At 33.5% G+C, this 52,231-nt stretch overlaps 1 protein-coding gene and 1 long non-coding RNA gene across 5 annotated transcripts; one reads left to right on the forward strand and one right to left on the reverse strand.

Moving 5' to 3' along the window:
• Window positions 1–9,539: 9,539 nt before the first annotated feature.
• Window positions 9,540–11,034, forward strand: LOC150031450 (uncharacterized). The gene is made up of 2 exons (XR_016525813.1): window positions 9,540–10,054; window positions 10,227–11,034. It is a non-coding gene; the product is annotated as an uncharacterized LOC150031450 (long non-coding RNA).
• A 6,401-nt stretch (window positions 11,035–17,435) lies between these two features.
• Window positions 17,436–26,531, reverse strand: LOC120081478 (DNA (cytosine-5)-methyltransferase 1B-like). Of its 4 annotated transcripts, none has more exons than XM_039036366.2 (12): window positions 26,281–26,531; window positions 23,396–24,905; window positions 21,618–23,121; window positions 21,250–21,414; window positions 20,221–20,425; window positions 20,014–20,125; window positions 19,667–19,814; window positions 19,385–19,582; window positions 18,588–18,866; window positions 18,349–18,510; window positions 17,984–18,202; window positions 17,436–17,824 (listed from the first exon to the last, which is right to left on the reverse strand). In XM_039036366.2, the coding sequence occupies exons 2-12, from the start codon at window positions 24,901–24,903 to the stop codon at window positions 17,675–17,677; spliced, it is 4,650 nt and encodes a 1,549-aa protein (XP_038892294.1). In that variant the 5' UTR covers window positions 24,904–24,905; window positions 26,281–26,531; the 3' UTR covers window positions 17,436–17,674. The 4 variants fall into 4 exon arrangements, with proteins under 4 accessions (XP_038892294.1, XP_038892295.1, XP_090165021.1 ...); XM_039036367.2 differs by having other exon boundaries at window positions 23,396–24,927; window positions 26,281–26,496; XM_090308895.1 differs by having other exon boundaries at window positions 26,230–26,318.
• Between the last annotated feature and the right edge of the window lie 25,700 nt (window positions 26,532–52,231).

Consider the following 52,231-nt stretch of genomic DNA (forward strand, 5'->3'; position numbering starts at 1 on the left):
TAGAGTGAAATATCACTTGATTCTGGAAATTGTGCATCGAGGTAACGTGATTGTCATGAAGATTGCTTTGGAGCATACCGTTGTTGATCCCCAAAGGCTCTCACGGCTAAAGTTTCGAGGGTCATCTAGAAAGTTTGGGTCTACGGGACATGCGATATATTGTCTAGGGCAAGTGGGAGATATTACTGGGGTATAGTGTATGCCCTAGTTTATTGTATTTTGTACTTTCTTTGTATTGTACATTTGGTTCTCTAAGCTTTAGGACAAGTGAGAGATTGTTGGGTTTGGTGTCCTAAATCTCTCTTGTATTCTCGTAGTTTGTAAACATTGTATAAAAAATGTTATTAATAAAATAATTATTATTTTATGAGCATACGCTCAATCCAATAAACTAAGATTCTAGGTTATCTTATGTAATTTAAACATGTATGTAGAGACATATAGGTGGATCATATTTAAATAATAACCTAAATGATCTGTAGTAGATGGTACCTTATCCTGGTGACACTACAGATACAGCCCGCTTTGTAGATGTTACAAGTGTTGTAAAGTGTTACAAATGATCTGATCCTGATCATTCATGTAGAGACATGTAAGCGGGGTTATCCTATATAAAGAGTTTGTATAAGATTGGACCACAAAATGATTAGTCTCATTATATAATGCTGTTAATAATAGAGACTTACATTTCACTTGGATAACCATAGGTGACATGACCTAAATCCTAAGTAAGTTGTGAGCTCCTACCTATGAAGGCGATTCTTTGATTTGCATGGGTGAGAGTGGTCAGATCGTCGACTCAATATGCCTACCATTTTGGGGTTCCGTCTGATTGGGGAGTTGGGAACACAGCTACACAAGACGAAATTCACTCCTTCCCTAATGTTGGGGTAAGTAAATAAATTACTTTCTTAAGGGTTGTTTCCGGGTCTTGAATAATGTGGTCACACTCTCTCTTGGCCCGAGAGGGGCTTGTTCATAGTTGGACTATGACTTATTGTTCATTAGAGGGATCAGTAGTACTTAAGGAGTTAGATGTAACTACAAGGGAAAAATGGTCATTTTGGCCCAACTGTACTTACGAGCAATTTGTGAAGGGTCATTGCACTATTGACTGGTTATATCCAATAGACATAGAAATATATTTGAAGTACGAAGAGTGCAGTTATAGATATTTAGTGGAGTGATCGGCAGTTAATGGATGTTGGGTAATTTAATTAAAGTGTTTAATTAATCATCCAAGTACCATTGGAGCTTCAAAATACGGGTCCATAAGATCCCCTTTGTAGCTCAACAAGGATTATTAAGAATTAATTTTGGATTAATTTGAATTGTTTAAATTAATTGAGGGAATTTAAGATTTTCTATACGATCGTTTAATATTTTCTACACGATTGTTTATAAATATCCATACGATCGTTTATGATTTTCTAAACGAGTGTTTGGATTATCCTGAGCAATCGTTTGGAGAATCCTAAACGATCGTTTAGGATTATCCACATGATCGTTGAGGATTATCCAAACAATCATTTAGAATTATCTACGTGATCGTTCATGATTATTCCAAACGATCGTTTAGGATTATATGTACACATACCTCATATAGACGTTGGACTAGCAGCTTTATTTCGTTGAGTTGTTGGCCCATCAGGTGATGTTGGACAATAAAGGTATCACCAATCTGACGCACCATGGTAGTCAGGTTCACCAAATCTTTTCAAACTTCTTTTATTTCCTCCCTAAGAACTTTGTATGATTTGGAATGACGATGTTTGAAGGACTTATGTTGGGTATTTGACGATTCTGTTGGGATTGATGCTCTAAATCTCGTAGGATCCTGTAGTTTGTAAACCGTGTATGAACAAACATTTCAATGATTAATATATTTGATATTTTATTCACTCTGTCTATGAAATATTTGATATTTTAGTTGCATTAATCACAAACCAATAAACTAACATCCATGATTATCGTTGTAGCTTAAACATGTATGTGGATACATATAGGTGGATCATGTTTAAGTGATAACCTAAATGGTCTGTAGTATATGGATAATGTTGGGTACCTTATCCTAGTGACACTACGAGTATGGCCCGCTTTGTAGCTGTTACAAATGTTGTAAAGTGCTACAAATGATCTGGTTGTGATAATCCATGTATTAGACATGTGAGCGAGGATATTCTATACAAAGGAGTTTGTATAAGATCGGACCACAAAATGTTTAGTCTTTTATATAACGCCGTTCGTAATTGAGACTTTCATTTCACTAGGATGACCATAAGTAACATGACCTTAATCCTGAGTGAGTTGTGAACTCCTGCCTATGAGGGCGGTCCTTTAATTTGCATGGGTGATAGTGGCCAGATCGCTGACTCAAGAAGCTTGCCATTTTGGAGATTCGTCTGATTGAAGAGTTGGAAACTCAGCTACATAAGATAAAATTCACTTCTTTCCCAAAGCAGGGGTAAGTAGATAAATTACTCCCTTAAAGGCTGATTTTGGGTCTTGAACAATGTGGCGTCACACCCTCTATTGGCCCGAGAGGGGTTTAGTCATAGTGAGACTATGATCTATTGCTCATTAGAAGGATCAGTGGTACTTAAAGAGTTAGATGTAACTATAGGGGTAAGACGGTAATTTGGCCTAGTTGTACTTACGAGCAATTTGTGAAGAGTCATCATACTGTTGATTGGTTATATCCAATGGACACAGAAATATATCTGTAGTGCGAAGAGTGCAGCTGTCAGTCTTTAGTGGAGTGTCTGGCAGTTAACGGATGGTGGATAATGTGATTAAAGAGTTTAATCAGTTATTCACGTGCTATAAGAACTTTAAGCTACAGGTCTATTTGGTCCCCTTGGTAGCTCAATGGATTTAGTTGAGAATCAGTTTTTGGATTAATTTAAAATGTTCAAATTAATAAGAGGGAATTTAATTATATACAATATAATTCAATTAATTCAATTATATATGATATAATTGATATAATGTATTTGATACATTATTGTATAATTATAGGAACAAATATTTGAATATGATTCAAATATATTTTCTATGAATAAGATTCATAGTTTTTAAATTTCATATAAATATTATTTATATTAAATGCCATAAATAGAGAAAAAGAACTATGGTTTATATATTGTATATGATGCAATATTAAAACTATAATTTATAAATATAATGTGATAAGTTGGTGATCATATTTATTTGGGAAGTTAATTGGTTTTATGGGGAAAAAAATGGGATATGTGAAATATGATTTTATTATTCCAAATGATCAGAGTTACTCGATAGAGATCTTCTAGATGATTTCTTTGAGAGACTATACAATCAAGTAAGAAAGTCTATGTGATAGACTCGTTTTTCTACACAATCAAGAGATATATCTATGCGATAGCTTTTTCTTCTAAATGATTGTCTTTCTCCTCCAACTCCAAACTCCCCTCTAACCAAAATTAGCCAGAGCTCACCAATCCTAGATTCTCACACCAAGAATACCAAGGTCACTAAGTGGTAGTGTCCCCTTTTCAGTTCAAGTTTAGTTGCTGCTGATCGAGGAGAGTTCATGACTTGTTTGACGCATTTATGAACAAGCTAGTTCGAGAGATTTACTTGAAGAACATTTCTTCAAAGGTATAATCTCTAAACTCTTGTTTATTTATTCAAAAGCATGTTGTAATTTATGTCTTATGCATAATATGTCTATTTTACTGTAAATGTATGTGTTCAATCGAAATGGGATTTGGACGATCCGCTTTCATTCATATGTTCTCTGTCAAAAGAGTTCCTTCAAATTCATCATGTCCCCTCTTACCCTTCTCTAGTAAGTCTGAATTGGCCTACGTGATTTGGGCTTTATGGCACGATGCTTAGTTATATGTTGCTCTTGTTCACCAACATGGGGTTCATCGGATGAAGGGTTTTCTTGCTCCCCAACATGTTGGTCTAACCCATCATGCCCTCTGAAAGACTCATAGGTATCGAGAGAGTGATCATGCCCCTCAACCTCCTCAACCTCTTCAATCCTTCTTCCTTCAACATCATAGCTCACCTTCTTAATCCTTCTTCCTTCCAACTGATCCTCCTTATACCTTATCTCCTCTACGCTCGGTATAAGTCTCGTCAAAACAATAGACTGTAGATAAGTGAATGAGTAAGTCAGAATGCATGAAACTATGATAGATGCCAAGAATTACTAAGGGATCGGTTACTTACTTTTTTTAGCTGAAACACATTCTTACTCAATGATTTATAAGATGGACCATGAGAACAAGTCCATCTAAGAATTCTAGGAATTGCAGCCTTGCTGACTTTGGTAGCTATGAACTTGACATAAATAAAATTTTGTGAGCCCAAACATATAATATGAACTGCAACCTTGCTTTTGTTACACATCAATATTAATACACAGATTAAAATCAAATGGAAATGAAAGTACATACTTGGAATGCAAGTGCAAATCCCTTTATACAATATATGAGGCATGATGAGCATTTCTGCTTTCTTTGTCTCATGCCTCCTTCTTACCATGCATGATAGTCTTCATACTATTCAACCTACATTTCAAAAAGATAAACAACCAGTCATAATGTCTAAAGACATCAAGGTCATTAACAATCCCAAATGTCTATACATCAAATTGGGTTTTCTTGTCTTTTCCAATCATCACCGTTTTGATGAATAATGTCAATGCAACCTTGACAGCATCTTCATCGTTTGTAAAAGTGAACTTCTCGAATGCATTCTCCACGTCCTTGCAAGAACTATCCTTATCATTTGGGTTCTTTGGTCCAAGAATGAGTTGTCGCAGTCTCTCATGGCTTGTTTCACTGTCTACAATTTCCTTGGTCGGCCACAACCCAGTTATCAGATTAAAATCATCTTGGGAGAATATGACCTTCTTCCCCAATATGTTAAATGATATAACATCTGGGTTTGCATCCATTACCTCCCTCAACAAAAAATGGTGAAAAAATTGCCCATTAAATACAGGATCTACATCCAACAGTGGACTAAAGGCCATTGTTCTAAACATTATCATCTACTCTTCTGTCAACTTATTCTTAATAACAGATGCAGTTTTGTGGACTTGGCAAGAAATTGTAGCAGGGAAATATTTCTCAATAGGGACGGCCATCTTAGCAACCTGAAACAATACATTACCACAATAAGTAAATGATCGCATAATAAAAACTAAACGATCGTATAACAAATAAATAAACAATCATGTAACATAAAAAAAAATGATCGGATAACAAACGACTAAACGATCGTGTAACAAACGACTAAACGATCACATTACAAATACCTAAACAATCGCATAACAAACAACTAAACAATCGCATTACAAATACCTAAACAATCGTGTAACAGATAATTAAATGATCGCATTACAAATATCTAAGCGATCGCATAACAAACAATAAATGATCATATTACAAATACCTAAACGATCGTATAACAAACAACTAAACAATTGTATTACAAATACCTAAACGATCACGTAAACACCACTAAACAGTCGCACATTGTTTTCTAAACGATTATTTATGTCTCTAATCGATCGTTTAAAGTGTTGGGTTGTATGTCCTAAAATTTGCAGTTTGTAATGTTAAAACATATTCTATTATCAATAAAGATGTTATTGATGTTTATTCAATAAAATTGTTGTTGAATAGGTAAATTGCACTTGTAAATACTAAATCCAATAAACTAAAAATCCATGGCTATTATATGAATACTTGAACTTTATGTGGCGACATAAAGATGGATCAAGTTTGAGTAAATAGCCAAAACAGTCTATAGTATATGAATAAGATTGGGTGTCTTATTCCGGTAACACTATCAAATGTGGCCGACTCTATAGTTGTTACAATTTGTTGTAAAGTGCTACAAATGAAGTGATCCTGATTCATTCATGTAGTGACATGAGGAACAGAGGCATCTTATGCAATGAGTTTGCATAAGATCGAACCAAGAAATAAGTCATTCTTAATTTATAACATAGTTTACTATTTAAGACTGACTGTTTCAAATCGATGACCTAAGTAACTCGACCTTAATCCTAAGCTAACTATGAACTCCTATTTATTTGGGATTATCCTTAGATTTTCATAGGTGAGGATTAACTCAACAACACCGGCTCAATAAGCCTTCTATTTCAAGGGTAAGACCGAGTAGATAGTTGGGGACATAAGGTACAAGATGGAATTCACACCTACTCGACTCTTAAGTACTGAATCTAGGTCTTGAACAAGGGACCTCACCCTTTCATTAGCCCGAGAGGGACTCGGTTTAGTGATTGGATCAAAAACCATATGTTCATTAGAGGATCAATTGAACATTAGGAGCAAGATGTAAATTCGAGGATAAAATAGCATTTGACTCAGCCGTTATTACGAACACCTGTGAAGCATCGACTTACTGATTATGGTTAAATCAAGTAGACAGAAATATATCTACAGTGAGGAGAGTGAAACTACTGAGCTATAATGATGTGTCTCGGTAGTTAACGAATATTGATTAATTCGGTTTAAAGAGTTTAGCCAATTAATTTCAAATCGTTGGAGCTCATGATCTTTAGGTCCATAAGACCCCTTTACTAGCTCGTAAATCTTGAATTAGTAAATTGAGTGAATTTGAAGCATTCAAATTCATTTCAGAAATTTATTTTAAAGTATTCAAATTTTAAATTAGGATTTGAATTTGAATTGTTCAATTTCAAATTAGGGTTTGGGTAATTATATTTGATATAATTAACGTTTAATTTATCAAAACTAAACGTAATTGGAGAGTTTAAAATATCCAAATATTGATTTAAATAATTATTACATGAATACGATTCATGTTTAAAATTAGGTATTTGGTTAATTTAATATATGATATTAAATTATTATTTAATTAATTAAATTTGTTTAATTACTTAAAATCAAATTAATTTTCAGGTTTCAATTCAATTTTAGAAATTGAATTTTGGAATTGATTAATTTTGAATTAAATCAAAAGAAATTGAAAATTAATATTTTAGTTACTAAATTCTCGCCTAGGATTATCTAAGCAATCTCTTGAGAATGAATACACGGTCATATAACAAAAGTTGAGAGATCGTTTAACAAATAGTAGGCGCGAACCCTAAACGATCGGCGAGAATCCAAAATGAATATCAACATGCATTCAAGGAGAAGAATTACATACCTTTCAAGATCAACGATGATGGAAAATGTGTAAAAACGACTGGCAAAAAGGTGGCCAAACGCTCGGATGAAGATGTGAGATGACGAGTTAGGTACGAGAGCAAAAACGAGAGAAAACGAGAGCCAAAATCATACGGTGAGAGAAGATGTAAGCGAAAAAGTGGGGTGAACGATGCTTTGTAGCACGGTTTGAAGAGTTTCCAAATGTTTAAAGGAATTTGATGTTTTAACGTTGCTCAATAAGTATGTTTTAAAGTAGTCACTCTTTGGGCTAATAGCTACCTTTGTCCAATGTTTTCTTTTTCCCAAGTAGCAGTCAACATCCTAGAGGGTAGCTGTTCTACGAGTCTGCCACTCAGTATTCAAGGGTTGAAGTGAAGTTAACTTAGGTTGTTAACGGTTGTCCTTCATGTACATATTAGGGACCTAGACTAGTTTTGAGACGGGAACATAATTTGTAGTTGATCATGTTATGGTTTACATGTATGAGTCTGGCATTTGTTTTATCTGCTTTGGTTGTTTGTTTGAGAAATTAAATGTTATAATTGTCTATAAGGTGTTTAAGCTTTTGTTGTGAAGGTAGAGGGAGGAGGTTTGACAATTTGTGTAATAAGAGGGTTGGCATCAGCTGTCTTCACATCTTCTCTTAGGATAGAAAGGGTTTCTGGGAGAGGGTGTGACAAAACGCATCAAATTGGGAATGAATGGCTGGGATGGAAGTGTTACCCAGCCATATGATATCTGGTGATTTTTACTATCCCAATCCTCTAATCTTTCAACAAACTTGCTATCTTCTTCAATGGCACTTTTGACAGGTTGAGCGATATCCCCAGTAACAATTCGCCACAGCTTGCGACCAATTAAGAAACTCTTCATTTGATAGACCCAAGTAATGTAGTTGGTGCAATCAAGTTTTTGGGATTGGTGTCCTAATTCTCTCGGAGTCTCGTTATTTGTAATATACACATTGTTATGAATAAAATAAGAGTTATTTTATCTGGCATTTACTCATATCCAATAAACAAAGCTCCATGGTTATTGTTTGAAAACTTAAGCATGTATATGAGATATACAAGTGGATCATGCCTTAAGTGATAACCTAAATATGTCTGTAGTATAAGGATTAAGGAGGGATTCCTGATCCTGGTGATACTACAGATACGGCCCACTTTATAGAGGTTTGCAAGTGTTGTAAACTACTACAGATGGTAGATCCTAACCATTCATGTGGAGACATGCGAGCAGGGATGTCCTATACAAAGAGTTTGTATAAGATCGGACCACGAAATGATTCGTCTCTGTATATAACGTCGTTGATACTGGAGACTTACATCTCACCTAAACGACCATAGGTGACATGACCTCAATCCTGAGTATTTTGGGAACTTCTGCCTTTGAGGGTGGTCCTTTGATTAGTATGGGTGAGAGTGTCCAGATTTTCAACTCAACATGTCTACCTTTTTGAGGACTTGTCTAATTCGGGAGCTGGGAACTCAATTACACAAGATGAAATTCAGTTCTTCCCCGAAACAGGGGTAAGTAGATATATTGCTCCCTTAAAGACTGATTTCGGGGCTTGAACATAGTGGCCACAGCTTCTCTTTGGAAGAGAGAACTCAGTCAAGTAGGACTATGACTTATGTTCATTAGAGGGATCAGTGGTACTTAAGGAGTTAGATGTAACTACAAGGGCATAACGGTTATTGGCCGAGTTGTACTTACGAGCGATCTGTGAAGGGTTATCACACTGTTGATTTGTTAAGATGGACACATAATATATCTGTAGTAAGGAGAGTTCAGCTGTCGGTCTTTAATGGAGTGCCTGGCAATTAACAGATGGTGGATCTTGTGACTAAAGAGTTTAGTCAGTTATTCACGTACTGTTGGAACTTCGAGCTACAGATCCATAAGGTCCCCTTGGTAGCTTAATGGATTCAAGTTGAGGATAAGTTCTTGGTGTTGATTTGAAATGTTCAAATTGACAAGAGGTAATTCGATTATATATGATATGATCAGTATGATGTATGAGATACATCAAGTGGAGGATTAATGTAAATGAGATTTATATTAAGGACCATGAAATAGAAAAAGAGCTATGGTTTATATATTTCATGAGATGAAATATTAAAACTATAGGTTATAAATATACTATGGTAAGTTGGTTATCATATATATTTATAATAATATTAATTATTAGATAATTATCTCTTTTTCTCTAATAACCAATTGAGTGGGAGGTTATTGGTGGTTTCATGGTAACCATGAAATAAAAGGAAAAATGTTTTTCCTAAATTTAGTAATGTTGATTTGAGATTTTCATTCTCGGAAAAGTTCTCACAAAAAGGTTGTCAAGTAAATTAGATTTGCTAAAAGACAGCTTGGATAGACTATATGATCGTTGAGTATTTCTATACGATAGACACTCAGCTGGCCGATTAGCTAAATGATCACATAGCATTTCCTAAACGATCGTATAGCTTTTGTTAAACAATTGGGCATCGTCTATACGATAGACATCTGCCATCTCCCACTTGCTCAATCGTTTACACGATTATTCTCCTCCAGTCTCGTCCTCTAACCAAGTCCACACAGAGCCCACACTTCTAGATTCTCACACCGAGAATACCAAGGTAGCCATTATGGTGGTGTCATACTCAATTCGACATTGTCGAGGTTATTTGGAGGTCGTTTGTGGTGTTCGTGTGGAGTCCGTTGTGTTCGTGATCTTGGAGATCACGGTGTTCGATTTCTTTGTTGATCGTGTTGTGTTGCGGTCATGGTGGACGAGCGTTCGTGTGTTGTCGTCTTGCTGTGAACGAACGTTCGTGATAAAAGGTGTTGAAGATGAGTTTTCAAAGGTATGTTTGTTCTTCCCTTAATCTTAGTAAAGCATGTTGTAATTTCACTTTATGCATGACCGTATGTTTCTGTTTCTTGATTATAATTGTTAATGTTCAAATACGATTGAAATTTGGAACAATATTTCTGCTGCTCATGGGATAAAATATGTATTTTTTGTCTATTACAAAGAAGAATGAATGGAGGGGAGGACGAACGGCTTCTAGGTTAAAAGGTTGAATCGGACAAGCGTTGGATCTGAAGCGGGTGCACCGGGTCGGGTCACGTGGGTGCGTCGGATCGAGACAGGTAGGTTTGTCGGGTCGAGGCAGACAGGCACTGGATCTAAAGTAGGTAGAGCGGGTCAGGTCAGATGGGTGGCCAGATTGAGGCAAGCGACCGCGCTAGGTCAGGGTAGGCAAACACACTGAATCGGTGCAGGCGGGTGCGCTAGGTTTGGATCTGAACAAGCGACAGCGTGGTGAGGCTCTCGCGATCTCTGAACTGCACATATCAACTAAAGCGGTGGCGACATGGTAGATAAGCGACGTGGATCTAAGACTGAGCAGGCGATGGTGTGGTGAGGCTGGATCGGAGCATAGACGGGCCAGCGACACTGGGAGAAGGTCAGAGACGCTGGGAGCAGATCAGCAACGTTGGGAGCATATCAGCAATGCTGGGAGCAGATCAGCGGCACTGGGAGCATATTGTACTGTATGAAGAATTACAACAATGCCCTAATTTTTCCTTTCGTCTCTGATACAATATAGAAAATATCACTATATTTTTGTATTTCTGTACATCTAAAAGGTAAAATACAAGGGTTATTTATATATGGAAGAATACCCATAAATGGATACATAAAAACCTCAATAACCCATATATTCTAGCCTACAAAAATGTAACAACTTAACTATACCAACAAACTAAACCCACAATTATTCACTTTTGCTGCTACTTTGATAAAACCATAATCCAACATTAATGTTGTTTCTGTTGATGTTTGGCATTCAAAGCTGGGTCATCCCTCCATTTCTCATCTTACTGCTTTAAAGAATGTTTTACTAATCGAATCCTTTAATATAGATATTGTTGGGAATATCCTAGAACTCGTAGTTCGTGTTAAACATTCTATTTATCAATAATAATGACTTGTTGATTTTGCATCTTATTATGAAAATCCAATAAACGCATCCTTGGCTATAGTCTGAATGTTGTAACCTTATGTAGTGACAAACAGGATCAAGTTGACAGTATATAGCCTAAATGGTCTAATAAGTATATGGATGAAATTGGGTATCCCATCCTAGTAACATTATTGAATGCGGCCCACTCTGTAGTTGTTACAAGAAGTTGTACGGTGTTACAAACGATGTGATCTACAAATCGTTCATGTTGAGACATGTGAGTGGGGGCATCCTATGCAATGAGTTTGCCTATAGACTAGACTACGAAAATAGTCACTTTTCTTTATAACAACTGTTTACTGTTAAAACTGACTATTTCATTTATCATATAACCTAGGTTAACTCGATCTTAATCCTGAGCTAGCTATGAACTTCTGTTTGTTCGGGATTATCTTTTGATCTGCAAATGGTGAGAGTAGTCCGATAGCACTGCTCAATAAGCTTATCATTTTGAGGATAAGATTGGATGAATAGTTGGGGACATAGCCTTGCAAGATGGAATTCACTCCCACCCTATTTAGGGTTAGCAGATAGGTTGTTCTCTTAAGTACTGATTCCAGGTCTTGAACAATCGAGGCCTCGTCTTCTCATGATAGAGAAAGAATTTGATTCATAGAGATTATGAATCAAAATTGTTCATTAGAGGGTCAGCATGAACTTAAGGAACAAGATGTATTCACAGGGGTAAAATAGTATTTTTGACCTAGTTGTGATTACGAACAAGCTGTGAAGGATCGACTTACTGATTATGGTTATTAAGTGGACATAATATATCTACAGTGAGGGAAGTTCAACTATGAGCTATAGTGGAGTGTCCCATTAGTTAACGAATGGAGGTTAGATCGGACTAATGAGTTTAGCCAATTAATCTCGAATCGTTGGAGCCCATGATCTGTAGGTCCGCGAGGTCTCCCTACTAGCTCGTAAATGGTTAAGCTTTAGAGTAGCTTGAGAAATTAATTTGAAACGTTCAAATTAAACGGAACATGAGAATATATATTTAAATATGATTTAAATATATGAAGATGATTAATTGTGCAAAAATTAATTTAATATTTGATATTAAATTAATTTATATTTTAAATTAATTTATGAAATTAATTTTAGAAAATCATTTTTCAGTTTTATTAATCAAAATGGTTTTGAAATCAAATTTTGATTTTAAAAGAAAATTGAAAATCGGTTTTGCATGGTACAAAATGGAAAATGTTGTTTTTCCATTATCACCTTCTTCATGCTCACAAAAAGCCCATCTTCTTCTCTTCATTAATACTCCAAGCATGAGTTGCAAGCCATGCAATTCACTTCTTTGCATGTTCATCTGCAATAAATAAAGAAGTTTGGAGTGATTTGAAAAAAGCTAATACATAAATTTTGAGAGATCTCTGTGAGAAGAAAGAGTTCTTCCAATTGGGTTGTTGTGAGTTCTTCACTGTTCTTCATCCATTCAAGTTGTTCTTGAGTCCCACAACTCTATCTAAAACTCCAAGAGGATAGTGGAGAAGATCTTGAGGTGGTTCACAGTGATCTTTGGTGAAGACCGTTGCTGTACAATCAAGTTCTTGGAGAGTTCTTCAAAGGTATGATCTTAGAACCCTCTTTTTAGAAAAGCATGCTTTAGTTTCTGCCAAAATTAGTGAATTTGAATGCTTATGGATCCTTGATACTTCCGCTGCGTGTTATTTAACTCTTTCAGATACTACATGCTCTTTAGCTAAACAAAAGCAGGTGTCTTTTGTGTCACATCAGAATCATTCTAGTTTAGTTTTTTTACCTCTTACATGCTGATATTTGGGACCCGTTTGCTACACGCTCACATATTGGACATAGATTTTTCCTTACTGTGGATGAACATAGTAGATTTACTTGGGTGTTTGTGTTGAAAATAAGCCGGATGTTTTGAACACTGTACCCCAATTTTTTCAGTATGCTGAAACTCAACATGGAAAGAAATTAAAAATCTTTCGTTTAGATAATGCATCATAACTATTATTTGATAACCAACACATCTTGAATATTACCAAGAGCCTTGTATTTTCATTCTCGAGTTCCTTTACATTTTTGGAATGAATGTATTTCTTATGAATCGCATACCATCATGTATCATTTAGTGGAGGACTCCTTATGAACTGCTAAATGAAAAGGTGCTTGATTATTCTTCATTAAAGAATTTTTTATGCTTATGTTTTGTGTTCACATTATCTACTGGCCGCTCTAAGTTCTCTTGAAGGGCTATTCCAGCTGTTTCTGTGGGATATCCTCCATGTATGAAAGCATATCGAATGTTTTACATTGAAAAGCTTCATTTCTATGAGATGTTATATTCCAGGAAGGAATTTTCTGTTTCACAACAAGGAGACTTTGTTCCCAATGTAGTTGCCTCAACCATTTAATGTTGATATTCCCTCTTTGCCTACATAATCTGCAGTTATTGAGCAAATGCTATAGCTTTCTACTTCTCGAAATGCTTCCTTTTCCCCTGCAGTTGTACCTTGAAACACAAATCGCGTTACTAAAAGCATGTTCACAAGTGATTCTAAACTAATCAAAAATCACTTTTGTTCTTTTCGAAATCACTCTTAACCGTGCTTTTAATCATTCAAAATCAATTTTGATGATATGAAAATTCTATTCGAATTTGTAAAATTAAATATTACATTAGTTTTGAGTGATTAAAGTCGTGTTTGGAATGATTTTGAACATGATAAAAGTGATTTTAACCATTTTTAAATTACTCTCAAACATGCACTAAAGCACCATTATCTTATTTTAAAGATTACCACTATGGGCTTATTAATAAAACCCCTTTGCCACCATTATCAACTCGTTGTCCTCTACATGATCTTGTTACATATCATAACCTTTCTTTAGATTTTTTGTGTTTCTCTTTAGACGTTTCAGCTCAATATGAGCCTCAATTTTACCACCAAGCTCCACCATCGATAATTGGAGAGAGTCTATGAAACTTGAACTCAAACCAATGGAGGAAAATAACATATGGGAAATAGTACATTTACCGCTATCCAAGCATGACATAGGGTGCAAGTAGATATACAAGATTAAGCATCGTGTTGATGGATCGATTGAAAAGTATAAGGCTATACTTGTAGCCAAAGAATATACATAACAAGAAGGACACGATTTTATTGAAACTTTTTCACCTATGGCAAATTAGTAACAGTTTGTATACTTCTTTTTCTTATAATTGGTCAGTTCTACAACCTCATGTAAATAATGCATTTTTGCTCGGAGATTTATATGAGGAAGTGTATATGGACGGGCATGAGGAGGAGATTGTTCATGCCGATAAACTTGTATATAAGTCATTCAAGGCATCAAATTATTATTTATGCTTTATTTAATAATTTTTATGTGATTTTATTATTTTTTCAATTTTATCCTTTTTATGGCATTTTAAGTATGAGTATTTTTGTCTTTTTACTATTAACTATAATGTGGCATTAGGGTTTTAACATATTAATCTCCATTAGTTTTCATCAATCGAATGCAGACCCTTATTTGCTCGAGTATATGGAAACAATTTCTAAACTCTTCTAGTTTATGTCAATTACATTATAATTACTCAAACAGATCTTGAATAAATTGATAAATTGAAAAGTCTGAGAGATTTAAACTAAAAGATCTTGGTGTTTTGAAATATTTCCTTGGTATTGAATTAGCTCGATTAGCAAACATCCAGCATAACACAATTAGTTATATAAGAGCTTAAATTGAAATGGTAAAAAATGGAGTTCATATATATAAATTTTTTTTTTGCTATATTTGAAAACCTAGAAAACATTGCAAGATTTGTTAATACTTTTTTGGTTCCCGTTGCAATTTTCTTTATTATGAGGGTAAAAAATTCCAATCTAATAATTCTTTTAGTATTTTCAAGTAAAATACTAAATACAACCAAAATTCTAAAATATTAAATTTTATCGATATGATGATGTTTCTATTTATCCATAAATTTGATTTAAAAAAAGATGAATTGACATTTCCTATATATCGTAAAATATTAAACAAAATATAAAAACAAGAAAATGTTTCTATTTATCCATAGATTTGACATAAAAAAAAAAAATGAATTGATATTTCCTATCTATCGTAAAATATTAGACAAAATATAAAAACATGAAAACAAAGCGTAAACAAAATATCATCAGTATGATCCCAATATTATTAGTAGAATTAACTTAATTGGAAAGGTGAAATTATTTTGTCAACTTATTTTCAAAAATATCCATCAACGGTGGAATTTAAAACTTTAGTTCAAATAACATTTTTAAATAAATATGAAATCTTCTCGAATTCTAGTTACTTTAGTAAATCTTAAATTTAATCTTTATATTTTTGATAAATTTTAAATTTAATTTTTTTGTCGAAATGAGTTAAATAATAATAATAATAATAATTTTCATACCAAAAAAAAACCCTTGAGTATTTTGAAATTTATAAAAGGAATGCTAATAGACTTTTTTGTCCTCTCAAAATATCAACAATTAACTAATTTCATTAATTATTGTTAAGATTGATTAAAAGTACATGACTAAAATTGGATCATTTAAAAGTACCGAAACAAATTAAATGAAACCTAAAGTACTATAACTAAAGTGCATGACTAAAATTGGAGGTGTGATTTTGGAGATATATGGTCCTAGGGTGGTGTTTGATGCGGCGAGTAGTAGGGAGGCGCAGTTATCAAATTTTCTGGATGGAGAGGGGGCTTAAAGGTGACCTTCTGTTTCGCGTGAGTTGCGTGAGATTTGGGGTTTGATTCAGACAGTGGAGCCTAGGGTGAGTGGTGAGGATTATTGGGTGTGGGTACCGAGTGCTAATGGTTGATTTTCTATTGCGAGTGTGTGGGAGAGTTTGCGTCACTGTTGTCCTAGGGTGTCTTGGGTGCAGCTTCTGTGGTCTGGGAGTGGTATTCCTCGGCACTCTTTTTGTGTCTGGCTAGCTATGCGGGATAGGTTGGGTACTCGAGATTGGGTTAGGAGGTGGAATGTTTCGTCTAATTATGTGTGTCTCTTGTGTGTGGGGGGTTGGGAGTCTGGGGATTATTTATTCTTTGAGTGTGAGTTTGGGAGAGAAGTATGGTCGAATGTGTTGCGTCTATTGGGGTTGTCTCATCAGGTGGCTGGGTGGGATGTCGAGCTAAGTTGGGTTTGTCGAGTGGGAACGGGTAAAGGGGTATGAAGTAAATTGTTTCAAGTCTTCTGGTGTGCTTCTATTTATTATATCTGGCAAGAGAGGAATCATCGGCTGCATGGAGGTCGTCCAAGGACAGTGTCTGCTTTATTCCATCTTATTGTCTCTATGGTTGGTGCTCGTGTTGTTTCCTGGCAGGTTGATCTTGGTCTTCTCTAGTTTTCATTAATGTTATTTCTTCCTTATTGTGTTCGGCCTTTTGTTTTTTTGGGTGTTGCCCTCGATTTGTAGAGTTTGCTTTGTTTCGTGACTGTTTCTCTAGACGGTCATTCAGTTTTCTTTTCCTATGGCTTTTGATCTCTTGTTCGATTAAGAGCTCAATCTTTGTTGTTCCTTTGTTGCTATGGTACCTTGATCCCGAGCTGTGAGATCCTCCTATTGTTGTATAATAATATTACCTACTCAAAAAAATAATAATAATAATATGCCAACCTATTTTTATTTGACTAATTATAAGTTTTTAGTTCTTAATATTTTAGTTCCATTTTCAAACTAGTCATTATTGTTTAGGAAATTTCAATTAGAAGTGAACAAAGAATATGGAAAAACCAAGCCGTTAAACCAAACGACTTCGATCAGTCGATTCTTTCTTTAGCAAACATCCACCGTAACACAATTAGCTATATCAGATATACTTTAGTAAATTGACTAAAATTTAAAAGAGATAAAATGCATCTAAAAGAGAGATCCTATAAGAAATTTCTAGAAAATTTAATTTTTCTCCCATAAAATAACATGTTTTGCCTCTAAATTGTTGCTGATACACTCAAATATAATATCCTAAAAGTTTATTATCAATCAATTTTAACATTGACCAACAATAAAGAACTAAATTTTAAAAAGTTAATGTATAAGGGGTTAAATTGAAACTTTTTACACAATGGAGGACTAAATTGCATAAGTACCCACAACATAAAGATAAAAACATGTACTTAGCCATTCTATTTCAATATATATACAACTACAATAAAAGACAAATGTTTAAAAGGTAGGCAAACACTAAAGGATAACATGGGCAAATATATGATAAATTAGCCAAGCTATACAGCAAGGAATACATTAGAGTGAAATAATGTTCTCTTGGACATAACAAAGCCAGAGATTCTCTTGAAATCTAACTGACTTGGTTAACCCTGTAGTTTAAAATTTGAAGAAACCTGAGGTAATGATGTACAAAGGAAAGATGTGGAGAAGCTAAAACTACAAAGACAAAATTACAAGCTCAAATAGACAATCAAATCAACTCAACACTGATTTGGAGCTTTTCTTCTCTATTGCTTCCCTGAGTTTCCTCCCCAAAGCATATGCCAAAGGAGGAGGAACAGCATTCCCAATTTGCCTGTGTTTGTGTTGAATATTACCAGCAAATTTGTAGCTGTCTGGGAATCCCTGCACAAAGCCAACACACCCATTGGCATCTAACAACAATTGCCAGCCTTCCATGTAACAAGCTTATAATAGCCTACAATGTTTCTTTTAACTAAATTCTTTTTTGCTAAATTGTAAGGATTCCATTTGATGAAAGAGAGAATGGAAGTGAGAACTTACTTGAGATCGAGCACATTCACGGACGGTAAGTATCCTATCCTGTTCAGGGTGGAAACACATTCCGACCTTACCCATTGGTTGTGGGTCGGTAATTGAAGTGGGGAAGTTCCCTTCCCAATCCAACCGGCCAAACAAACCTTTCCATTGGTTGTGTCTCTTGGCTGTGTTGGGCAGGCACCAGGGTATCAAGTCATGCATTTGTCCAGTTGACAACCGAACCTGATGACACAACATGGGAGAAAGGAGGGAATAAGATCAAGATGGAGCCAAGTATACGTACACAATCCATCTAACATTTTCTCCAAATGTTGGATACTGAATACATTCATAAACTAGAAGTGGTTCCATCATCAGAAAGAATATACCTTCTCATCTGGAAGATCGCGCCAATCAGCACCTGGGCGCTTTGGAATTCTTTGACATCTAATAAGATTTAGCTCGTTCATTTCTTTTGATATATGATCATTCAAGACAAGGACATCTCCTCGAATCTTCTTCTGGAACCAAGATGTCGGTTCGCTCTTGTACTGCATCAGAAATGAACTGATCAGCAGAAAGATAACAGAACATACATACTTCATCAGGAAAGGCAAACAACAATCACCTCCATTGTTGTCACAGAAGCCCCATTTCCAACAGCTGGTAGATCTCCAATTGTATCTCTGACAGTAATTGGACGAAAAGGTGCACCTCCTGCAGTACTAGGAACAGCAGCATACCGAGTATTTTCAGACAATAAAATCTTGAGCTCCGGGCTACCAAAGACATGCATTGGCTCTGGCCATTCTGGTAGAATTTCCTCGGGAGACGCTGCCCATATGAATGCACGTTTTCTAGATTGAGAGATCCCATATGCCCCGGCCTCTAGAATCCCAAATCTTACCTATAATAATTGAATGAATAAAACATAAATCTTAAGCCCATATATACATTTTTAACACAAGAAACTGGGATACAAATTGTGCAGCATACAAATAACGAAGTGATAAAAAAATTTCCTATTGTTGCAATCAAGCAATGCGTGAGTAGCATACAGGTCAAACAAACTTTTCCTAACAGAAATTTGAAGAAAATTTGTCATACTTCTCATAAATTAATGCTTTCATTGAAGAAATTAGAACTTAAGAATCCAAATAAATCATTATAAAAGATAAACCACAAAATGAACTAAGTAATTTGACATACTTGGACCCTCCCTCTTTTGAGCACTCTCACAGTCTCACTAGGTTAACTGAATCAATCAATACCCTCCTTTCTCATTCCCAAATACTACCGTTCCCTATCTAAAGACTAATATATCCTCTATTAATTCCATCACATTCTCAACTATGAATAAAGAAACGCTGCAGCCAACCAAGAACTTCGCTTTATACTGAGACAAAATTGGAAAACTGCAAGTACCTGATATCCCATCTCAAGAAGTGAAGCTAATGTAAGGCGAAAAGTCTGCCCTTTATTGAATGAAACAAAATTCCTCACATTCTCCAGAAGAAAATACTTTGGACGAAAGTATTCGGCAAAGGATAAGAATGCCAAAATCATCTCACATTGGACCTTACTCCAAGTACTCTGATTAAAACGATTCATTCCAGAAAAACCCTGTATGCAGAAAAATATTAGAACAAAAACAGGTTTGGATATCTCATGCTCCACTAAATGTGAAATGGAAGATGTTAACCATACCTGACAAGGAGGTCCTCCATTGATGAATTCAACTTGTCCTGGACGAGGCAGATTATTGATCTCCTTGTCATCAAGTTTTTCTGCTAGTTCAATGGCTTCAGAAGTTGATATACAATCATCTGCATCACCACATGCTTTCATGACAGCCCTGCATTAAAATCAATACAACACAAAGTAATCAGAGCCAAAAGTAAACTGTAAAAGCAGAAACAAGGCTCAGCATGAAAACTGTATACAGCTCATTTGAGAACGCCAAAGGTGCACAATCAAAACTGGAAGGAAAATAAGACAATTCCAATAATAGAAAAAATATATATATTTAAGCACAATTTTCATCCGTGCTTCACCTTAGGATCACATTGCAATTATTTACAAATGTCAATGCCTCTGGATGATTGAGACTAAATGCTTCACCCGCAGGCTCTTCATATTCAATGGCCCATTTGGTAACTGAAACGCCTATAAAAAAGGCACATTACCCACAATGTGAGGTCAGTCATCAAAAGTAAGTTTAGTTTTTACTCAAGCTAGTAACGACAGAAAATTGAAGTTACCTGCTTGCTGCAGACCCTCAGATAAGCCCCCACATCCAGCAAATATATCCAGAGTAGCCAAACGATTTTCAAGTGGCATATCTTTTTTGCTCTCAGTTTCATCAGGTATAATTTCTCCTTCTTTACACTTCCCTTTTTTCTTTCTTTGTGCAGCATCATTAATTTGCCTTTCGGAAGAGGAACTTAGTTTCACATTAGCTGGCAACTGAAAATTTTAAAAAAATAATAATTAATTAATTAAATTAAATTAAAAGGATATTAAACATTCAGGGAAGAAAAGTAAAATTCAAGAAACGTTCTGGTCAATGTGAAAGCAGAAGGTGATAGGGATGCCTACAAACTTCACTTAAGCACTATCCCATTCAAGATCCAACCTATTAGTATCAAACATAATTTGACAAATTTCAGAAATCCAGTAGAAATCACAGCAAAGTCACAGCATAAGACTATGCTACTCTTCCAGCTGAGCTGATGCCTGATAGTCAATGCGTTTTTTGAGAAAGCATTGACTATTGATGCTAGTCCACTGATTTAGAGCAGCGATCACAAGTTAGTGGGTGAGTCCACTCTTGTAACCAGTTGACAAGATTTTAGTAGAAAAGAAATGATTGAGGGAGAGAATATTGAACATGAGTATCTAAGGAAGGCATTTGTCAGACTCAGTATAGAAAGTAAAGGCTGAGAGTGGGAAAAATTCTGATCTTTCCCAAGCGTTGTACACTCTGTTGTGCATGACTAAAGAAGAGATTTATCACCAGCCTCCATAGTATGTCCGGTGAACCTACCATAGTGGGAAAAGTTGTGCAACCATGGAGCACATGTGAAACTAATTGAGAAACTCACTTCTCTAATTCAGCTAACATAAATCAAGAATTAGCCACCTCATCGTAGAAGGCCAAAGCTAGAACCAACTTTTATTCATATGTAGAATTGTTCTCTTCCTTGAAATTCAATATCCAATATCTTTCATCCTATTGTGGAATTCACGTGATCAATTATTTTGTTTAAATTCACACCAGAAATAAGTACCTTTTTGATAGCTCCCTTCTCTGGATCATAGAGATGTTCGCAAAAGAAGATGTGATCAAAGATAGCAGGACAGTTTGCAGCTGGGATATCCTGCTTTTTCCGTACTTCACACTTTCCTTCTATAGCAGAAACAGGCTTCATTGTTATTTCATCACTGTAATACAGCTGAAAAGAATTGCAAGTGCTACTAATATTAATAACAATGAAGAAAGTCCACAAACAAATGTCAGAAGAAAGCAAGCAAGATTCAGTAATCCAGTAAATAAGAAAAATAGAGTTCCAAATGCAATGCAGGAGTAAATTTGATTGCTTATAAAGAACTAATCCCATGCTATTCCAAATTTTATAGGTCTAGAAAAAGTACTTACTTCTCTAATATCTGAGCAGTATGCCTTTTCTGCTGAAATATCCTCTGGTCTAAAAAATCTCCTAACTTTGATCATAGTTGATACTGGACAAGGTTGTTTTGAGCCCTTGGATGTTTCAATGCCCAACAATTGACAAACAACATAAGCATTGAGGCCTACATTTCTTCCGCCCTTGAATGTTTCAATGCCTCTTTCATCAGTTCCAAAATGATGAGGAGCTAAGTAAGCATAATCATTAACAGAATAGTCAGCTCCCCCATATGTGAAGCTCGTCAAAGAAGAATGCAACTTCATGGTGTCATCTCTTTGGGCTTCCTTTAGTTTACAAGAATGGCAATCTCCGGTTCCCAGGCCCATGGTCTCTTTTGGAAGACAAACGAAAGCACCTTTTTCAGGCCAATATAAGCTTTTACAATAGAACTCCATAGGTAGTCCTCTACGTTTCCTCTCCTCTGCTCTTTCCTCATCAGCCTTATCCTTCTTGACATTAGCCTTGCGGTGTTGATGTCCCCAAGGCCTCATGCAACTCTCTACAACCACTTTTTCTTTAATTTCATTCAACTCAAAATCCAGGCAATCATTGGTAAGAAAGACCTCCTGCTCCTTGGCAGCATTGCCTAAAACAGTCTCCAATCCTCTAACCACCAGTCTACCGTGAACCATTTTTCTTGCATTGGATTTTTCATACATGTACTCCACAAGATATATGGCAGGCAAGTCATGTACATTATCCGTTTCCACAGACACAAAACCACCCACAGCAACCAAATCTCCATGGACAATGGCTTGTTTGTAAAGAGGATAGCCTTGACTTGTTGTGCCTACTATTTCACCATCCCATTTATTTTTTCCATCAGATTGCTTCCTCTTAGCAGGCTTTACTACAGGTTTTGATTCCTCGGCTTTCAAATCCACTTGACCATCGTCCTCTTCAACCTCTTCCGATTCTTCGTCTTCAACCTCCTCTTCTTCCGGTTCATCTTCTCTTGTTTCATTATTATCTGCCTCTTTCAAGTCTTCTGGCGAATAATTTGAGTAAAATTCTCCCCAAATCCTGTTTATCAATCTAGTAGTAGTAGCAGGCATAGCCTTTCTCGAAGTTACAGGTTTCATTGAAGCTCTTGGATTCATATTTGCCTCCTGCTTTAGAACAGCCTTCTTCTTTACCAACCACTTGGTATGATGCCTTTCCTCCATTTTATCACTAAGCCCAGTTATAAAGGCACACTTCCGGATCATATCATCTGGATATTCAGAAAAGGTTTGCAGTATTATCTGTCCATGTACCACCACATATCTCTCAACAACCGATGGGATGGAAGAGATATAAGCAGGATTGTTCTTATCAAATTCAGAAATTTTTTTGATAATAACTGCAAAAGAAAGCTTTGAGGCACGACTCTGCTCCTTCAGTAAGGTAATAATGCTTATTGCAAGCCTTGCAGTTTTTAGTACTGTTTGATACCATGGAGCATACTGCTTGGACGGCTTTCCCAATCGATACCTAAAGGAACAATTAGGGAACAGGAGATATTATGATAAAATGGAACTTGTGTAAGAAGAGGCGAAGACACAATATTAGCAACAACTTTCATACTTTGCAAATAGTACAGAATTTTACTACTTAGTATTTCTCCATGCATATTCTCCTAAAGAAAGAAAGAAAGAAAACTTCTCTTAAGAAAGACATTTTTCTTTTTCTTTTAATTAAATATGAAGAGTATATGATCCTTTGAGCAACTTGTCTTCTAATGCAATAGGTTAAATAGTCATATTACCAGGCCATGTCAGTGCGAATTGATATGAACACCATTGAAGATCCAAATTCAATCATCCACTCCTTTATTGCACTCAAATAAATTGGAATCCCATCCGTGTTCTGCATTTGAGACGAACATGACTGACTAGTATCAGCATCAAGACAGAAACCACTACCATCGTCAGCAGTTGTGATCCCCGACCCATATATTGTCACATCAATATCATCACAAGGTTTCATTGGAAGGAGTTCTAAAGAAATAAGCCGGGAATCAGAGTTGTAAAGGGACCAGTCATGAAGCATGCTTCGAGGAAGGTCATCAGGATCACATATATCCATATCCCCATCGAAGATAAGAAACTCATCCATTTCGTCCTTTGTAGTTTTGTAATAGGCTGGTAGAGGATAGTCATTTGCAATTTCGTCCTCGTTGATTTTGATGTAGAACTTGTTTGATGAAGTAGTAGAACGCTGATTTTTTCTTTGCTTTGCGGATCGCCAATACTCCTCTTCTTGAAGCAACTTAGCCAATTTCAAATCCTCATCTTCCTCGGCTCCAGATCCAGGTATATTGGGAGGATTGCGTTGCTCTCCATCTTTAATCTTCAAACCAAGATTTGTGGACCCATCAAACGAGCCTGCATTTGGTAGCAAGTTCCCTTGTTTTCTGCTTTCATCCCTTAGGGCACAAAGCACAGGCAAGTCTGTGAAAACCTGGTCATTTTTCTTGGATGTATCATCTAAACCAATAAGTTGATTATATATGAATTCCCCCTGCAAGAAGATAAAATCTTTGACAGACATCCCAGCAGGAAAATTTCTACTACTGTTCAAGGAGCGTACTACTCCAGCAAGCAATTCCTCCAATGTCAAATCTGGATTCCCACCAGAAGTCCTTGCCAATTTCTTGTAGACCTCCACACAGGCATTGGCTTTTTCATAGAAGATATTGTATAGTTTTTTGTATCCACCTGCAGGCCTAACACAATCATAATCAGCTACATCGGTGGAGATCCATATAGTTGGTGAACCATCTTCATAACCAGATATTGTCCAAGACTCAATCCGCCCAAATCCTTCACACCTAACGCCCTTATTCTTCTCTTTATCAGGGGTGTCTTCAAAAGGTAAGATAACACCTGAAATGAACAAATCATTTACTTCTAACATTTCAACAGCCTGTGGCTTTCCATCCTCATCATGAAATGTAAATTCAGTTAGTCTCCTATTTGGCCGAGAATCATCCAGGCCTGACGTCGTCAAGCCAACTGCAGCTATCTCATCTTCCACTGTCACCTCCCTTTTGCATTCAATAACAGAAGATTTCTCCGGTAATGGAATAGTTTTGACCTTAAAATCTGAGCATGCAGCAGCACGCTTTGGCATTTTCCTAACACCAACAACCTGCTCACCATTTTCTGACCTATTTCTCTTCTGCTTCGGTTTGACTGCTTTCACATTTTTCGTGTCCGACTCCTTTAGATCATTGGATGTAGCCATTAATTGGCTCCTAGTCTTCTTCGCCATACCTTTAATACAACATCCATTTAGCTAATTGACGAAAATGGGTTAAATCAGAAACAGTAAAAATACTCCAATGGACGTTAGGCAGATTAGACAGAAATGTAGAAGCATCATGTACAAACTTGAGCAAACAGTATAGGGCCATCATGAAGCAAAAATGGAAATCACAAAAAGCATATTAAAAAATATCTACAAATTTCACCACTAGAAAGACAAAACATATATAAACTATCATTTTTGGGGAGATCAAGTGAACAACAAATCAGATAAGAAAAATGAAAAATAAGCTTGATATGTCTGGTTCAGAGACGAGAAAAGCAGCTACTTCGCAATGTTTACCGAAAAATTAATACCAAAGCCAAAAAAATGCAAAACAGAAAAAGTAAAGTAGAATCTACAAGCCGATCCTTCTCCATGCATGCTGTCTCTACTCCAACAAAAGGAGCAGAAGCATTGAAATATCGTTCAAACTGATAGAAAAATTGATATCATTTTCAAAAATTCATGCCGATCAAACAAACAAACAGACCGATGCAAAACCATCAAGTAGACTAAATCCTCGTAACCCAAATTTGAAAATGCATCAACACAATCCCAATCGAATCGATCTCAAAAACCCAGAAACAAAAACCAACAATGTAATTCCTAAACTTCAATTCAAGAAAACCCAATCAAACAAAACCCGCTACAAGTCGAAAAATGAGACGATCAAGAAAAGTCGGCAAGTGGGCAGTATAATTTCAATGTCCTAATCATCTGGGGGGGGCTTCATTAGGAGCAGGATTTGTTGTTCACTTGATTCGCCTGAGCCAGTGAGTGAACCATGAACTTCCCTCTGTGAGAACAGAGAGGAATAAGAGCAAAAGAAACACGACGACGACGACCAAAATGGGTTAATTCCGCGAAAAGAAAAGAAGAACGAAAGGAGGAGGAGGAGGAAGAAGAAGAAGAAGCGAAGGTGGTGCCCGAGGATCCAACAATGGCGGCCATTTTTAGAGGATCCACTTATTTATAGTGAGCCGTCAGCAAAAATAGAGAATAGATTTGCTAAACTAAATAGTAGAAAACAACTAGAAAAAGAAAAAGGAAAACCCACGAAAACCCAGAAAGCAAAATACCAATCAGCTTCAGGGTATCAAACAAATGCTGGAGTTAAGCCAAAAGAAATCCAAAAAGGAAGAAAACCCCACCACAATACAGAACAATAGGCAGTTAAACAAGCAAAAAAATACCAAGAACAACAGATCCACCTCCTACATTGCCAAAAAAGAACCAAAGACAACAAAATTGGTTGGTTAAATAGTGTGATTTCAGGGGAAAAAGAGATACCCAGATGCAAAATCGATCCATCAAAATCATGAAAAAGGTGAAAGGACTGACCTGAAGAATGTAGAGCGGCAAAGAAGGAAGAAAGGGGGGAAATGAGGTTTTGGGAGAGATGATTTGAAAGAAATAAAAAGAGAAAGAGGGAAAGAAGAAGAAGAAGAAGAAGGCGGGATAGTGATAAGGGGGAATGGATTTTGGTATAATTTCGAAACAAAATTTCAGTACAAAAAAGGGAAATGAGTGTGGCTTCCCGCGTTTGCACTTGGCGGGTATTCAAGGCTAATGCCTGCACTCTCTTTCTTTCCAATTTCTACACACAAACAAATTGCTTTTTTGACTTCGCCTAAACATTAATGACATTGCATTCTACCTCACTTCTTGACCTAACGCTTTTAACACTAAAAATTAAATTACAAATATAACCAAATCCATCAGTGATATATCATCGAAAGACTTCTATTTATAATAGATTCTATTGTTTATATATTTCTTCCAGTGATACATACACTAAATAATTTAAAGATCTTATTTTGAACTTCGAATATATGGTTGTTAAGAGCAATGTTCAAAATATCGAGGTCCCGATTTTATGGAAATATCGTTATCGATGGGAATTTTGGGAAACTTTATGGAAATTGATAGAAATTGTTCTTTGATTGTGGTTTTAACTAGACTACAATCCACGAATTTTAATCATCATTTATACAAGGTAAGTAACAATTGGATGTGCATTGTGAATGTCTGTATAAATATCGATGCAATAACATAAATTTTTTAAAAAAATAAATGAAAAAATCATTACAAAATACAGTATGAATATTTCGAGATGAAATGATGTGAAAATTTAATGAAAAAAGTTTGAATGAGATTAAAAATAAATGTAGTTTCATCTCTGTTGTTATTTTCAATTTCAAATTCTTTATAAATGAAAGTTTTGGATTGAAGGCAAACTATAAAATTTGGAATTAGAAAAAGTAACATGTTGAAAAAGATTCGCTCTTCGTTGAAAATGATAATAACACGTGAAACTATACAATTACATGTAATTAGAATTACAAAACTGAAGAAACAAGCTAACGCGGTTGATTCTTAAAAATAATAATTAAAAAAACTCAAATTTTTGTCGAAATGGGGAAAACGAATGTTACCAAAATTGTGAGACTATCAAAATCTCGAAACTTCGATTGAATTTTTTTCCATGGTTAAGAGTAGCCGATTGAATGGTTATTAAAAAGACGACGTGTAGCGAGAAAGTAAGGGATACTCGTACTTTGGCCATTAACTTTATGCGATATATATCAAATTATGTTTATATTGGTTTGGTTCATCTTTTAAAATGGTGAGATGATAGAATCAAAGCCTACATTTAAAAAATAATAATAATAAAATAAAATTAGAAAAAGTTTAAATTCATAGCTAAACAATTTGTATTTATAAATAGGAAAATTTTCACAAATAAAAAAAATCAAATTATTTATATAAATAAAAAAAAATACACACCGATAGATTTTCTATCGGTATTTATCACATAGTATCAATAATGATTGATTTCTATCGGTTTCTATAAATTATAGATACTAATATATTTCTATCTGCCTTTATAAAAAAATATTAATTTTTCTAAATAGTTCTTATTTTTCTATTTTTAAAGATTCCTTTTAAATATATTTTTTTTTTCAATGTAATTATTGGTTATGTTTATATATTCGAGGTCAAACTCTATCATTTATGTAAATGTTTATCGGTGAATATTTAGTTTTTTCTTCCTAAAAGAAAATATTTTACTTTATAACTAGTTAATTATAAGCTTTTTCTTAAAAAAAAAAAAAAAAAAAAAAAAAAATTATCCATTTGAATTTGAATTTGTTTGAAATGAACTTTTCTCTCTTTTTTTTTAAGGAATCTTAATGAATTATTTCCAAGAATTTATTGATCTTTCCATATTTAGATATGCTTCCATATTTGGTGCTTTAAATTCATTTAAGTTGTTTTTTTGTTTCTTCATAATTTTACATTTTGAATTTATTAAAGCGGATAGTTTATAATTAAAAATACGATAAAATAAAACTATGAAATTACCGTTACTTAGTTGACAGCGATGATAGAAAAGAAATCTAATATTTAAGAAATTATTTTTCTTTGTCGTATTTCACTTAGGTTAATAATGTTACGTATTTGATAAAAAAATTCAATGTTATAAATCAATGTTGTTTATAAATATTTAATGCTAATTAAAATTTATACATTACGAAAAAAAATACAACAAAGGCCATGTGTTAGGCCCCCGCAAGAGATTATCTATCAATGAGAATAAAAATGACTCATCTCATTTCTATTCATTATGTTTACTATATTTTATAATGGGAATCAATGGTGAGCCTATAAGAGATGTTCATGTGACGGGGATGAGGAAGGCTTTCCCATCTCCTATTTTAGTTCTCATCACTATAAAAATTTTCTTGGAATTAGGTTCCCCATAGGAAATAACTTCTTTGTTTATTTCTAACCAAATAACATTTTTTTTATATATTAAATTAGTCGTTTACTATACATTTTTATTCAAAGAAAACATTAAAAAAAAAGTTATGATAAACACCGTTCCCATGAGGTTTCTCGAGAAACGTGTTTCGTGAAGTTGAACTTGAGTCGGTGTTAATGTTGAGGTTGAATTGATGCGATGTGATTCGATCTCTAGTACTTATCATCTGATTCTCTTTCTCGATTGGGTGAATATGAAAAGAAAAACACCGAACGTTGGAGTCTTGGGGAGTCTTCTATTTGGTGATGAATTATCTCTAAAATGCGGAATTGTTGATCATTGCAAATTAGGAGAGCTTCTCTAGCTCTTTGATGGGCTTCATTGGTCAATGGGCCTAACCTTTGGGCCTAATGAATTAGCCTTGTGTCTGGCCTTTAGGCCTAATTAATTGGACTTAGGTCAATTATGGCGTTTTGGGCCCACATTAAGCCCATATTTGGGCGTATTTGGGCCAATGCCCAAATTATAACGTCAAATTGGGCGAAATTTGATGAAAACAAAGAATTTTTTTCTCAATTTCGATTCGAGACACATGTCAACTCTTAATTGGTCACAAATTTGACATTTTGGAATTCTATTGTTAATTTAGCAAATGACGTGGCGGTCCGTGGTTGATCCCAAATTTCTCCTCCAACAAACACAATAATATTTATGTGCAAAGTGCAAAGATATAAATAAAATATTCAATATCATGATTTTTATAAGTTAAAAGGAATGAATTTGCATTTAGGTTACTTAGATTTTGAACCTCTCAAATTTTATCCGCATAAACAATGTGGTTGAGGGATTCTATAATATCAGATGCACACGAAATAACTTAAAATCTTATTTGGAAGTTTGAATATGCACTTATTAAAAGTAGATCCATGTAACCATGTTTAACTCATTATTTGGCCCACCAACTTTGAATTTTTTTCCATAGTTAAGAGTAACCGATTGAGTGGTTATTAAGAAGACGACATGTAGCGAGAAAGTAAGGAATACTCATGCTCAGGCCATTAACTTTGTGTGATATATATCAAACTATGTTCATATTGGTTTGGTTTAACTTTTAAACTGGTGAGATGATAGAATCAAAGCCTACATTTTATCAAAGTAAATCGATGAGTTAAAAAATGGAGATATTAGAAAAAGTTTAAATTAATAGCTAAACAATTTGTATTTGTAAAAAGAAAAATTTCCACAAATAGAAAAAATTTTAAATTATTTATAGAAATTGAAAAGAAATATACAATGATATATTTTTTATCATTATCTATCACTTAGTATCAATAATAATTGATTTCTATCAATTATAGACACCGATAGATTTTTATTAGTCTCTATATAAAAAAAAAAAAAAAAAATAGCAAATAGTTTTTTTATTTTTCTAGTTTTAAAAATTCCTTTTAAATATATATATTTTCTCAATGTAATTGTTGGTTATGTTTATATATTGGAGGTAAAACTCTACCATTTATGTAAATGTCTATCAGTGGATATTTAGTTTTTTTTCTAAAAGAAAACATTTTACTTTATAACTAGTCAATTCTAAGCTTTTTCTTTTTTTCTTTTTTTTTTTTTAAAAAAAAAAAAAAATCATATAATCCATTTGAATTTGAATTTGTTTCAAAAGAAGTTTTTCTCTTTTTTTTTCCCTCAATAGAAGGAAACTTAATGAATTATTTCCAAGAATTTATTGATCTTTCCAGGTTTAGATATGCTTCCATATTTGAAGCGTTTTTTTTCTCCATAATTTTACATTTTGAATTTATTAAATGGGATAGTTTATAACTAAAAATACGATAAAATAAAACTATGAAATTAACATTAGTTAGTTGACAGTGATGATAGAAAAGAAATTTAATACTTAAGAAATTAATTTTCTTTGTCATATTTCACTTAGGTTAATAACGTTACATATTTGATAAAAATTTCAATGTTATAAATCGTTGTTTATAGATATTTAATGCTAATTAAAATTTAAGATTGAAACTTTATATTACATTACATTACAAAAAAATTAAAAAAATTAAAAAAAAAAAACAACCAGAACCATGTGTTAGGCACTTGCAAGAGTAATCAATCGATGAGAATAAAAAATCGTGGGACTCTTCTCATTTCTATTCATTATTTTTACTATACATTGTAATGGGAATCAATGCTCAGCACATTAGAGATGTTCATGGGATGGGGATGAGGAAGACTTCCCCATCTCCTATTTTAGTTCTCATCACTATGAAATTTTTCTTGGAATTAGGTTCCCCGCACGAAAAACACCCCGTTTGTTTTTTTTGTTTAACTTATTCATTTTTCAACAACTTATGTGTTTATTTCTAACCCAATAACATTTTTTTATATTAAATTAGTCGTTTACCATACATTTTTATTCAAATAAAACATTAAAAAAATATATATATGATAAACACTGTTCACACGAGACTTCCTGTGGGTTGAATTTGAGTTGGTGTTGATGTTGAGATCTTTAGTACTTGATCCTCTGATTCTCTCTTGGTTGGTACGTTGGAGTCTTGGGAGTTTTCTGCTTGGTTTGCTGAACCTTACAAATGCGGGGAGCTTCTCTATTTACAAAGTTCACTGATAGGCTTTATGGGCTTGAACCTAATTGGCCCATGGGCCTGGCTTAATTGGTCAATGAGCCTAACCTTTTGGCCTAATTAATTAGCCCTGAGTCTGACCTTTGGGCCTAATTAACTGGGCTTAGGTCAATTTTGACGTTTTAGGCCCACATTAAGCCCATATTTGGGCGTAACTAGGCCAACGCCCAGATTATATCGTCAAATTGGGCGAAATTAATTTTAACGAAAACACACAATTTTTTCTCAATTTCAATTTGAGATACATGTCAACTCTTAATTGGTCATAAATTTGACGATTTCAAAATTCTTCGTTAATTTAGCAAATGACGTGGCGGTTTGGTCCCAAATTTCTCCTCCAACAAACACAATAATATTTATGTGCATGAGAAACGTGTTTCGTGGAATTGAACATGAGTTAGTGTTGATGTTGAGGTTGATTTGATGCAATGTGGTTCGACCTCTAATACTTGATCATCTGATTCTCTCTCGGTTGGGTGAATGTGCTTGACTTGGAGAAGAAAACCACCGAACGTCCGAGTCTTTTGAATTCTCTTTGGGCTTCTCTCTCGGTTGGGTGAATGTGCTTTCTGAATGTAGAATTGTTGAACGTTTTGCAAATGAGGAGAGCTTCTTTATTTATAGAGTTTCCTGGTGGGCTTCATGGGCTTGGGTCTAATTAGCCCATGCGTCTAGGCTTGTTTGGTTTGGGCCTAATTAATTAGCATTAGGTCTAATTAACTGGGCTTAGGCTAATTTTGGCATTTTATGCCCACATTAAGCCCATATTTGGGCGTAACTGGGCTAACGCCCAAATTATAACGTACGAAATTAATTTTACTCAATCGACATCTGCGATGAAAATACATAATTTTTCCTCAATTTCAATTTGAGATACATGTCAACTCTTAATTGGTCACAAATTTGACGATTTCGAAATTCCATCATTAATTTAGCAAATGACGCGGCGGTCCGTGATTGGTCCCAAAATTCTCATCCAACCAACACAATATATTTTATGTGCAAAGTGCAAAGAAATAAATAAACTATTTAATCTCATGATTTTTAAAATGGTGAGACGATAGAATCAAAGCATACATTTTATCAAAGTAAACTGATGAGTTAAAAAATGGAGATATTAAAAAAAGTTTAAATTAATAGCTAAACAATTTGTATTTTTAAATAGGAAAATTTTTACAAATAGAAAAAATGTCAAATTATTTATAGAAATAGAAAAAAAAAATATACACGGATAGATTTTCTATCCATATCTATCACATAGTATCATTTATAGACACCGATAGATTTCAATCAGTCTTTATAAAAGAAATTAAATTAAATTTAACAAATAGTTTTTCTTATTTTTCTATTTTTAAATATATATATTTTCTCAATGTAATTGTTGGTTATGTTCATATAATCGAGGTAAAACTCTACCATTTAGGTAAATGTCTATGATGTATATTTAGTTTTTTTCCTAAAAGAAAATATTTTACTTTATAACTAGTTAATTCTAAGTTTTTTCTTTAAAAAAAACATATTATCTATTTGAATTTGAATTTGTTTGAAATAAGTTGTTCTCTCTCCCTCTTTTTGTCAATAGAAGGAAACTTGATGACTTATTTCCAAGAATTTATTGATCTTTCCATGTTTAGATATGCTTCCATATTTGGTGCTTTAAATTAATTTAAGTTGTTTTTTCCCCATAATTTTACATTTTGAATTTATTAAAGCAGATAGTTTATAACTAAAAATACGATAATATAAAACTATGAAATTATAGTTGACAGACGATAGAAAAGAAATCTAATATTTAAGAAATTATTTTTCTTTGTCGTATTTCACTTAGGTTAATAACGTTACATATTTGATAAAAAATTTAATGTTATAAATCGATGTTGTTTATAGATATTTAATGCTAATTAAAATTTAAGATTGTAACTTTACATTACATTATAAAAAAATACCCAAAGCTATGTGTTAGGCAAGTGTAATCTATCAACGAGAATAAAAAATTGTAGAACTCATCTCATTTCTATTCATTATGTTTACTATACTTTCTAATGGGAATCAATGGTCAGCGCATTAGAGATGTTCATGGGACGGGGATGAGCCCATCTCCTATTTTAGTTCTCATCACTATGAAATTTTTATTGGAATTAGGTTCCTGTAGAAAAAACACCTTTATTTATTTATTTACTTATTCATTTCTCAACAACTTTTGTTTTTAGTTCTAACCAAATAACATAATTTTATATTAAATTAGTCGTTTACCCTACATTTTTTTCAAAGAAAACATTAAAAAAAAAGTTATGATAAATACTGTTCACACGAGGCTTCATGAGAAACGTGTTTGATTCGATCTCTAGTATTTGATCCTCTGATTCTCTCGATTGGTGAATGTGCTTTTGGTGTCTTGGGAGTTTTCTGTTTGGTGATGGAGAGTTTCACTATTTATAGAGCTTCCTGATGGGCTTGGGCTTAATTGGGTCATGCGTCTGGGCTTGATTGGTCCATAGGCCTAACCTTCGAGTCTAATTAATTGGTCTTAGGCCTGGCCTTGGGCTTAATTAATTGGGTTTAGGTCATTTTTTGCGTTTTAGGCCCACATTAAGCCCATATTTGGGTATAACTGGGCCAACGCCCAAATTATAACGTCAAATTGGGCAAAATTAATTTTACTCAATGTTTGCGGTGAAAACACATAATTTTTTCTCAATTTCAAATTGAGACACATGTCAACTCTTAATTGGTCACAAATTTGACGATTTCGGAATTTCATAATTAATTTAGCCAGTGACGTGGCGATCTGTGGTTGATCCCAAATTTCTCATCCAACCAACACAATAATATTTATGTGCAAAGTGCAAAGATATAAATAAAATATTTAATCTCATGATTTTAAAAATGGTGAGACTGTAAAATCAAAGCCTATATTTTATCAAAGTAAACTTATGAGTTAAAAAATGTCTATAGGTGGATATTTAGTTTTTTTCCTAAAAGAAAATATTTTATTCTATAACGAGTTAATTCTAAGCTTTTTCTTAAAAAAAAAACATATAGTCTGTTTGAATTTGAATTTGTTTGAAAGAAGTTTTTTTTTTTTTTTTTTCTTTCTTTCTTTCTTTCTTTCTTTCTTTCTTTCTTTCTTTCTTTCCAATAGAAGGAAACTTAATGAATTATTTCCAAGAATTTGTTGATCTTTCCATGTTTAGATATGCTTCTATATTTGGTGCTTTAAATTAATTTAAGTTATTTTTCTTCTTCATAATTTTACATTTTGAATTTATTAAAGGGGATAGTTTATAGTTACGAAAACGATAAAATAAAACTATAAAATTACCATTTGTTAGTTGATGATGATGATAGAAAAGAAATCTAATATCGTATTTCACTTAGGTTAATAACGTTACATATTTGATAAAAAATTTAATCTTATAAATCGATGTTGTTTATAGATATTTAATGCTAATTAAAATTTAAGATTGAAACTTTACATTACATTACAAAAAAAAAAAAAAAAAAAAAAATACAACCAAAGTCATGTATTAGGCACCCACAAGAGTAATCTATCAACGAGAATAAAAATTTTTGGGACTCATCTCATTTTTATTCATATTGTTTACTATACTTTATAATGGGAATCATTGGTGAACACATTAGAGATGTTCATGGGCGGGGATGAGGCTTCCTTACCTCCTATTTCAGTTCTCATCCTACTAAATTTTTCTTGAAATTAGGTTCCTCCGGGGAAAAACTCCCCCTTTTTTTTAACACATTCATTTTTCAACAACTTTTGTGTTTATTTCCAACCAAGTAACTTTTTTTTTTAATATTAAATTAGTCGCTTATAATACATTTTTATTCAAAAAAAAAAAAACAATAAAAAGAAAATCTGATGTGCATATAAATAAAATATTTAATCTCATGATTTTTATAAGTTCAAATGAAGGGTCACTTACTGCCTTAAACCAATTATTTGTATCTCTGTGTTCTTTCTTTTTCTTTTTTTCTTTTATTATAACTATTAAAGTCAGATTTCGAACCTCTAAAATTTTATCGGTATAAACAATATGGTTGAGAATTCTACAAAATTAGATGCACACAAAATAATTTAAAATCTTATTTTGAAGTTTGAATATACGCTTAACCATCTATAATTGGTTATTAAAAAGATGACATGTGGTAGTAAAGTAAGAAATATTTATACTTTGGCTATTAGGTTTATGAACACGACAAAGCACAAATATCGAAAAATTATAATATTAAAGTAAATAAATAAAATAAAGTAAAAATAGTAAAATATTTATAAAAAAAACTATAGAAAGAAAATCATGGACATTATGAAAATTTCTTTATATTTCTCTTCAAAAAGTATGTCCACCAAATCCACAAAATGTCAATATATATAGGCAATTTGGCAATAGGATGTGATACTAATTGGACACTAAGGATGTATATTTATAAGTCATATGGATAATATGTATTGAGACATATGGAGAGATGGGAGATCAAACACTTGTTCTTTTTAGGATACGTGGGGAAATGCGGAATAAGCCACTTGCTTTTAGGACATCAAGTATGGATATTAATGGGCATCTACAATATGTATAATATTTCTCCTTAAATGCCCTTTATATATATGAAATGTGTCTCTTTAAAACCTACTAGCAAAAACCCAATGGGAAAAAAAATCATAGTGAAGGAAAAAAAATATGTATTTTCATATCATTTAGGGGGTGTTTGGCTCACCAACATGAGTTTAGTTGAGACTCATTATTTGGCCCACAACTTCAAATGTTGGTGGAGTTGAGTTGGTATATTTTATCTACTCGCCCCAGCTCTCCCTTCTTCCCATGTTTTTCAATTACTCCACTCATAGGCCATTGTCACACTCCGATAACTAACTTTAGGCTCCGACAACCACCTCCAATGATAACTCCAGTGACCAATTTCGGGCTCCGACAACCACCTCCGATGACAACTCCGACGACCAACTCTAGGCTCCGTCAACCACCTTCGATGACAATTCCTGAGACGGAATCTAGACTTTGACAACTACCTCCGGTGACAGCTCCGACGAGCAACTCCGAGCTCCGACAACCTTCGCGCGACCAACTTCGACAATCACCTCCGGTGACCCAACATCATTTGTATCAGTATACAAAGTGTCACTAAGATGAAGGATGAGGTACCCAATCTCATCTATATACTTTTAGACCATTTTAGCTATATACTTACAACTTGATCCTCTTTTATGTGCCACATAAAGTTACAGTATTCATAATATAGCCGTGAATTCGTTCATTGGATTTTTATAACAAAATGCAATATTAATAACAATTTATTGAAAAAAACTCAATAATACTTTTATTGATAAATAGAGTATGTTAACAATATTTACGAATTGCGAGTTTAGGACATTCTCAACATAAAGAAAAATGGGTACTTTATTACTTTTGCTAAAATTGAATTTAGATGCAATTTTCTCATAGAATTTGTTTATATTTCAGCATGTCAAACTCGATTATACAACTCTTAGTCTCCGATAAGTTCAATGGAGAGGGTTATTCAAATTGGAAGTCAAACATAAATGCAATACTAGTAGTTGATGACCTGAGACTCGTTTTAACAGAGGAACGTCCTCCTCTTCCCAATCCTAATGCAACCTGAAATGTTTGGGAAGCCTATGACAGATGGGTCCGGGCTAATGAAAAAGCTAGAGCCTATATTTTGGCAAGCATATTTGATGTGCTTACCAAAAAGCATGAAGTCATGGTCATTACTAGAGAGATGATGGAGTCGTTGCAAGGGATATTTGGACAACCGTCCTCGTCAGCACGACATGATGCTATAAAATACGTTTATAATTCACACATGAAGAAAGGGACCTCTGTTAGAGAACATGTCTTATATATGATGGTCCACTTCAATAAAGTGGAAGCAAACAAGGCTGTCATAGACAAGAGGAGTCAAGTGAGTATGATAATGAAATCTCTTTTGAAGAGTTTTCTAACCTTTCGTACAAACGCAGTAATGAATAAGATTGATTATAACTTGACAACGCTTCTGAATGAACTCTAGACTTATCAATCCTTAATGAAAAATAAAGAAGAGGAAGCAAATGTTGTTTCCCAAAGTAAATTTCATAAGGGTGCTTCATCTAGTTCAAAACTCTCTAAAAAGAAATTTGGGTCTTCAAAGAATAAGAGTATCCAAATGAAAAAAAAAAAAGGAAAAGGGAAGAAGCAGACTCTTGTTACTAAAAGCAAGTCGAAAGTTGCAAAAGGAAAATGTTTCCATTGTAACGTTGACGGACATTGGAAACACAATTACCCTAAGTATCTTGTGGAGAAGAAAGTTGAGAAGGCAAATCAAAGTAAATTCGATTTACTTGTTATTGAAACATGTTTAGTGGAAAGTTCTCACTTAACCTGGATACTAGATTCAGGCGCCGCTAATCATATTTGCATTTTCTTTCAGGAAACTAGTTCCTGAAAGCAGCTATCAGAAAACAAAATGACTTTTGAGGTGGGAACAAGTGAAGTCATTTCAGTAGAAGCAGTGAGAGACATCAAGTTATGTTTTGGAGATTCTTAAATTTTACTAAAAAAGGTATATTTTGTACCTAAAATGAAAATGAACATAATCTCTGTATCTTGTTTACTGGAACATATGTATAAAGTCACTTTTGATGTAAATGAAGTGTTCATTAGTTCAAAATTTGAAATTAACTTGTATGTGTTAAAACCAACTGAGGCAAAAACCATTTTAAATATAGAGATGTTTAAAACAATAGAAACTCAAAATAAACAGCAGAAACTTAAAATAAGAAAACAAAGATTCCTTCCAAAGCCTATCTTTGGCACTTAAAACTTGGTCACATAAATCTTAATAGGATTGAAAGATTAGTAAAGAATGGTCATCTAAATCAGTTAGAAGACATATCTTTACCCTAGTGTGAATCATGTCTTGAGGGAAAAATTATTAGAAGATTTTTTTAAGAAAAAAGATTTTAGAACCAAAGAACCTTTAGAACTTATACATTTAGACCTTTGTGGTCCGGTAAATATTAAAGCTCGAGGAGGATCTGAATATTACATTAGTTTTATTGATGATTATTCTAGATATGGCTATGTTTACCTAATGCATCATAATCATGAGACTCTTGAAAGTTCAAAGAATATAAGACTGAGGTTGAGAACCTATTAGGTAAAAGGATAAAAACTCTTTGATCAGATCAGAGTGGTCAGTATATGGATTTATAATTCCATAACTATTTAGTAAAACATGAAATTTGATCTCAACTCACAGCATCTAGTACACCACAGCAGAATAGTGTAGCAGAAAGGAGAAATCGAACCTTGTTGTACATGGTTCGTTCAATGATGAGTTATGCCCAGTTACCTCGGTCCTTTTGGGGGTATGCAACACAAGCTGTTGTACATATACTGAACATGGTTCCCTCAAAAAGTGTTTCAAAAATACCGTATGATTTATGGAGATGACGTAAAGGTAGTTTACTTCATTTCAGAATTTGGGGGTGCCTGACATACGTATTAGTGTAAAACCCTAAAAAATTGGAACGACGTTAAAAAATATGCCTATTTGTAGGATACCCTAAAGTAACAAAAGGTGGTTTATTTTATGATCCTCAAGAAGATAAAGTATTTGTATCGAAAAAATGCTACATTCTTAGAAGAATATCACATAAAAAATCATCAACCTCGTAGTAAACTAGTATTAGATGAAATGTCCAAAGAATCTACAGATGAATCAATAAAAGTTATTGATCAAATTAGTCCTTCAACAAGAGTTGTTACTCCATCACATCCTTCCATGAGTTAGGAATGCCTTGATGTAGTGGGAGGGTTGTTCAACAACCGATCGCTATATGAGTTTAATAGAAATTCAAGTCATGATAACTTAGAGGATCCATTGATCTTTAAACAGACAATGGAAGATGTAGATAAAGATCAATGGATAAAAGCCATGGACCTAGAAATGGAGTCAATGTACTTCAATTCTGTTTGTGAACTTGTAAATCAACCAGATGGGGTAAAACCTATTGATTGCAAGTGGATCTACAAAAGAAAGCGAGACCAAACTAGTAAGGTGCAAACCTATAAAGCCAGACTCGTGACAAAAGGTTTTACCCAAAGAGAAAGGGTAGACTATGAAGAAACCTTCTCTTCTGTTGCCACGATTAAATTGATTAGAATACTTTATCCATTGCCACTTTCTATGATTATGAAATCTGGCAAATGGATGTTAAGACAACATTTTTGTATGGTCATCTTGACGAAAGTATTTATGTGTCTCAACCATAAGGGTTTATTGAACAGGGTTAGCAACAAAAAAGTTTGCAAGCTTAATAGATCCATTTATGGATTAAAACAGGCATCTCGATCTTGGAATATAAGGTTTGTCACTGTGATCAAATCTTATGGCTTTGAACAGAATGCTGACGAATCTTGTGTTTACAAGAAGATAGTCAACAAGACTGTAGCTTTCTTGGTCCTTTATGTTGATGATATCCTGCTCATTTGGAATGAGACAGGATCCCTTGCTGATGTAAAAGGATGGCTAACATTGCAATTTTAAATGAAAGATTTGGGAGATACCCAATATGTTCTCGGAATCCAAATTGTTAGGAATCAGAAGAACAAAAAGCTAGCGCTATCTCAAGCATTTTATATTGACAAAATGTTGTCAAGATATGACATGCAAAATTCCAAAAAGGGTATGCTATCTTTTAGACATGGAATTCATTTGTCTAAGGAATAATATCCTGAGACACCTCAAGAAGTTGAGGAAATGAAAATAATTCCTTATGCATCAACAGTCGGGAGCTTGATGTACGTTATGTTATGTACACGTTCAGACATATGCTTTGCAGTTGGAATCGTCAGCAGGTTTTAGTCCAACCTTGGACATAGCCATTAGACTATTGTTAATAACCTCCTCAAGTATCTTCAGAGAACGAGGGACTATATGCTCGTGCATGGTTCTAAAGATTTGATCCTTACGAGATACACTGATTCTGATTTTTCAGTCTGGTGTAGATTCTAGGAAATCTACTTTAGAATCAGTATTCACTCTAAATGGAGGAGCTATAGTATGGAGAAGCATCAAACAGAATTGTATTGTTGATTCCACGACGTAAGCTAAATATGTAGCTGCATGTGAAGCAGCTAAAGAAGTAGTATGGCTCAGAAAAATCATGATAGATTTGGAAGTGGTTTCAAATATGCATCTGTCAATCACCCTGTATTGTGATAACAGCGGAGCAATTGCCAATTCAAAGGAACCTAGGAACCACAAACACGAAAAACTCATCGAGTGAAAGTACCATCTCATCAGGGAGATAATGAGAATAGCCTTTGAGGATAATCTTGCTGATCCATTTACGTAGGCCCTCACGGCTAAAATGTTTGAGGGTCACCTGGTCGGACTGAGACTACGAGCTTCATAAATCTAGGACAATTGGGAGAATATCAAGAGTATAATAATGCCCTATTTTATTATATTTTCTCTTTTCTCAACATTGAATATTTGTATATATCTATAACTCATTGGAGTTTTAGTCCAAGTGAAAGATTGTTGGGAATGTCCTAAAACTCACAGTTCATAATCATGGAAACATATTTGTTTTATCAATAAAAGTATTATTGAAATTGCATTATGTTATAAAATCCAATAAAGGAACCCAAGGCTATAGTATGAAAGCTTTAACTTTATGTAAAGACATAAAAGAGGATCAAGTTATAGTATATAGCCTAAAAGGACTATAAGTATATGGATGAGATTGAGTACCTCGTCTTGGGGACACTATGATGCGACCTAATATGATCCCGAAATCGTCACGTGGAGACATACGAGTGGAGGCATCCTATGCAAAAGATGTTTGCATAATACCGGACCACGAAATAGTCATTTTTTTTTTTATAACGTCAGTTTACTGTTAAAACTGACTATTTCAATTCGATGACCTAGGGTAACTCGATCTTAATCCTGAGCTAACTATGAACTCCTGTTTATTCGGGATTATCCTTTTATCTACATAGGTGAGAGTAGTCTAATAGCACTATGAAACCCGAATTTCTATTTTCCGTACTTAAGCAAGTGATAAAAGAAATTAACTAAGTGAAAGTTAAATCCTAAGTTAAGGGGAGGGAAATTTCTAAGTGTTAAGTAGATTTTTCTTTGAATAAATTAAGTTGAGCTTTAATAGGTAAAATTGTGATGAAATTGGTATAATAAGTAGGATGATGAAACAGCTAGTGCGGAATGGGGATTCGAAAAGAAAAATATGGATTTGAGTTGGGAAGTTGGGAAAAATAATAAGTAGGTTAAGCTAGTGTGGAATAATATGGAATTTAAGTTTGGAAAATTTGGGGAAAATTTGGTTAAGTATGGAGAAATTAGGTGAAGTGCGTTATGGCTGAAGGACTGAGAAAAATATGGAAAGTTATGTGTAGTACGTGTTGTGCGCAAAGTACTGGAAGGCAAGTGACTAGTGGCACAATTGTATAGAAATTGCACGGAGACGAACAATGTTCGCAGTAGCTAAGAGCGAGAATGTTGAGAGTGAGATCAGCGAGATCGTTGAGAGCAAGATCATTGAGATTGAGACAACGAGAAAGCTGGAGAGAAAAGTTGGAGAGAAAGCTGGAGAGAGCAAGATTGGAGAGAGCAAGACCAGCAAGATTGCTGGAGAGAGCGAGAGTGAAGAGAGCGAGATTTTGAGCGAGAAAGGGGGAGAGAGCGAGAGTGGAGAGAGCGAGATCAGTGAGAAAGTGGGAGAGAGCGACACTGTCGAGAGCAGAAAGAGCAAGAGTGCCTATGCTTTAGCCTTGCTTTGTCCGATTCGAACGTCACGCCCACGCCTCGCCTATGCATTGAACGACCGAGCAAGCTTCTGGGCGATGTATTTGGACGCGTTGGGGTGGATTATGCATGTAAAATCCCTAATTTGAATACAAACAAAGCTTAAAGACATAAGAGCAAACGTCAATTAAAATTTAGGTGTCCGATTAAGAGAAATTCTTAAACCCTAAGAAATTGTGTTGGATGCGTTTGGGAAGAACACATTGAACCAAGGTGAAGTCAGCTTACGTTCATAAAGGGAGGATTAAACATTTGGCTATGCAGCCAAGTAGGTGCTGTCAATCCCACGAGCAATTTGAACGCCTATAAATAGGGAGTTTGGATTTCATTTTCAAATCACACAAAAATCATAAATTTCGTAGAAAAAGTAGAGGGCAGTGAGGGTTCAGTGGAATGTGTCAAATTTGGACGAGGAGATCTTCCAATCTACTCGTGCATTTGGAGTGATTAGAAAGCATCTGAAAGCTCTGGAAGTCTAGTTTTCAGAGTAGGGCTGCTGGAGGAAAAGGCTCAAAGGAACTGGGTTGGAGGTTGAGAAGAAGACAGAAGGGTCAGACTGTTAGATCAGTCTGAGCCAGTCTTGAATATTTTGAGATTCCGGCCAAACCACGAGGAATTCTGAGCTGAATGTTTAGGGTAAGAGTTCTAAGACATGTTAGAATAAGTTTGTAGAAGGAAATATTTCCAAATAAGATTGGGCCCAATGAGTAATCTAAGTTGAAAGTTGAATCTGGATTCTAGGGGTGAAAAAGGGACCCGAGGAGCTACTAGAGTGAAAAGTTCCTAAGAATTCGAGGTGAGTGGCTAAAATGTTTTCGAACTAATTTTTTTTTTAAACTGTTTTGATTACAACATTTACAGAAAGCATGTTTGCGAAAATAATTCTCATGCCTACTGGTTTTATAAAGTGGTTTCCAAGCAAGTTTGAATTGTGATTTGAACGCATGCATATTGTTGAAAAACTATTTACATATGTATATGTATTGATTTTATCTAGTATGCGTTACCATCTTTAAAGCCATGTTGTATATGTGTTATATTGTACATGCTTTAAAGAGAAAATTTGTTTATAAATAATTTTGGTAAAATGCGATGCCGAAGTACAAGGAGAAGGCATCCACCCAACTAGACACTGAAGTACAAGGAGAAGGTATCTATTGGTACTGAAGTACGTTTGAGAAGGTACCAAGCCAACGGGATACTGAAGTACGTTAGAGAAGGTATCCTAGTAGTTCGATACCGAAGTATAAGGAGAAGGTATTTGAGCAGTAGTACCTAATGTGGCCACAGGTGAATAAAGTCAAAGATTGAGCAAAAGGGTTCTCTCTGAACTAGTAGTTGGTATTGGGATTATTTTACCAGTTATACAGTACTTTGATTTGAGAAATGATTTTACTATTTTATGTTTAAAAGAGTTTTATATACATTACGCTTGGAAATTGTTTATGCTGCATTAAATTATATTTCAGATAAAACTATCTTCTGAAATTATGCATGAGAATTTACTATGTTTTCTCGGTCACTCATTGGGCGTAAGCTCACCTCGTTTTCAAATGTTTTTGTCCCCCCCCCCACAAGTAGCGGTCAAATCCTCTGAAGACAGCTCAGTATCTACTCTGCTACTAAAGGACCAAAAGACTTGTAACCGTTTGCTAGGTGGTTACTGTTAATATTGTACACATGTTTACTATTGTTCATAGAGAGACTAGGGTTTGTGGGTTTTGGGACTTGTAAATCTAATGTTGTAAATATTCTAAACATATTAAGTTTCTAAGTTAATAAATTGTGGGCCTATAGCCGTCCCGGTGCATATAATTTGTATTTGGTATCAGAGTTATTCTGCAAGAGTTTGTAGGTAGTAAGTGTTAGCCTAAGGGTTGATAACTACTTCCAGTCACGCCCTTCTCTAGGCTAAGAGGGTGATCTGGGGCGGGTTGTGACAAGCACTGCTCAATAAGTCTCCCATTTTGAGGATAAAACTAAATAGATAGCTGGGGACATAGTCCTACAAGAAAAAATTCACTCTTACTCAATTTTAGGGTTAGCAAATAAGTCGTTCCCTTAAGTATTGATTCTTGGTCTTGAACAAAGGGACCTCGCCTTCTCATAGCCGAGAGGGATATGGTTTATCAGTTGGACTATAAACCAATTGTTCAATAGAGGATCAATGGTGGCTTAAGGAGGAAGATGTAATTACAATGGTAAAACGATAATTTTGACATAGCTGTAAAAACGAATGACCTATGAAGGATCGACTTACTAATTATGGTTAAATCAAGGGGACAGAAATATATCTACAGTGAGGAGAGTGCAACCATTGGGCTATATTGGTGTATCTCAATGGTTAACGAACATTGATTAATTTGAATTAAAGAGTTTGATCGATTAATCTCATATCGTTGGAGCTCATTATCTGTAGGTTCATAAGGTCTCTCTGCTAGCTCGTAAAAGATTAAACCTTGGATTATAAAATTGAGTGAAATTGAAATATTCAATTTCAATTTTAGGGTTTGAAATTTGAAATGTTCAATTTCAATTTAGGGTCTGAATAACTATATTTGATATAATTAACGTTTAATTTTGTCATAATTAAACATAATTGGAGAGTTTAAAATATTTAAATAATGATTTAAATATTGATTACATGAATATGATTCATGTTTGAATGAGGTATTTTATTAATATCATATTTGATATCAAATTATTGTTTACTTAATTAAATATGTTAATGATTTAAACAAATCATTTTTAATTAACAAAATTCAATTTTAGAATTGAAGTTTAGTTTTTTTTTTTTTTATCTAAATTAATTAGATTTAAAAATCAAATTAAAATGTTTTTTAATTGCTGAAAGTGAGTTTACCTCAATTTCAATTAGACAGTGGATTAATCTACATTTTAATACCAATCCCACTCACTAAGTGCTAATTGAAATGTCAATGAGCTTAATGTAGTTAGTACTTGCATGGTTTGAACATGAAAAAAACTTCAATAATCAGAGATTGAAGCTTCATGCAATCTGAAATTTAAGAAATTTCTGAGAAAGAAAAACTGAAGGAATTGAAGGTCAACTTCGTAGATTTAGCAAGGAGCAAGTGGAAATCTACAAAGGTTGTACATCTAAAACCCTATTTATTTGAAATTCTTTTGACTCAAATTAAGTGTAATTAGAGTGCTTAATAATTTTGTTAGCTTTCATTTTATGCATCTTCACTCTATCACTTAGTACGTTGTGGTGGAAAAATTGAAACATATACTACACATTCAAATATTCTCAGATGGAAAATATTTGGCTCATGACCATAGCTAATTGTAATGGCAAGTACTTACGATAAGCATTGGCCTAATGCGTACAAGTGATGCGACATGCAAAATAGCATGTCCCCGTACAGATGTAGGAAGCTTAGCTCTCATAATTAGTGGTATAGCAATTAATTGCAAACGTTTTATAAATAATTTTACTAAACTATTTTGTGGATGAACATAAGCTACAAGATGTTCAACACTTATCCCAATTGACATACAATAATTATCAAAAGCTTGGAATGTAAATTCACCAACATTATCAAAACGAATGGTCTTAACTATATAATCAAGAAATTTTGCTTCTAACTTAATTATTTGAGCAAGTAATCTTGCAAATGCAAAATTTTGACTTGATAATAAGCACATGCATGACCATATGTTGGATGTATTTATTAAGACCATAAAATATCTAAATGATCCACTTGGTAGTTTAATAGGTCCACATATATCACCATGAATTTATTCTAAAAATGTAGGTGATTCAGTCCCCACTTTAGTTGGTGATGGTCTAATTATTAATTTGCCTTGAGAGCAAGTATCACATGATAATTCATTAGATTGAATAATCTTTTGACTCTTCCATAGACGTCCATGTGAGTTCTCAATAATTCTTCTCATCATTATAGACCATAGATGACCCAACTGGTCATGCCAAATTGTAAATATGTATGGATTCATGAACTTCAGGTTCATCGTTGCATCTGCTTCAATTACTCATATATGAGTATGACATAATCCAGAAGATAAAGCATATAACTTTTTCTGTATACGTTTTTCATGTGAAACACTATATATAATATAAAGATATTCTATCTCATTCTTTCTATTAGTCTCAATGTGATAACCATTGCAATACATGTTGGGATTGATGTTCTAAATCTAGTGCTCATGGTTTTTAGTTTTGTTAACACAAATTATTTATCCAATAAAATTAGAGGTATTTTATTTGACACTTAGACAACATTAATTCAATCCAATAAACTAAGGTCCAAGGTTATGTGATGTCACTTTAACAGTATGTGGTTGACATACATGTGGTTCATGTTCAAGTAATATCTTAAAAGGTCTGCAATAAATAGATGAAGGTTGAGTGCCTTATTTTGGTAATACTGCGGATACAACTCACTCTGTAATTGTTACAGGAGATGTACATGTTACAAACAATATGAACCATATTGTTCATGTAGAGACATGTGAGTGAAGGTATCTTGTATAAAGGAGTTTATAAATAGACCGGACCACGAAATGATTAGTTTTTCTTTATAACACCGTTACTTGAAGAAACTAATATTTCATTAGGATGACCATAGGAGACTTGACCTTAATCCTAATTGAGTTATGAACTTCTGTTTATTACATGAGTCATTTGATTTGTATGGGTGAGAGTGGCCATGAGAGCCGACTCAATAAGCCTACCATTATGGGAATTTGTTTGATTAGGGAGCTGGGAAAGCAACTACACAAGATGAAATTCATTCTTTCTCATTCATTGGGAAGGTAGATAAAATGCTCCCTTAATAACTAGTTTTGGGTCTTGAACAATGAGGCCTCAACCTCTCACTGGCCTGAGAGGTGTTAGTTTATAGTTGGACTATAAACTATTTGTTCGTTAGAGGAATTAGTGGTAATTAAAGAGTTAGATGTAACTGCATGGGTAAAACAGTATTTTGACCCAACTGCAGTTATGGGCATCTGTGAAGGGTCATTGCTCTGTTGATTGGTTATATCCATGGACACAAAAATATATCTACAATGCGAAGAGTGCAACTATCGATCTTTAGTGGAGTGATTAGTAATTAATGAATATTGATTAATTGGATTAAAGGAGTTTAATAAATTAATCTCATATCATCGGAGCTTCTAATATGTAGGTCCATAAAGTTTTCTTGTTAGCTCACAAAAGGATAGTAACAAGGAATGATTTGAATTGTTCAAATTAAACAAGAGAATTTTATATTAACGAGATTAGTATATAATGGTTAATTGTAGATATGATCTATAATTGAAATAATGTAAGAGAGATATATTTGAATAAGATCAAATATTAGATACATATCAATTGGATTCATAAAATAGATGCATACATATAAATATATTAAAGAGTGATATTTATATGTTGATTAACTCCATATTAAACATGATTTAATATAGTTAATTAATTAATTAATTAATTAATGGTTAATTAATTGATTAAGAAATAATGGAGATTGGAGGTTAGCATAAATATATGATATTTATGATGATTAATTAAATATATATTAAATAGGATTTAATATATGATTATTCAATTAATGTGCCATTTAATTAAATAAGAGTTGTTTAATTAATTAGCACAAATGGCGTAAAAGGAAGTGGGGAAATTCTTGGAGAAGGGATTAAGCCTCCTCCATATAAATACATCCTTATGACCATTTTAGGTAAGGTTTTATGATCACACAAAACCTAGCATCCACCTTCAATCTAGAATTCTCCATCATTTTCCTCCTCAAAGTTCTTGGAGACCACACTTCCGAGTTTTTTTAATCTTAAAGAATAGCAAGATAATTTTGTTGATGGTATCCATCTTGATTAGAGAAGTTCGAGATCGTGGGAAACAATGGAAGAAGAAAGCTAGAGGATTCATCAAAGTTAAGTTTGATTTATTCTCTTTTCCTCTTTACTATCATGCTTATGTTTTATTTGAATGTTTATCCTACACATGCATGTTTTGTTTTACCCTTTTTGTTTCTTTACTATCAGAGCTAATGGTTTCTTGCATTTGATTTTCTGTTTTTTGAAACAAAAATCCAGTTCATGAGGTGGGTATTTTTCTGCATTTTTCTTGAAAATGTATGAAGTTTGCTTGATACATAATTTCATTTATTGGTACTATAGATTACATTTTTTTATGTTGATTTGATCAATGTAAGGGCATATTGTTTTGGGCATTTTATTTTTGCAATCGAGTCTGTAAGTTTGGAGTCGTTCGAGATCAAAATCGAAATTGTCCGTTACCAAAAATTTTGAAGAAAATAGAGGACTCTGCTTCTGTCTTGCGACGCCTGAGAAGAAGGCATGCGATGGCATATCGCGGCGCCTGCCATACAATGCTAGCTTGCGGCGAGATGAAATGCGATGCTAGCTTGTGACGAGATGGCATGCGAAGATGGCTTGCGCGGATGGCATGTGATGTTGGCTTGCGCGAGTTGGCATGCAATGATGACTTGCGGCAGGACACATTCCATGTGATGGGGTGATGATCTTACAAAGGAGAGGAACTTGAAGATGAGCGCGTCATTGCATACCATACGTCAACACTTACAAGGATGAACGCAAACCTATACGACATGTAGTATATATCAAATTATGTTCATATTGGTTTTGTTTAACTTTTAAGATGATGAGATGATGGAAACAACGTCTACATTTTATAGAAATAAAATGATGATTTAAAAAAAACGATGTTTAAAGAAAGTTTAAATTAATAGATATATTGAGAAATTTTCACAGATAAGAAAAATATTAAACTATTTATAGAAATAGAAAAAAAAATACTGATAGATACTGATAGACTTCTATCAACCTCTTTTAATTATAGACTTGTATCCGTTTCTATCATCGATAATATCAATGATAGACTTCTTTCAGTTTTTATCACTAATATATACGGATAGACTTCTATTAGCTTCCATCAATGATAGATTTCTATCATTTTCTATCACTAATAGACATTGATAGACTTTTATTATAGTCTATCAAAGTCTATCAATGATAGATTTATATCAGTTTCTATCACTGATAGATGTTGATAGACTTCTATCAGCATCTACATGTGATAGACATTGAACAATGTCTATCACAATTATAATTAAATTTTGCTATTTATATAAATATTTTCCCTCATTTTTCTATTTTTGAAAATCTCCCAAAACAATTTCTACTTTTTAAATAACATTTTTTAAATGCAATTGTTATTTTAGTTTTTATATATTGAAGGTCAAACTCTACCATGTATGTATGGATATATTGGTGGATATTTAGTTTTTTTTTTTTTTTTTTTAACCTATTTTCTGTTTGAATTTAAATTTGGGCTGAGAGAGGTTTTACATTTTTCTGTAAATTTATTCAGTTTTTTATTTTATTTTTTTTTTTAAATTTTACATATTGAATTTATTACAACGGATAGTTTATAACTAGACTACGACGAAATAAAATTATAGAATTATCGTTAGTTAGTTGACGACGATGATAGAAAAGAATCTAATAGGTAAGAAATTATTTTTCTTTACTGTCTTTCACTTACATCAACAACGTTATATATTTGATACAAATTTTTAATGTTATAAATCAATGTTGTTTATAGATATTTAATGCTATCTTAAATGTAAGATTGAAACCTTACATTACATTCCAATAAAATAGAATTAGGCCGTGTATTACACATTAGCAAGTGTAATCGATCAATGAGAATAAAAAAAAATGTGGGGCTCATCTCATTTACTTTGTAATGAGAATTAATGGTGAGCACTAGAGATGTTCATGGCGTGAAGAGGGGACGAAGAAGACTTCCTCGCCTCCTATTTCAATTATCATCCCGCAAAATTTCCGACAGGGATTGAATTTCTTGTGGAAAAAAATCTCCATTTGCTTTTTTAATTTATTCATTTTTAAACAATTTTTGTATTTATTTCCAACCGAATAAACCTTTTTAATATTAAATTAGTCATTTACAACACGTTTTTTTATTCAAATAAAGCACTATAAATTACCTAATAAAAACCATAATATATGATGTGCAAAGATGTGGAAAAATATTTAATCTCAAAGTTAAAATCAATGAGTTTGTATTATATGTCACTTACTACTTGAACGTAATTATTTAAATCTTGTGTTGTATCCTTTTTCTTTTTTGGTGATATTATTAAAATTAGATTTCAAACTTCTCGAAATTCACTGGTATAACAATGTGGTTAAAAATTCTACATCATTAGATGCACACGAAATAATCTTATTTTGAAGTTTGAATATACATACGCTTATTAAAAGCAAACACATATTTAACTAGCATCAAATATTTGTTTATTAATAAGATGAGGTAAAGTAAGGAATATTCATAACTCTACTATTAAGTTCATTATATATATCAAATTATGTTCATATCGAATGGGTTTAATGGTTAGATGATGGAATCGAGGTCTACATTTTATAAAAATAAAAAGAGGATTTTTAAAAAAGAAAAAAGAAGGAAAACTATTTACATAAAATAATTTTTTTTTAATATTCTTTGACATAAGTTAATAGTAGTTGATAGAAGTCTAGTGTCTATTAATAATAAAAATTAATAGAAATCTATTAGTGATACGTTGGTAGAAGTTTATTAGTGTTTTTTTTATTACTATTTTTTGTAAATAGTTCGATATTTTTTCTAACTGTGAAATTATTTCAAAATAAAATTATGATTGAAAATTGAGATATTAAAGAAAATGATTTTTAGAAAAAGTTTAAATTAATAGATTAAAAAATTCACTTTTTGAATGAATTTGAAAGAAAAAAATGTAATTCTTAGTTCTGCTTATGTATATTGGATATTTAGTTTTCTTCTGAAAGAAAATATTTATTTTATTTTATAACTAGTTAATTCTAAGCTTTTTTCTTTTTTTTTTTTTTTTTACCTATTATTTGTTTTAATTTGAATTTGGTTGAAAGAAAATTTTCTTTTTTTTCTATAGAAGGAAACTTAATGATTTATTTCCATTTCTTGATCTTTACATGTTTAGATATACTTCTATCTTTGATGCTTGGAATTGATTTAAGGTTTTTTTTTTTTTCCTCGTAATTTTACCTTATGAATTTATTGAAGCCAGCAGTTTAATAGACAAAATAAAACTACAAGATTATTGTTAGTTAGTTAACGATGAAGATAGAAAAGAAATCTAATAGTCAATAAATTATTTTTCTTTGTCGTCTTTCACTTATATTGATATTGTTACAAATTTAACACTTTTTTTTTTTAAGAATGCATTTGATACCCACCCTAAATGTTATAAATCAATGTTGTTTATGTGAGGTTTTTGCCCTAAGCTCGTAGTTTGTAAATCGTAGACATATTATTTATTTAATAAAAAAAGTGTTATTTTATTGGACTCTTTTAAACGTGCATAACTCAATTCAATAATCTAAGATCCAAGGTTATTTAATATACCTTGAATGGTATGTGATTGACATACATGTGGATTGTTAAAGAAATGTGATGAAATCAACTTAAACAAAGTTTATTGTAACTGATTTACTTGAACAAATTTCTATATAAATACATATGTAGCTAGTTCCTTTATTGATGTATTGAAAACAAAAAGAGTAAGCTAGCTAAATACTCATCTGTAAGTTCTCCAAGAACTCTCCAAGACTTGAATCCAGCTCCTTCGTGGATGTAGGCAGTTTTGAGGCTGGACCACGTTAAAACTTGTGTCTTCCTCTTCCATTTCTCTTTATTCTTCATGCTTGTAGCTTGCATCCTCTTCTTCTTCCCTTTCTCGCTCTCTTTCATTTCATATCTCACTCTTAGGCTCTCTCTCTCTCTCTAAAATATGAGAAATGAAAAACAGAAGATAGTCATTCAAGATTACTCTGTTTGTGTGAATGGTCAAAGAATATCTCAGCCATCAACGTGTAGGGCCACGATCTTGCATCACACGGATTGTGCTCTTAGCATACA

Source organism: Benincasa hispida, unplaced genomic scaffold (assembly GCF_027475165.1).
Source record: "Benincasa hispida cultivar pf3 unplaced genomic scaffold, pf3_genome.v1.1 HicScf1217, whole genome shotgun sequence".
NCBI lineage: Eukaryota > Viridiplantae > Streptophyta > Magnoliopsida > Cucurbitales > Cucurbitaceae > Benincasa > Benincasa hispida.

Excerpts from the sequence above, each read along its gene's own strand:
- LOC120081478 (XM_039036366.2), bottom strand. The coding sequence starts at position 24,903 with ATGGCGAAGAAGACTAGGAGCCAATTAATGGCTACATCCAATGATCTA. Across the intron at positions 21,415-21,617 it reads ACTGCTCAGATATTAGAGAA|CTGTATTACAGTGATGAAAT; the intron begins GTAAGTACTTTT and ends AATTCTTTTCAG. Across the intron at positions 19,583-19,666 it reads ATGGAGGACCTCCTTGTCAG|GGTTTTTCTGGAATGAATCG; the intron begins GTATGGTTAACA and ends TTCTGCATACAG.